Below are 72089 nucleotides of genomic sequence, written 5' to 3' on the forward strand. Positions count from 1 at the left end.
TTTATTTTTTGTCATAATGTTTGTTACAATTGTACAAGTAGTGTATTGTCTAACTTTTTTTAATTCCAAAACAATGTAGGATGCTTGGAATAGGCTAACGGTGATGATAGATTTTTTGCTTTTCCACAAAATTTAATAGTTGGACAGGGTTCTGGGTTGGTGTGATTGTGGTGGTAGGGTGGTTGTTTGGTGATGATTGTGATTGTAGTTGTGGTGGTTGACAGGTTGTGAACTTGTGATTATGGAGATTATTTGTTTATATTTTGCTGGTTGTTTGGTGGTTACCTTCTCTGCTCTCTCTCTCTAACATTGTGTTTGTGATTGTGCATGCTTTCCCCAAAAGGTTTTGTAATATATGTAATTTACTCATGTGATCAGTTTGATTGTTTTTTACATTATTTTTAAAAAATCGAAAGCCCACTTGGGTGTTGGCAATTTTGTTTTTTATTATTATTTTTTAAATTCTTGAATCAAGTATTTCGAAAATTGGAGCTCAAACTCAGATTGGGGTTAATTGGGCCTTGGAGGCTTGGAGCCTAGTTTTAATTATTGAAACTATGTTGTGGCCTGCAGCCCACTCCAACTCCGATCAGAGTCGAAGTTTGAGTAAGAAATGGCCTCTGACTCCAGTCGGAGGTCGGATGTAGGCTTTTCGACTCCATTGAAGTCAGAGTCCACCCTTAACTGTTAACCAGAGGGGATGGAGATGTGAGAGTGTTTCTAAATAATGTAAAAGCTTTTCTAAGGTGATGGTTTTATGAAGTTTATAAAAGTATGTCTTGAATGTAATATGTTTTTAGAGAGAATTGAAGATAATATAAAAAAGAAGATTAAAATTTTAAAAACAAAATCAAATAAACTTAACCATACACGGGGTGGCTAAAGCTACCAACAATGGCCTGATTTGGGTTGCCCACCATAGAGGAACCCAAATCAGGCTGCCCTCAGTGACTAGGGTGGGCACTAGATGACCCAAATAGGCGATTATAAGCTAGGTGGCCCTCTCGTGGTGGTAGTTACGACAGGGTGGCTAGTTTATAATTTTTTATCTTATTTTAATAAATTTACTTTTGAAATTTTTTAAAGTCATGGTGTTTGGAAAACTTTTAAAATTTTTGAGGAAATTTAATATTGTTTGAAAATGAAACCACCCTTACCTGAAAAATGACACCATCCTTAACTTTAAAATGACATTTGACTTTAAAATTTAAAAACTGTCTCTGTTGCCAAACAAACCACAAAAATTTAAATAAATTAAAATTTAACATTTATTATTTTTCTTAATTAAATAATAGGCATTTAACGTTTGGTATTAAAGTTGGGTTAAAGACATGAGTTCGGGTCAGGAAAAACGACTTATCACTATATTAAAATGACTTAGTGAGGCTTGGATAGTAGAATAAATGAGAGGATTCAGATGAAAGTTAAAAATTGAATAAAATATTATGTAAATATTATTTCTTAATATTATAATTATTTTAAAATTTAAAAAATTTAAATTTTTTATTATATTTTATATAAGAATTTTAAAAAATTATAATACTAAGATAAAATAAAACATATTTATCATAAGCGATGACTTAATATTATAAATGAGATTAGTGCTGCTTTGGCCAGGCAATTGACATTTTCTTCTTTAGTGATGGATTATTTTAAGCAATCAAATCTGTTGAGATCAATGAAAACAGTGACACAATCATTTTCTTTCTGTGTCCTTTTGTTTTACTTCGTAAATATATAAAGTTTTCATTAACAAATCATGATACTTTATTTAATTGTGTGATGTTATGATGAATAAAATCTTCACAAGATTACAAATCATCAACCACCTCATTGAAGATTATGTGCTTAAAATAATTCAGAGGAATTATAAATAGGCCATTTGATATGAAGCATTCATTTGGAATATTGGAAATTATTAAAATCCAAATAATTTATGAGCTACCAAACGCCATTAGGTCCCCACTTGGCCACAAGGAAAAGGACACTCTTGGATTACTAAAAAAACAAAAAAAAAAAAAAAATAGCAAAATTTGAGAAAAATAAATAAATATTTACAAAAATAAATAAATATTTGTGACAGATTATTTACGACAAGAGTGATTAATTATGATGAAAACAAACTCATTTTAACAAGAAATAATTATTTTCATAAAAAATAACTGATTACAAATAAATAGTTTTCTTGTAATATAAATAAAATCAAATAACATTGAGATTTTTCTACTAATATATTTTACAAATTGATGATTCGAGAAATAAATCGTACTTGCTAGCAACATGGGTACCTGAAGGAAATATTCGTTTGCTCTTTGTGTTTGTTCTTATTTCATCCCCAATCTTTGTACTCATGCCATTGTGGGTTCCAACGGTGAAGCAATTGCCATTGATGGGTGAGTCGAATGGTATTGTTATGGCGAATTTCATTGTCCTCAATGTGAGCAAATATTTTATACTACGAAATATACGGTGATTCATGAATATGGATTCGTTCGGCAACACAATCGTTCTTTAAGTATTATCATATATTTCCTTTTTGAGTATCACTTAAACATAAAATACTTTTATTTTTAAATCATCAATTTTTTTTTTTATCTAATCATTACCCAACTATTATAATTTTTCTAAATTTCTAAAAAAGAAAATAATACTTTTTCAAAATTTAAAACAAAATAATATTTAAAAAATTATATTCAAATAATTTTTTTTAATTTTATAGTATTTTTATTCAATGTTTTCTCTCACATTTTTCAAAATCTAATAAAATATTTTAATTCAAATTATTTCATTATTATTGACAGATATATTGAAATATTCTAAATATTCAAACAAATCCTATAAAAATGGTTATTTAAATTAAATTAGGGGTGATATTACCTATGCTATGTTGTATTACTTGATGATGCACAAAGTGTTGCATTTCTTGCTCGCAGGGTACTAAGGTATTATTTGGATACAATAAATGTTTCATTTAATCTCATTTTATTATTTTAATTTTTTCAAATTTTTAAATAAAATATAATAAATAATTTAACATTTTTAAATTTTAAAATAATAATAATATTAAAAAATAATATTTTAATAATATTTTATTTAATTTTTAACTTTTATATCAACTCATATCATTTCAATTCACTATCCAAATAGTACTAAAGACTATTATAAATATTATTACAACCTTTTTTTCCCCTTTATTTTGCTAATAAAAAAACTGAGAGAAACTACGAAGATTCCATTCTAATCACGCAAAGATCCAACATAATCGTCATTTTCGTCCTCTATTAGAGAAAAAAAAAAGGGCAGCTGGTGACAATATTAGTGAGCGAAATGCAATGTTCTCCGCTAAAGGTATCGATAGATAAAGCAAGACTAGGGGTAGTTGGTCTGATTTGATTTGATTTTAAACAAAATTTAAGATCAAATTGATATATTTCGGTTTTGAAAAATATTTTTTAAAATTTATTACGCACCGGTTATCTTTCTAAACTAGTATTTCGATTTTACCAATTTTCTGTCTGATTCGATATGGTTTTACCGATTTTAATATACTATATTATATATATATATTATTATATATATAATATAGTATATAATACTATAGTGATAATATATTATAATATATTATAATATATATTATAATTATATTATAGACTATAATGATATATTATATATTATAATATAATGATATATTATATTATATTATATTATATTATATTATATAGTGATACAGTATAAGTATAACTATTAATATGCACTATATAATATTAGTATAACTATTAATACAATAAGAAAAATGATATAAGATTTTAAAATTTAATATTATATTAATTAATAATTTATCATATAGTACAAAACTATTTTATATATAGTTATATATTATATGTAAATATTATATACAATATAAAAAATTAAAATATATATATATATAAATCGGTCTGATCCGGTTTTAGAAAAAGAAAAATTGGAACCAGACCGATTTTAAGAAAACTAAAACCGGTACAGGACCGAACCAACCTCGGAACCAGACCGATGCCACCAGTTTGGTCCGGTCCGGTCCGGTTTACCGATTTATCGATTATTTTTTCTACCCCTAAGCAAGACATTCGAAACATAAAAGTTCCAAGAAATAAAAAAAGAAATTAGTGATACAGAAATGATATTTTCAGTATAAAATATGTAAATATCATTTTTTTTTAAATTGAATAAATATGAGATTTAGATAAAAACATAATTTTTTTTTTATAATAGATCTTACCATTTTTTAAAAGAGTTTTACTATATATAATCACTTTTACATATTCTTTATATATTTTATTAATGTAATTGGTCAAAATAATTATTTTATATTAAAAAAAGTAATGCAACCAATTATTTTAGTAAAATACATAAAAAATTTTAAAAAATAACTACAAATAAATTTTTATTTTTTAAAAATATACACAATAATACTTACACAATCTATAACTATATGTATCTAATATTATTTTTCAAAAAAATTACTCTCCAAAGATAGTGGTAGCCTACCACTAAAAGATCCTTTACTCGTCTATTTAATGACTTATATACCCTTCTTTTCAATTTTTTAACTTTTCTTTTTAATATCCCCTCTTTTCTAGTGCAGCAGTTATCCATTAATTCTGAAATATTATCTTAATCTCTATAAATATTTTAGAATATTCATTTCTTACTATATATTGAAGTATTTTTATTTGAAAACGAAAATGCTAGAGAACTGGTGAATGGGACCCCCCAAATTGACTAATAATATATTTTAAAAAAAATTAATAATTGTGGAAGTGTTATAAACTATCTTGAATTGTATGACCACATTTATCTAGTCGTCAAATGCATAGTGCATAGTGCCAGTATAGTATTACATAGTAACTGGCATAGTGAATGATCACATATACACAATGCATAGTACCAGCATAGTACTGCATAGTAATTGGCATAGTGAATGGCCGATATATGCACAGTGCATAGTACCATCATAGTACTACATAGTAACTGGCATAGTGAATGGCCGACATATGCACAGTGCATAGTGCCAACATAGTACTGCATAGTAAGCTAGCATAGTCCCCTTTGTACGCCTATATATATCGTTGAATTTTTTAAGAAATTCATAAGTTTCATAACCTTTCTGAGTTCTATCTCTTTCTCTCTCATTTTAAAAGTTTTATAATACGTTATGGCTCTCTCTTTTCTATGATTTCATAACAGGAAGTGTTTAAAAAATATGTGAAAAAAGGAATTTTTTTTTACTCTTATCGGTTCAGTAATCGGTACCTTTTATCTGAACCGATAGCAGGCCGTTTTCATTAGAAACAGTTTATAGTTCTATGTTGTTACCATATAAATTTATCATTTTCCTTTTATGTCTTAATTAGAAACAATTGAAGGGACTAAGGCGAATCCTAGCTGTCTTTTTATAACCAAGAAGCCTTCTCTCGTTGACATGTGTCATATATACGAATGTAACAAACCCGCATGTTCACTCGCATGTTCACATCAGTGATACCTTCCAATTTGTCAACAAACAACAGTTTCTCGTTCTCTAAGCATCTTAGAATTGGAAGTCAGTAGACATATATTCTTGTTTGCATGGGTCTTTTATATATTTGTCCACGTGGCCGATGCTTCACGAATAGTCTTATATGCATCTCTCTATGTATTCTTCTATAATAATATTATGTTTGGATATAAAAAGTATTTCATCTTATCTTATTTTATTATTATAAATTTTTTAAAAGATATTAGGTAAACTTTAACTTTACAATCAATTAAAGCAGACTCGGTGGGTGACAAGTTGCAGCTTCTTTTAGAGCAAAATCATTGATAGCCCAAGTAAAATAGGAAGGAAAGGTAATTATGACTAAAAACAAAAGGCAGCAAAAATAGAAGAAATCCAAAAGGGTTATGCCAGAATCATCATCACAAGATTGAAATCAAACCAAGAGTTATTATTACAAAAGTTTTAAAGGATTACAGAATGTACAAAATGAAAGGCAAAAATACATAGGGAATCAGGCATTTCATTTCTAACAAACGGTGACAGAGAAGTGATGTCCCTAAAGGTGTCTGGCATTTCATCCCTCCTGAAGGTGTCAACATGGCAGCGGGTAGCTGCTCGAGGTGAAATAAACTTCGATCTAGAGCTGTGAGGTCAGTAAAGGGGTCAGTAATGAGACGAAACCTAAGCCTCAGGATACTGGCACAATAACCTTAGGCGTATGCACGATCTCTAGTTGTAGGGACAGAGGTTAACTGGGCGTGCAAGTGTACAGGCTTGCAACTTCCACCCAGGCAGCAGCTAGTTCATTCTTTTTCTCAATCAACTGTCGGTCCTTTACGAGGAAGGCCAACTGAAGTTTCCTGATCTCCTCGTCAGAGTCCTTATGGCTTTCCTTGTATTGCTCATGTCATCGCCAAAGTTCTACCAACGCCCTTTGCACCTCAGAAAGGTCAGGACAGGTAAAGCGACTCTTCACCACAGCTGTCGCCAACTCCTAGGCCAGTACATGACTACATTCCTAATAACGGGCTAGTTCCTCACAAGCCGAGTCTAACTTCCTAGTGCCGGCAAGGAGGTCAGCATTGAGGTGGGCTCGTTCAAACTCAAAGTCCTTCTCAGCGTCGGAGAGCTAGGCCTTAGTAGAATCCCTTTCTGATTCTAAAAGCCTTGATACGAAATCATCCTTGACCTTCGCCTCTTGGGCACGTCTTACTTCATCAAGAAGCCCGAGGATTTTGCTTTCAAGAATTTCTAAGTCGCTGTGTAGGGAGTGAGTAGCCCTCCGACTGCTTTAGTAGTATTTCCAGCTCCCTTTTCCTCTCGGAGAGCACCTCCATCTCCGCCTTCTCCACCCTCCATTTCTTGAAGGCAACCTTGGCAATATAGCACAACTTCCACCTTTCTCGGACTTCTTCTTTTCGGCGAGCCCAGTCCACCATAATCCAGGTTGCCAAGTCGTTGATTCCCGACCAAAAGACATGATGCTCAAGTCAGAGTCACAAATGGACAAACATGGAAGAAGAAAAAGAAGTCCAATTACGACATTACCTCAGAAAGCCAATCCTTTAGCAGGCTAGCCATCTCAGTGGTGGCCTCAGCTTGGGCGTTGGTGGAAGAGGAGGAAGCGTCGCCATGAACTTCCTCAGGGTCGTGGACGCCGCCTGGTAGACAATTCCCGTCAGGTCTTAGGGTTGAATTTTCTCCTCCCTCTAGGAAACACCTGCGACCCATAAGTTAGTGGGTGGCGCTGGTATACGCCAAGTTTGCTTCAATTAAATGGGCGCCTTTGCTCATCAGACCGCCTAAGCCCTCAAGAAGAAGGGACTCATTCTCTCCACCGAAAGAATGGGTGAATGAGGAAATGATGGAGAGGTACTCACCGCTGATATTTAGAGAATGGATGGTGCCCCAACAAAGGGTAGGTGGTGCGGTCTCGAGAAGGAGGTCGCTGGCCTCCACTTCTTCATGCACTTTCTTATGATGAGGGGCCTTATTGCCAATCATGCTGCCTAGGCTTTCACTCTAGCTGCCCATGGTTTCTGTGCTAGCGGGGATGGTATCCATTTCTCCGCCTATGGAGTTACTTGCTTGACCACAGATTGAGCTTTGGACACAAATGGTATATTTTTTAGATGAATAATTTTTAAAACAAATGAAATAAATAATTCTATTCAAAGGTTTTTACATCATATATTATGTATATGATATAATTTAACTTAAAAAATAAATTTTAAATTTTATAAATTATGTGAATGATATATAGTGTAAAGATGTGTTAACTTATACTGTTTTGAGGATTTATATGATTTTAGCTTTACAGGGTGAGAAGCCAAAGTGAATTGCTATACAACCTTTTTTTTTCCCCTCCTTGATTTTGCTAATTAAAAACCTGAGAGAAACTACGAAGATTCTATTGTAATCACCCCAAGATCCAACATAATTAGGGCTGTGCATATGACCTGTCAATTCGATGGGTCCGATTAAAATAGTCCGACCCAGTCTGTATTTGATCGGATTATGATATGATCAGATCTCCAACCCGACTAATTAACGGGTTTTCATTTTGTTTCAACCCGCCCGTATATAAGCATCTTATCTTGCAGAGGCACACAATCTTTGGTTCTAGCTTCAAAATAGCAAGATCTGTCGCGAGCGTACACTCACACAATTGCTGTTCTCTTACACCTCCGATCAAAAAGAAAATAATATTTTTTTTTCTCTTAGAAAAAAGAAATCCCGAAATAGACTACAGAAAAATCTTTGGAGCGAAAAATGCTCCTACCTCTCCACAAAATTACTCACCTACCAAACTACACCTCCAAGTTGTCATCTTTCTTATTTTTCTTCTTTCACAAAGCTTCTATGGAAGAGTCGATGGACGACACAGGTGCAGATAAACATCCATAGAAAGCAGCAGGAACTTTTGGATCATGGAAGCGACGAGAAGCGCACACAGAAAAACTAATAACAGAAACAAAGGTCTTTTTAAACTTTTTAACAAATTTCAAGTATTGGTCGTGGTAACTAATAGTGATACTGTTTGTTTCTGTCTTCTTCTCTCTCTCTCTCTTTTTTTTTAAATAAATAAAAATAAAAACCTGTTTGTTGGAGAGGCACCAGAAGTCAAGGAACGATGGAAAATGTAAGGCGTTGCAAAGAAATATTTACTTTTTCGGATACACCTGTGTGGGTTTTTTCTCTGTATTTGAATAGAATCTATTGTGGTTTTGTTGTTTGGCTCATGAGAAAACGTCTGTTGTGGTTTTGTTGTTTGGCTCATGAGAAAACGAAGGAAAAAATAATCCCAATGTTGGGTAAAGAAAAATGAAATGGGTTCCTATTGTGGAGCGTGGTCTATGGTGGTTTTTTTTTTATTTTTCAATAAAAGGTCTGTTGTGGTTTTGATTGCTTGGCTCACGAGAAAATGAAAGAAAATGAAAGAACAAAAAAGAAAAAGAAAGGGGATCTTGTTGTGGTCGGGTCATATGGGTTCGACCCGATTTTATTCTGGTTGGGTCGGTCGGATCTGTTAGGCTTCTGGCTGTTGTTGTTTCGGCTCGGATCGGTCCCAAACCCAATTATTCAATGCCGGGTTGCAGGCCTAAACATAATCATCATTTTCGTCCTCCGTTGGAGAAAAAAAGGGCAACTGTTGACAATATTAATGAGCGAAGTGCATTGTACTTGGCAATAGGTATCGATAGATAAAGATGTAAGAAGAAAAAGAAATTCGATACATAAAAGTTGAAAGAACAAAAAGAAATTAGTGATATGAAAATGACATTTTTAGCCATAAAATATATAAATGTCGTATATATTTTTTTAAAAATTAAATAAATATGAAATTTAAATAATTTTTTTTTTTTAGAATAGATCTTACTCTTTTTTATAAGAGTTTTATTATATATAATTACTTTTACGTACTTTTTATACATTTCATTGATGTAATTGATTAAAATAATTATTTTATATTAAAAAATAATACAATCAATCATATTAGTGGAGTACGTAAAGAATATGTAAAAATAACTATATATAAATTTTTACTTTTTAAAAATATACACAACAATAGAGCTTACACAATGTATAACTATCGGTATCTAATATTATTTTTCAAAAAAATTACTCTCCCAAGATAGTGGTAGCCTCCCACTAAAAGATCCTTTACTCGTCTATTTAATGACTTATATACCTTTCTTTTCAATATTTTAACTTTTCTTGTTAATGGCCCCTCTTTTCTAGTGTAACAGTTATCTATTAATTCTGAAATATTATCTTCATCTCCATAAATATTTTAGAATATCCATTTCTTACTATATATTGAAGGATTTTTATTTGAAAACGACGATGCTGGAGAACTGATGAATGGGACCCCCAAATTGACTAATACTTTATTTAAAAATAATAATAATTGTGGAAGTGTTTAAAAAATATGTGAAAAAAAGAAGAGTCTTTTTTTTTTTTTTTTTTTTTTTTTTTTTCACTCTTAGTCTCTTATCGGTTCAGTAATCGGTACCTTTAATTTGTACCGGTAGCAGACCGTTTTTATTTAGATGTGTATTGTATGCATTAATTAGAAACAGTTTATAATTCTATGTTGTTATCATTTTCCTTTTATGTCTTAATTTGAAACAATCTAAGGCGGATCCTAGCTATCTTTTTATAACCAAGAAGCCTTCTCTCGTTGGCATGTGTCATATATACGAATGTAACATATTCGCATGTTCACATCAGTGATACCTTCGAGTTTTCAACAAACAACAGTTTCTCGTTCTCTAAGCATCTCAGAATTGGAAGTCAGTAGATCACATATATTCTTGTTTGCATGGGTCTTTTAAATATTTGTCCACGTGGCCGATGCTTCACGAATACTCTTATATGCATGTCTCTATGTATTCTTCTATAATAATATTAGGTTCGGATGCAAAAAGTATTTCGTCTTATTTTATTTTATTATTATAACTTTTTTAAAAGATGATAAGGTAAACTTTAACAGCATTAAAGCAGACACAATGGGTGACAATTTGCAGCTCCTTTTAGACCAAAATCATTGATAGTATAAGTAAAACAAGAAGGAAAGGTAATTATGACTAAAACGAAAGGACGGCGAAATAGAAGAAATCCAAAAGGGTTATGCCATAATCATCATTACAAAATTGTAATAGGAGTTATTATTACAAAAGTTTTAAATGGATTACAGAATGTACAAAATGAAAGGCAAAAATAAATAGAAAATCAAGCATTTCATTTCCAGAAGGCGGCAGCAGAGAAGGGATGTCCCTAAAGGTGTCTGGCATTTCATCCTACTAAAAGGTGTCAACACAGCGGTGGGTAGTTGCTTCAGAGTGAAATAAACTCCAATCTAGAGCCGTGAGGTCAGTAGAGGGGTCATTAATGGGACGAACCTAAGCCTTAGGATACTGCCACCATAACTATAGGTGTATGCACGATCTCTAGTTGTAGGGACAGAGGTTAACTGGGCGTGCAAGTGTACGGGCGTGCAACTTCCACCCGGGCAGCAGCTAGTTCATTCTTTTTCTCAATCAACTGTTGGTCCTTTACGAGGAAGGCCAATTAAAGTTTCCTAAGCTCCTCGTCAGAGTCCTTACGGCTTTCCTTGTATTGCTCATGTCGTTGTCTAAGTTCTACCAAGGCCTTATGTGCCTCAAAAGGGTCAAGATAGGTAAGACGACTCTTCACCACAGCTGCCGCCAACTCCTTGGCCAGTACATGATTGCATTCCTGAGAACAGGCTAGTTTATCGCAAGTTGAGTCTAACTCTTTAGTGCATGTGAGGAGGTCAGCATTGAGGCAGGCTCGTTCAAACTCAAAGTCCTTCTCAGCGTCGGAGAGCTAGGCCCTAGTAGAATCCCTTTCTGATTCTAAAAGCCTTGATACGAAGTCATCCCTGACCTTCGCCTCTTGGTCACGGCTTACTTCATCGCGAAGCCCGAGGACTTTGCTTTTAAGAATTTTCAAGTCGCCGTGTAGGGAGTGAGAGTGGCCCTCTGATTGCTCTAGTAGTATTTCCAGCTCTATTTTCCTCTCGGAGAGCACCTCCATCTCCGCCTTCTCCACCCTCTATTTCTTGAAGGCAACCTGGCAATATAGCATAGCTTCTGCCTTTCTTGGACTTCTTCTTCCAGGCGAGCTCAGCCCACCATAATCCAGGTCGCCAAGTTGTTGATTCCCTACCATAAGACATGATGCTCAGGTCAGAGTCACAGATGGACAAACAAGGAAGAAGAACAAGTCCAATTACGACATTACCTTAGAAAGCCAGTCCTTTAGCAAGCTAGCCATCTTAATGGTGGCCTCAACTTGGGCATTGGTAGAAGAGGAGGAAGCGCTGCCATGAACTTCCTTAGGGTCGTGGATGCCCCCTGGTAGAGAATTCCCGTAAGGCCTTGGGGTTGAGTCTGCCCCTCCCTCTTGGAAACACCTGAGACCCATAGGTTAGTGGGTGGCGCTAGTGTACGCCAAGTCTGCTTCAATTAAATGGGCGCCTTCACCCATCAGGTTGCCCAAGCCCTCAAGAAGAAGGGACTCATTCTCTTCACCGAAAGAATGGGTGAAGGGGGAAAGGATGGAGAGGTACTCACTGCTGACATTTAGAGAATATGTAGTAGTGCCCCTAAAAACGGTAGGTGGTGGGGTCTTGAGGAGGGGTTTGCTGGCCTCCGCTTCTTCATGCACTTTCTTATGATGAGGGGGCTTACTGCCAATCATGCTGCCCAGGCTTTCACCCCAGTTGCCCATGGTTTCTGTGCTAGCAGGGATAGTATCTGCTTCTCCACCTGTGGAGTTACTTGCCTGACCACCATGCACACTCCCAAATCCTCGAACACGGGGAACTCAAAAGTGGGATTGGATGCTAATGTGTGCGCCTGTTGGGGGGTCTCGAGTTGGAAGGTAGCGACCAGGTCGAAGAGGGCTAAACTAGCCAAAGACCCTCAATATCTCTTAGGCTTAAGGAGTGCAACTAGACAGGAGAGGTGCCAGGGACAAAGGGCAAAGTAACGAATGGCAAGGTGGGTGTTTGGGAATAGTCACCCACTGGGGGCTTCAGAACTTTTTTTTTTTTTTTTGGTTTTGGGACAGCAGAATGGGTGTCTTTGGAGCGAGCCCTCTTCCTTTCCCTCTTTTCTTCTTTCTTCTCTTTCTTTTCTCTCTTTTCCTTCTTTTCTTTCACCGCTTCCTTTCCTTTCTTCTCTTTCTTGCTCTGCTTCTCCTTCCTTTCTTTCTTTTCTTTATTCTTGATCTTTTCTTTCTTTTCTTTATTGTCCTACATAGCTTGGCCGTCCTTCCTATCATTTTGGGGGGATTTCTTTGTAGGAGAGGGTGCAACTACAGCCAAAATCAGGAACAAAAGCCCTTGAATGTGGGAACGATTAGGGGACAACAAGAAACAATCAATGTGGATGGGGGGATCAACAAGAAGTCAGTCCAAAGACTGTCAGGGTGAGCCTCAGCCCAGGCACCAACAGTTTCAGGGCTCCATACTCGTCCACATACCTTTCTCTTCAGGTATTATGCCCCAATTAACCCTAATTGGGAAATCTCACTTGGGAGTCTCAGAGGCGGGGAAATCCCAGCCTTTTCCAGTAATATATAAGAACTTACTTGTCCAGTTCTTCGCATTGGAGTATCGGGTTTCAAACCGGGCCAATGTTTGTCCTTTATCTTTCTTGCAGAAACTTAGAAAATTACCTTTGGCAGTTGGCCTTAATTGTAAAAGGACAAAAATTCTCAAGTGGTTAGGTCGTGGTAAAACTCCTCGAGGGGCTTTAAGGCCACGCGAAATACTATGCAGGCATAGAGAAAGATCCTTAATGCAAAGGGGTGGAATTGAGCAGGGGCTAAGCGAATGAGGTCCAGAATATTGTGTAAAGGGCGGTAGAAGGGAAGCCTTAGCCCATGGGCCAGCAGAGCCACAGTCAAGGTAACCTTGCTTGAGAAACCTTCATTGTCATAGCACCTTCGTGAGGGAACTTCCAATAGTGTTGTGTCGAGAATGCGGTACTCTTCTTGAATCTCTGCCAAATCCGTTTGCCTAAGGGCTGAGCACCACCTAAATTCTTTGTAAGTTGGGATATCCAAGACATAGGATGATTGTGCGTCAGTGAGATGGGCAGAAATGCCATTGTATTCAGCCATGGGAAGAGATGGTGAAGAGTATTAAACAATTGGATAAGGAGGTATGGGCGAGGAAAGCACAAGTAGGGAAGCACAGGCAAAAAGAAATCGTACTGAAAGAAGGGAGAGTGAAGAAAATTATATATGAAGGGCTAGCCATCGTAGGCATCATGACCTGACAAAGGAGCGAAATGGTAACCGTTGCACGTAATCTCGTAACTGTCGCCATGTCAACGACAAGTCATTAGTATCCCTATTTCTTGAAAACCGGAAGTGATAGGATAAGAAGCATGATGAGACAGCGGGGTAATCAACAGTTTCAAAAATGGGCTCGGGGGTGGTTAAAAGGGCCTGAAATGTTCAGATCTATTTAACCCACAATAGTGACAGAGTTCGCACTTAAAAACTTGGTTTGCACAAAATCAAAATTATAGGGAAAAAACCAATAATGTTTTATAGCAGAAAGAAATTCCTCACGCCTTGGGAGCGAATGAAATTAGTGGGGTAGTTGGAGGACCCATTTAGTGCTTTAGCCCAATGGAGAAGGCTCTTTATCACGCAGCACAAGTTGGAGGTCCCAGACCTAGTAAGGATCTATGCGCCATCATGCATGGAAGGATAAGAATTTCTTGCATGTACATGGCCATTCCTTTTATTCAGGGATAATCCATACTGATAGACATCACGTGAACGTAATCTAACTGCAGTACTGATCTAATTCAACCTAAAGCCTCTATATATACCAAATAATTTCAAAGACAATCTCAATCTAAATTATTGATGATTTGTGTGAGATTTCTTACTAACTTAAGCATCGGAATGCTTGCAGGTGTATCACACCGACATTCTCTTACATCTTACAGATGAACAATTATGTTTGAGGTGGTAGGACACGTCCTTAATAGTATTGTTATGGCGAATTTCATTATCCTCAATGTAAGCAAATATCTTGTACTAAGAAATATACGGTGATCCATAAATATGGGTATGTTTGGCAATACAATTGTTCTTAAGCATTATCATATATTTCCTTCCCGAGCATCACTTAAACACAAAATACTTTTATTTTTAAATTTTTAACTTTTTCATCTAATCATTACTTAACTATTATAACTTTTCCAAACTTCTAAAAAAAAATAATAGTACTTTTTCAAATTTTAAAACAAAATAATATTAAAAAAATTATATTCAAATTATTTTTTGAACTTTATAGCATTTTTATTCAACATTTTCTTTCACATTTTCCAAAATTCAATAAAATATTTTAATATAAACTATTTCACTATTATTCACAGATATATTGAGATATTCTAAATATCCAAACGGATCCTATGAAAATGGTTATTTAAATTAACTAGGGGTGATATTACTTATGCTATGTTGTATTACTTGATGACGCACAAAGTGTTGCATTTCTTGATCCAAGATACTAAAGCCCGGTTTGGATACAAGAAATATTTTATCTCATTTCATTTTATCATTATAATTTTTTTAAATTTTCATACAAAATATAATAAACAATTCAACATTTTTAAATCTCAAAATAATAATAATATTAAAAAATAACATTCTAACAATATTTTATTCATTTGTTAACTTTCATCTCAACTCATATCATTTCAATTCTCTGTCCAAACAGTACCAGAGACTATTATAAATATAAATAGAGATAGAAGAGTCCCAAACCCACCACCATAAACCCAAAATAACAAAAAATTAAAATATAAGCCTGTGTATATACCCCATTTACGGTGTTACTTGGATATTTATGGCCGAAGGTACACAATTGTTAGGTATTATCATTTATCACTATGCACCCTATTTAAATTTCCTACTACTCAAAGTACAGGACTCACCATATGCCTTGGTTATTCTAATAATTCAGAAAATAAAAAAATAAAAAAGTATAATGGGAAACCTGACTTTATTTCAGTATCTAGACTGCAGAGTATTGCCTGTCTGCTTGTTACACGTGCATAATCTGCCATTGATTGAGCTTTGGACGACAAATGGTATATTTTTAGGATGAATAATTTTCTTTTTCTTTTTTTTTTAAAAAAATTGAAATAAATAATTATATTTGAAGGATTTTATACCATATATTATTTATGTAATATGATTTAATTTAAAAGATAAATTTTAAATTTTAAAATTTTCAAATTATATGAATAATGTGTATAGGGTAAATACGTGTCAATTACTGTTATGAGGATTTATATGATTTTAGTTTTAGAGGGTGAGAGTACCAAGTGAATTGCTCTACAACCTTTTTTATTTCCTCATAGAAAAGCTGAGATCTTTTATAGCATTTTCATTGGTTTGATCAAATTTATTTTTAAATTTAGTTAATATTAGCACTTCTTTACATTTGTCTATTTTATCTAAATTCAATCTCTACATTAAATTAGTCATTAATTCTCTATATAATAAAAAATATTATTAAATTAATATTTTTTTAAAAAATTATTTTTATCACATTTTATAATTATACCAATTTAATATTATTAATAATTATATTATAATTAAATTAATATTAAAAAAAATATTTTCAAAGATCATTTAATCCTTTGAAATGAAAGTGTATAATATTTTAATATTTAATTAGTGAAATGAAAATGTAGAATATTTTATAAAATGAAAGTGTAGAATATTTTAATATTTTAATTGATGAAATGAAAGTGTAAGAGTGAGAAAGTAATATTTTAATTTTTGGTAAATAAAAGTGATTTTAAAAAAAAAACACTTAGTATTTAAAGAAATGTTTATTAGTGAATCTGTCCACATGGCCGATACTTCATGAATAGTCTAATATGCATATCTCTCTGTAATTTTTTAATAATAATATTAGGTTTGGTTGTAAAAAACATTTTATTTTATTTCATCGTTATAAATTTTTTTAATTTTATTATAATAATAATATTAAAAAATAATATTTTATTTAATTTTTATCTTAATTTATCTTATTTTAACTCAGTATCTAAATATATTCTAAATGTATTCATCCATTAGAAATTAATTTAATTTATGCACTAATGGAAAAATTGGCCCGCCCATATTTTTTGTGCACATATATATATTTGTTGAATATAATAATCAAACCAAATTATGACTGGATTCGGGCCCAAAATAATTACAACTTACAGGCCTATGCGGTAGCACTATTTCAAGCCGAATCTAAACCATGGGCCATTGCAAAAATTTATATCTTCCAAGTCCAATCCTTTTGGGTTCAAATTCTTGGTTTACCCTTTCGTTGGTAGTTCAATTGGGACAGTAGAACAGGTTCATGTGGATCGGAATTGGATAGGATGGGGATAGTTTATGTGACACCTTCAGGTTTTTGCTTGGCATTTAGCGGATTTTGAAAGTCGAGACATGCAATACAGAGTTATTTATCTAAATTTATGATAAATAAAGATATAATACATCTAACATGCATATAATAATATGCAATATTCAAAATGAATAATTTTTTTCTTAAACAATACTATATACCAGATATAACATATCTCAAATTTATATAATCATATTTCATAAACATATAATAACTTAAGTTTAAAAGTTAACAATACTTGTCCAAAATGTCTGTAACATTACTAGTATTGGAGACAGGCTTGCTCATATACATAATAAGATAATCATAATTACTACTAGGCTAGCCTAAGATGTAGCTTGTTCAACTCAACTAGGATAGTCATAATCCTATCAAAAAATTGGAGCATTCACGCGATGAGCTCTCTGTGGTTGCATTGTGGTCTAATCAATCTCATCTAGATGATCCTCTGCAGGTCCTCATGATTCTAACACATGGTCTACCATTCGAGGGAGGGGGGGGGGGGGAAATAGTAGTTTGGACTATCAAGTAAGAATTGATTACAAATATCAACAAATTAACAACCAACTTAAACTAATAGTTTACAAATGCACGCATGACAATAAAAAGATATGAATGCTGACGTGAACATGAATAAGTGTGACATGACTTGACAAATAGTGTGACATGTGCTAACATAACCTGAACTAACATAGATTGAACTGTAATTGATGTGAACTGAATTGAACGTGAACTAAATATGATCTGAACATGAATTTGGAATCTTGTTCCGTAAATAAACTGGTTAATTACATGAATTATGGATGCTATACAGGTCCCCTTGAACTGTGTGCCTATGCTAATACCGCATTACATCACATCACAAGTATTTGTACTCGCTATGAGTACATTAACATACGCATCACACCACTGGTATTTGCACCTGTTGTGAGTATGTAATGTACGTATCCCATAATAGGTATCTGCACCTGCTTGAGTACGTATAACATGAACATGAACTATGGTTGGCACTATCAGCATTGGTGCCTAAGTTTGCTTTGGCGACCGGTAACTTAGCCCCTATCCAAAGCCTATTGACAGTACTTTATTAACCTAGAAAACTTCAAACTAGTTTAAGTACTCTAATGTGAACAATGGAGTTTCGCAAGGATATTGTCTCATCTTAGCACTTAGGGTCATGATAAATATAAAAGACTCAATTGACTTGAAATTACTATTTTTCGTGATGAACTCCATCCTCGTGACATGATGTGGCATGAAATGATATGACAGATGACATGGCATAACATAATGTAAAATGTAAGTATGACTAATGACATTGCATAATATGGTGTGTAATAGTTAAATATGGCACGACATGGTATAACATATAACGAATAGTTATGTACTTGAAAAGAAAACATGCCATGGCATAACTTAACATGTATATATAAATATAACAAACATGCATGGTGGTTTCTTATCACCGTACATATACAAGTATCTTGAAAATAAGTTAGAGGCCAACTTACAATGATGTAGTGTGACATAAATTAGTATGAAATAACATGAACTAAAAGAAGATATTTCTAAGATTTATAAACTCCTCATTAATATACTTAGAAACATAAAATCACTTACTTGTAGCAAAATAACCATTTTACCCCTCTATTTGTTGAAAAAATGACAATTTTACCTCCAAATTAAGGATATTTTTCCTTATTCTAGAACTCCCTATGAAAATTTTGTCCTAGTTCTAAATATCTAATATAAAAAATTTAAAACATAACACAACTATGTGAACTATGCTTAGACGGAAACATGCTAGGGTTAAAATCCTTTATTTTTGTTGCAATTCTTTCAAATTCCAACTTTCATGCTAAAATCGAATTAGGCAACACATAAAAATCATAACTTATGTTTTAAAATCATGCAGAGATCATAAAACATACACCTTAAAAAAATCACAAACTCCTTATGACAAGAAAAATATTAAAGCACCAAATCTCAAACAAGTCTTTTAAGGAAAATTGGGTTATTTGCTTCCTAATAAACTCCAGGGAACCTAATAGTTCGTAATATGTTCATAAGTCTATCCTAAGAAATAACATTCTTGAACAAACAAATTAAAGACCACAAAAATCACAAAATATCATCCAACATAATCAGCTTGCATACTAACTTCAAAACTGAGTACCACATGTTGTGATTTTAGATCAAACCACTAGATCCAAGTTTTTCATAAAACAAACTTTCAAGAAAAAAAACATCAGAATACCTAATATTTAAGTTTTGATCTTAGTATTAAATCTAAGATCTAATGACAAAAAATGCATTAAAACACAAAACAAACCGTGAGCTTCAAGTTTTTGTTCTAAGTGAACCTTAGCATGCATAAAATTCATTTAATCAATATCAAGACCATTATTCTCCAAATATATATTTATAACATATATATCAAAGTCCTAAGATAAACATATGTGAATATCAAGGCCATAAGATCATACTTCCATAATAAAAGATCAACACTTTCAAAACAGAAACTATTTTTACACCTCCAGTTTCAAACTTTCTAAAATCATGCAAAACTCTTAACATGCAACAAAGCCAGATATAACTTTCATCTTAACATGTTAAATCTAAACCATAAAAACATTGGAACAAGATCTTTCCAAAGACTTCATCAAATAAGTGAAAATTCATACAATATCTAGATTGTGGCTCAGTAAGACCTTTGCAAGTTTAAACAAAATTTTCACTAATCAAACCTCCATAAAAAATCATAAAAAATATACCAATGGAAACTAGACTTGAAGAGGAACAACTTATATGAAGGTAGTTTCATAATAATCTACTTACAAAGCCTTCAAACAAATAAAGCAATAATGGCCAAAAATACTATTTGAAATTCTCCTCTAGAGTTTTTTCTAATAAAGCAAAGTGAAAGTGACAAAAGCATGAAAAACAAGCCATAAAGACTTATATAGAGCTGGGGGAACGAGAGGATATGTGAGGGTGGCCATTTTATGGTGATTTCTTCAGCCAATATCATGGGCAGCAACACATGGTTTTTTACCTTGGAAGTTGTCGTGTGATGGGTGGTGATGAGGTGGCTTATTGACCTCCCATCAGCTACTATTTGGGCCTTAATAGTAGGATAGTGGGGAAAAAAATCCTCAAGAAGCCATGCATAGGTGGAGTTTTTTAGTGGGCCTTAATAGGACCAAACCGATTGGGCCTCATTTAGTGTTTCAATAGAGTTTGGTTTGAGATTTTGGTTTCTAACAAGCCCAACTCCAGTTTTTCTTGACCCAATGAAATTACCAAGTATAAAAGAATAAATATAAGTGTAATGATATGAGTTTGAATGGTTAATAGCATACGGAAGTGATTTAATCAACTGATTAAATAATATGCTAAAATGGCCAACACTTAGGATTTAGGAAAACTTTTTAGGGTTTCGGTTGGTTTTTACCAAGGTTTTGGGATTTCAATTGGATCTCAAATATTTGGAGTTTTACTAGGGTTGAAACCCTTTTTTGTTTGGCACAAAAATGAATGGTTGGATAGGATAGTGATACCAGCGAGTGTACCGAAAGAAAAAGATAAAAGAAACCCGTTCAATGAAACTCACTTTTGGCGAAAAGAAAATAGAACAATCAGTATTTATTTTGGGGAATACCACGCCTCAAGCATTAGGAATGACTAACTTGATGCACGCTTTTAGATTTAAGCATGGTGAAGAAAACTAAGTAAGCACTATCCATAACTGTCCATATCTAGTTCGTCCTTTAGAAGGCAACAGTATTGTACGCAAAGGCTTATACTCCACCTGAAAAGTCACATCTAGAGTATGTATGTTGTGATGCCTTGAGTAAAAGTGAGGACCTAGAAGTGGCACTCACTAGCTTTGGAATTGTTTACTTTATTAAGTTCTTGGATTTTAGGTCAAGGTGATCCGAGTTATTTAACCAATATATATAAGGAAAGGTTTATTATTCAAAACCCTATGCCATGAGAAGTATAAGCCTCCCAAGTCATTCTAGGGCCTTGGAAGATTCTAGATTTGTTAGGTTATATTGATTGGTTAGTAACACCCTTTAGGTATGGCTCTTATTTATGAGAAATGAATATAGAGTATAAGGAAAAGGTGTTCAAAAATCTTGGAAACAACCTTACATCCATGTTGCCTCCCACTTACCAATAATACTGCACCACTTAGGGGTTGGTCAGGTTATTAAATGAGGGTCATAAATAAGTCATGGGAACTTGCAATACAATGATGGGAAACACAAGGGTCGAAGCCAAGCACTTAGGGAGTCTTCATGCATGCACCATGCCCACCTGAGCCAATAAGATTTCAGCATTTTGACATGAAAATCTTGAGGTAGTGCAATGATTGAGTGCAAAACTTGTGGGAAAAGCAAGCCACACCAACCACACACTAGCCACCTTTTTGCCACAAGGTAGCCACTTATCCTTCATACACCATTAGAGTTCTGTGACTCTTATATTTCCAAAAGAGGTAATGATGAGGGAGTACAGAAGAGAGGAATTTGGCCATGTCACTTGGTGCCCATATATTGAATATTCATGTGACACTAAGGTTGTCAAGAGAGGCAATGATAAGGGAGTAAGAAAGAGAGGAATTCAGTTATGCCACATGGCGCTCATGCATTGAGAATTGATGTGACTGCTAAGTTTCCAAGGGAGGCAATGATGAGAGAATAAGGAAAAGAGAAATGCGGCTATGCCACTTGGCACCCATGCATGAGGAATTATGGTGAGTACCAAGAAAAGGCAATGATGGGGAAGAAAGAGCTAGGGAAACTTGGCTAAGGCCAAAGGACACCACTTGGCATCCATTTGTGAGATAGCTTGTGGAGTTTAGGCCAAGGTAGTCCGAGTTCAAAAATCTTAAACATATATTAAGTTGTGTTTTTAAGATTTTATTTCTGCATGTATATACCAAATTATCAAGATTTAATTCTACATATAATTATATTTTTATGAATTTTTAATTTCTTTTTATTTTCTGTTGCATGATAGAATAGTTGGCCTCTTCTCAAAATTAACCGACTTCAACAACTAATTATCTGCATTTGACCTTCGCTCCACCTCTGACCTCTAAATTTATTTGATATACGCTATATAAAATAGATTAGAAATATACTCTTATTATATATATATGTGTGTGTGTGCGCGCGCGCGCGAGTGCGCCCCCCAACTATAGGCTTGAAATTATAATAATGGGGTATAATTGTAATATAAGTCTTAACTTATACATATATTCAGTCGTAACATATTAACTTGTAAAGGTCTTATATGGCAAGTGTTAATTTTATGAGACCTAGTGTATTTCATTGAGTAATTATTAATGGTTTTATCAGGATATATTTAGTTGTCTCTTAACACAATATATGTATTAGTTTATAACCTAAGAGTAACTATTAATAATTACAATGTTATATCGTGACATTATTGATATATTTTAGAGAAATGCTATTCATAATCTTTTAATCATCGTTTTCTTAACGTCACTTGATGTGGTATCAAATAATTGATAGACAAGTGAAACAAAATTAATATTTTTTTTAATAATTTAACATTATAAGATTATGAGAGTATGATGAATAAAAAGGTGATGACTATCATTACTCTGAACTAGATTTCTACCTTTTGTCAATATCTAATTTCAAAGATCTTGGATTATATCATTATAGCTTATAAGCTTACTACTTCATTCATGTTGTCATATTATAGCCATGATTTAACTATCAATTTAATTGATTTCATGATATATATATATTACTTGATTTTATAATACATTTTAATTTTTTTTAAGTACTATGTATCAACTTAATACTACGCTTCTATTGTAGTATAATTTGTACTATAGTTCACTACAACAAATGGTGACTTTTGCCACCAATTTTTTTTCCGCAGCATAATTTCGTGGGAAAAAATAACCTTTTGCCACCAAAATTATTGGAGAGAATAAATATAGGCATTTTTCTATGAAATTGTTGTGGTGGATAATGTTTGATGGTAAAAGATTTTTTCCTACCACGTCTATAGTATTTGTGACCAATTTGTTTCCTGAATAATAAATATGGGCAGCATAGGGAAAATAATTTTTGTGACGAGTTAAACTGTCTTTTTACCACGGAATAAAGTCGCCGTAAAAAATTATTTAATTTGTACCCTCATCAACGTGGCTTATATGCTTTTACCCACTACTAAATAAGTAGTTCCCACGAATGTTATTCGTGGCAAAAAAATCTAAATTTCTATTTTCTATTTTGCCTCTCATTTTATCGTCACAAGCCTATAATCCACACAGACCGTGTATAGATAGAAAACACAGTGTATATATCTTAAAATTCAAATGCATATCTAAAAAACACAGTGTATAGATGGAAAATATGACAATTAGTTTAACTTTACAATAATATTGTATATTGTAGGAAAGAATTTAACAATTTTGAGTTTTTTATATAGAACTAATAATAATATTATTTAAATATTCTTAATATATCTTATTTTCGTATTATAACTTAGTGAGTAGTTATATTTGATTTAAATCTATTACAATAAGTAGCAGAATGTTTAAATCAAATCCTTTGCAATTTACTGTAATAATCTAATCATAAATCAATACTTACTAATATATTTTAATTGTCATAAAAGTTAAGTGTCATTCTCGTAAAAATAGATTGGCAACTAAAACAAAATCTAAGTGAAATGAAGCCAAATCTTGTACGTAATCAGTTTATGTCATATTTTGAATTCAAGAGCAATAAATACGGTGGTCTCCAATGCATTACGTGGGTGGGGTTTTATTGGAAGAGCTAAATGGCATTTAATTAACACTTCAGTCCAAAAATTAAAACCTATGGGCGTAGGCTACCTAAACGGCAGCATTTTGGCCGTGAGAATGAAAAGGAGATACGTGATTTTCTCCTATTCCCTTCCCTCTCTCTTGCTACACACTATCTTTCATCTCTGCGCTGCCTTCCTCTCTCCCAGACCCTGCATCCTTCTCTCACACCAAGCCCCTCACTCACAACTCAACAACTCTTTTCCGTCGACACCGTCTCATTCTCCTCCACTTTAGGTGTCCCTGAGGCTATATATATTATTCTCCTCTCTCAGTGAGCTAATCGGTATGTGAATAGATCTATAATTTTTAATTTTCAAAATGTTACATTTACTTCACAAATCAGTACAATGTTTCAATTCATTGCTAATTGCTTCATTCCATTTAGGTTTTTTTTTTTTATTGAATTTATATATTTGGGATTTAGGGGCTTTTACAGATTTCGAAAACTGATTTAGGGTTTATATTTTTTTAATTTTGGAGTGTTTAATAAATATGATTTCAGGTTTATTGTGTTTTAATAATTTTGTTTTTGGGTTTACAATTTTATTGTGATTTAATAATTTTGTTTTAGGGTTTATATGTTCTGTTGATCATGAGGCATGAATTTATTTGGGACTTTTTATCAAACAATCAAAACATCATCTATACTTGGTTCCCATGTACTCTTTTTTTTATTTTTTTAAAGGATTTTCCAGATACTCTTAATAGCCACACATCACTATCGCTTGCTTTCCTACGACCTAAACTAACATTTCCTTGACCCATAATTTCCAAACAACCAAAACATTATCTATTCTTGTAAATACTCGTATGATTAATCTTTTGTGGGACTTGTGCTTTGTTATGAATATATGTATACAGTTATGTGGGTATACTTTGTGGAATGTTAAACTGACCACCCTGTGTTAGTTTTAAGATTTTGTTTTGAGAAGATATAAGTAAACGATAGGAAATAATAAGAATAGGCATAACCCAAGTACAAAAGAAGATATACAAGAGATAAAACCTATCTAGGTTGCTAAATAGGAGAAAAGAAAATCATGAGTTTTGATAAGAATTAAATGGCTACGAACCAAAAACTTCCATTATCTAAGAATGTTAAGAACAGTTATTGGGTGGTGATGAGTATTCCAAAGGTATTAACCCCATGTTTCCTAGGATCAATTGGTTCGCCTTCATTTGCCGGTACATTTGAATCCCCCAGTTTATGACAAACTAATTATGTGAAGTTGGTTTGGAAAATTCTCCAGGCCATAGATTTGAGAGTGCAAACTAAAATGCATAATAAATAGCATATTTATGTCCAAGATTTAATTAGTCATTTATTTTCCAATGCCCCAAGACCTTATTGTCTTGTGGAACAGAGCCCATGTGAACGTATAGTTTGCACATCATATATCGGCAATCATTGGGACTTTAAGTTTTAATTGTAAACCTTAAGTTTTATGAATCTTTAGGTTTTATGTCTTTAAGTTTTATGAGATTCATTTAAGGTATCAGTTACTTCATTTCTTGACTATGTACAAATGGATTGGTGATTTATGGTGTATGAATGGAAGCTTTTTGTGCCTTCTATCTCGTTTAGGTTATGAACACAGAAATTTTTATATTTTTAAGATCCAATACAAATAGTTATATGCTCTTGATTCTAGAAATGTTGATATTGGAATCAACTTATAGAATAAAATAATTCATGAGTTACTTGGGAGATACCTTACATGAATTGTAGCAGTCTTTCTTGTAGGTTAGTATCTCTTTCATATTGAGGAGGAATTTAGGATACATTTCTTGTTTAACTTGAGCTAGGGATCTTATCTCTGTTTGAGCTATGAAACATATGCTCTTATCTCATGCAGTTCTTTAATGTCAAAGCCATGGGGCTTAATGTTGAACTCTGTGTTTGTTTTATCATCAGAGTTGTTCTTATGTTTTTACCATGAAGATCATAAAAATATATATTCTTTCAAGCATCTTTGTACAGTTTGTGATGAAGTTTTGTCTTTTGGTTATCTTTCATTGAATAAGACATTATGCATGTAATAAGATTAGCTTTCTTATGCTGTGCTTGGTTCTGATATTCATGTACAAGTTTAGATAGCCCTTACCAATGATTAATTCAGCTTACTACTTGTAAAAATGTCAAACTTCAAATTATTTTAGACAATAAGCCCTTTAGATCCTTATCTGGTCAGCTTGATTTGGAAGGTAGATAATTTTGTGCTCACCACTATTTTTACCACTTTCTCTAAAAATTCTTCCAAACTATCTCAAATTATGAAGTGGAACAATCTGGTGTGAATATGCTAAAAAGTTTGATAGTTTAAAGCAAATTTTACGTCTAATAATTTGGTAGAAGTTAGTGGCCATATTACTAAAAATTCTTGGTAAAGGGTTGGAAAATAAGGTGATCACACATTAATATAACTGATATTACAATTCTTCTAGTATACAAACATGTTTGTATACTGAGAATTTAATGTACAAAAACACTAGCATTTTATACAAAGCTTCACACCCCATGTTTTTATCTTCTCATTCTCCTTGACAAGAGAGTCATGAAGTTTAAACAATTATGAGTCAAAGGAGGATTTTTGTTGGATGTCTAGAATGAAAGAATTAGAGCTGCTTAGTCTTCAAACGAGCATGTGCAATTCTAGTTACCACACAGCTACCTGTCTTAGCTGTAGGCCTAGTTTGTTTTCAAACAGGGTTTTCTTGATTCAAACAGGAGTATTTAGAAGATGAACCTGAAGTTGGATGGAGAAAAAAACCTGTGGTAACAAAATGGTAGAAACCATTAACAAATTAATGTTTTTTGTATAGGTATGGTATCATTCACAATCTTCAAAAATTAGCTTCCTAATTTTTGTCTTGCTGTGATATCAGAAGATATCACAGTAGACTTAAGTGGATCCATCTAATGGTAAAAGGTTACTGAATTCTGAACAAATGCACTGTGACGCCCCCAAATCCCCACGCACGGACACGGGGAAATCGAGACGTCCGGATGGTGACAACCCGGGTCACCATCCTAACGACGGGTGCCAAGTGTGTGCAAAAGCAACATATGTGCACAAAGAAACACGCAGCGGATAACGAAAGTCATATAACTAAGTACCAGAATTTTTCTTAATATAATACAAGCTGTTTAAAACATACATAAATAAAATATTACAAAACACTAATATAGTTTTAAACCAAACTATAAAGCATAACATCAGCAACCCGGCAGAGCCGCATCCTCGGGCTTAGCCTCCTCCTCCTCATCCTCAAATCCTGCACCAAAATCTACAGAACCAAAAATGGTACCGCAAGTAAGTAAAATCCAAACACCACCAGATAAAAGCATATAGAACTCAAACAAAATGCATGAAGTGATACCAATGCGCAAACCCATAAAACATAATTTTCCACACGCACGCCAAAAATCACATTTGGCCTCTATTCATCTCAAAACAAAAACTATATTATCCGTATGCACCATGACCTCCCCTAGGGGTCATCCGCACACCCTGACTCCAGTGCCACACCGCAGAGTACCACCAGGCATGTGACACCTAACGAGCGATGCCCAGTTCCACGCCTCGCGTGTTCGTAGCCAAGCATCCTCTAGCCCTCACCAGCGAAGGGCCACAGAGTCGGTGCGTAGAGCGATGCCTGGATCTGCGCCCGGCGCGTTCGTAGCCAAGCAACCCCTAGCCCCACTCCCGTCGTCGCCTAGCGACAACCCAGGGGACATCACTCAGTTTATTCCGCTCCCGAGTGACCAGAGGAGCTCCACCGAGATAATACCCCATCCCGGCTTGGGGTCGTGATACACACGCACCCGTAAGACCACTTACGCCAAAACACAGGCTTTTCACACTTAAACAAAAACACACGTGCATGCACCATGTAATGCCATATCAATGCACAAAAATAAACCATCAACATAAATCAAATAAACAAGCAACTCCGTCCTCCATCCATCCGACCCCTGAACTCCTCGGACTCAGTCCGGAATCAACCAACCAACAGATAAAATAATTAAATGAGCAATATATATTTAAATCTGAAAATAGTGTTTGGAAAATACTTACAACGCTATATGGTATTTTTAGAAAACACTCGGCGTTGCAAACGGCGGAGAAAAAGCAACGTTACAGTGAAAATTCACTGTGGCTGTGGGTTGTAAAATACCCACTTTTGAACGGGGACAAACCAGGGCTTGGGATTGATAGGGAATGGTTTAGGGATGATTATGAAGCTATTGGAAGTGGTGGTTGGCCGTGGGTAGCGGCAGAAACGGCGGAGAGAGGCCGGATTTTTCAAAAAGGAAAGCTAGCTCGTGGGAGCTGTTCCAGTGACTATTGGAGGCCGAAAATAGGTGGGTTAAGACGGCAATGGACCGGTGATAAAGTGGTGAAGAAATAGTGGCCGGAGGTGGAGCGACGGCGGCGGATCAAGCCAAAAACCGTGGGGCTTTGATGGTGTTTTCCGGCCAAACGGCTGGCTGGATGGGGCTGGGATTTGGTGGGGAGGTGCGCCGGAGGGAGGGGGTTCGAATGGTATGGGCGGTGTGCCGCACGGCGGCCGGCGGCAGTGGTTCTGGGCGGAAAAAGGGTAGAGAGAGAGAGTCGCGCGGGACGCACGGGGAAGAAGAAAAAGAAAAGGAAGAAGAAAAGAAAAAAGAAAAAGAAAGAAGAAAAAAGAAAAAAAAAAAGAGAAAAAGGAAAAAGGAAGAAAGAAAAAAGATGTAAGAAAGAAAAGAGGTCCAATCCTCATTCCGGGAAAACAAAACAAAACCGTCGAAACGAGATTAAAAATCGTAAACGACTAAAAGAAAATAAAACACAACATCAAACAAATAAAAACAAGTTTTTAAAACGCAATAAATTAAAATAAATAAACTAATATATTAATTAAAATAAAAACAACCATTCAGTGAAAATACACTCAAAAGCGGGTCATCACATCCTCCCCTCCTTAAAAACAAATTTCGTCCTCAAAATTTGCAAGATCAACCACCAACTTAAAGAAGCCACATAAAAACACCTAAACCACCTGTGACCAAGATTAAGATACGTACCTTCATTACTCAAACAAGTATGGGTACTGCTCCCTCATGTCCGCTACTCGCTCCCAAGAGAAGTTTTGTGCTAACGGATCTCCCCAAGCCACCTTAACCAAAGGTATCATCTTGGACCTCAACTGTTGCTCCTTCCAATCCATGATCTGCGACGAAACAACTTCATAAGTGAGATATGGTTGCAACTGAATACCCGCTGGGTCGACGAAGCGTGGCTCTTGCTGTCCAAAGCTCTTCTTCAGGGATGATACGTGGAAGACATCATGAATATCCCCAAAATATTCTGGCAAAGCAACTCTATAGGCGACGGACCCTACCTTCTCCAGAATCTGAAAAGGGCCGACATACCTCGGATCTAGCTTCCTATTCTTACCAAAACGCTTAACACCTCTCATGGGAGAGACTTTAAGGTAAACCCAATCACCAACTTCAAAAGATAACTCTTTCCTCCTGGTATCAGCGTAACTTTTTTGGCGACTCTGAGCTGCCGCCATTTTATCTCTGATGATCCGGACTTGGCTTTGCATCTCTTGAATTATTTCGGATCCAATTATCCTACTCTCCCCGACTTCATCCCAACACAAGGGCGACCTGCACTTTCTCCCATAAAGAGCTTCATAGGGAGCCATCTGAATGGTCGCATAGAAGCTATTATTATATGCAAACTCGATGAGCGGCAAATGGTTTTTCCAACTCCCTTGAAATTCCATGACACATGCTCGCAACATGTCTTCAAGGGTCTGAATTGTGCGCTCTGATTGGCCGTCTGTCTGCGGGTGATATGCAGTACTGAACTTCAACTTAGTACCCAAAGCTGCCTACAAACTCTTCCAGAATTGCGACGTGAACCTCGGGTCTCGATCCGACACTATACTCTTTGGTATGCCGTGCAGCCGCACTATCTCCTTGACATACAAGCGGGTCAACTTACTTAAAGAGTCGGTGTTATTAACAGGTAGGAAATGAGCACTTTTCGTTAACCGGTCAACAATCACCCAAACAGAATTTTTCCCACTAGGCGTTCTCGGCAAACCCACTACAAAGTCCATCGTGATGTCATCCTATTTCCACTCAGGAATAGGGAGGGGTTGGAGCATACCTGCAGGTCTCTAATGCTCGGCCTTCACTTGACGGCATGTGTGGCATTTCTCAACATATAAGGCAATATCCTTCTTCATTCCAGCCACCAGTAATTTTTCTTCAAGTCCCGATACATCTTTGTACTGCTGGGATGAACTGAATAAGGGGCCACATGAGCTTCCGCCATGATCCGCTCCTTGAATTCTGAATCTTTAGGGACCACTTTGCGATCTCGGAACCGAAGTATCCCATCGTTATCCATGCTATAATGCAACGGCCCTCGAGATTTTCTGACTCTTTTTCTGATATTCAGCAGCTTCGGATCCTTCCTTTGAAGAGTCTTCAATTCTTCAAAATCAGTTACCCGAATATCAAGAACTGAAGATAAAATCTCTTCTTGCTGCGAACTCTCAATAAGGAGCCTTCTCATCCCACAAAGCAACGAATCTAATTCTAACGGCTCGGCTTCATCTTCCAAGTGCGACTTTCGGCTCAAAGCATCAGCAACTATATTAGCCTTCCCCGGAAGGTACTTGATCTCACACTGATAGTCACTGATTAGCTCAAGCCATCGCCTCTGCCTCATGTTCAGATTTTTTTGGGAAAAAAAATGCTTCAAGCTCTTGTGATCAGTAAATACCTCGCAAGCTTCCCCATACAAGAAGTGCCGCCAGATCTTGAGAGCAAAAACAATCGCAGCCAACTCTAAATCGTGCGTCGGATAATTCTTCTCATGGTCCTTTAGCTGACGAGATGCATAGGCTACAACCTGTCCTTCCTGCATAAGGACACAACCCAAACCAAACTTAGACGCATCACTGAAGACTACGAAAGGCTTATGCGGTTCTGGGAGCGCTAACACTGGTGCCGTCATCAACCTGTTCTTTAATTCTTGGAAGCTTCTCTCACATTTATCTGACCAAACAAATTCTATATTCTTCCGAGTCAAAGTTGTGAGAGGTCCGGATAGGCGAGCAAAACCCTCTACAAATCTTCGGTAGTACCCGGCGAGCCCCAAGAAACTCCGGATCTCGCGCACTGTAGTCGGGCGCTGCCATGACAAAATGACTTCTACCTTACTAGGATCAACAGCCACTCTGTCTCGGGAAATTACATGCCCAATAAATTTAACTTCTTCCAACCAGAATTCACACTTGCTGAGCTTGGCGTACAATTGGTGTTCTTTCAATTTCCCAAGTACCAGACAAAGATGATATACGTGCTCTTCAACATCTCGGAAATAAATCAGAATATCATCAATGAATACTACCACAAAGGAATCTAGATAAGGTCGAAATACTCGATTCATTAAATCCATGAAAGCAGCAGGGCCATTAGCTAACCCAAACGACATCACCTTAAATTCATAATGCCCATACCTCGACCTGAAGGCAGTTTTAGGCACATCCTTGTCTCTGATCCTCAGTTGGTAGTATCCCGACCTCAAATCAATTTTAGAGAACACGGCTGCTCCTTGAAGCTGATCAAATAAATCATCTATCCGCGGGAGAGGATATTTATTTTTGATGGTCACCTTATTCAATTCCCGATAATCTATGCACATACGGAGAGTTCCATCTTTCTTTTTAACAAACAAAACTGGTGCACCCCACGGTGAAGTACTAGGCTGAATAAATCCCTTCTCTACCAACTCTTGCAACTGAGTCTTCAACTCCTTTAATTCAGCCGGTGCCATGCGATAAGGAGCTTTATGCACAGGAGCCGCTCCAGGTTCCAAGTCTATAACAAATTCCATTTCCCGCACAGGGGGTAGTCCGGGCAAGTCATCCACAAACACATCGGGGAATTCTTCCACAACTGGAATGTCTGCCAAAGACTTTTTCTCAGACGGCGTGGACACCATTTGAACCAAGAATGCATCCGCTCCCCATGCAATCTCTCTTCTTGCTTGAATCGCCGATATAATTACCGGCTTTTCTTTCAATTTACTCCCCGCAAATTCTAGACAATCACCATCTGGAAGTTGAAAGCTAATTATCCGACTTCTGCAATTAATACTCGCAGAATATCGGTATAGCCAATCCATCCCGAGGATGATATCAAAACCCAACAGCTTAAACACCACCAAATCAGCATCAAAGAACCTTCCCTCAAAATTTAACGGGCATCCCAAAGCAACCTTGGAACACCACACCATTTCACCATCGGGTAGGGCCACTACCATAGACTTCGGCAACGGTTCCGTGACCAAATTACACACCCGCGCAAACGTGGAAGATACAAATGACTGCGACGCACCGGAATCAAACAAAGTACAAGCATAAAACTCATACAAACGGACTCTTCCTGAACCAAACATATCAACCCATGAAATCCAAAAAAACAAAGAAGAAACCAAATACACCAAAAAAATTAAATCTAACTTAGAATTAAATTAATCCATATCTGTAATTACTCCAGCATCATGAGTCGCTGGCGCCTCATCATCCACCTCTCCGGGTGTGACAGCATAAACCCAGGCTTGCACTGCTTGTCTCGGGTTGGTTATTCCACCGTGTCTACCTCCACGGCTTCCTTGAACTCTGACAGGGCAATCCCCGAGCAATATGTCCCACTTGGCCGCACCGGTAACACTGGGGTCCACTACTCAGCTGACACTCGCCCTCATGAGCTCTATTATATGCTCCACAAATTGGTACCCGTCCTCCCATACGAACACCTGGGGACGTTTGAGGTCGAGTTCCGGTCCGCTGAACAAATTTCTGGGGTGAACCCAAGCTGCTTCCTTCACCAGAAAAACTCCGCCTCTTATGGCCTGGAGGGGAGCCCACACTCAGATTATTTTCCCACTCCACAAGGGTGGCCACATCCACTAATTCCTGAAAAGTGGATATCCGATGGCTGACCACCATACGGCGTATGTCATGGCGTAGTCCCTCCTGAAAACGATCAGCTTGCATCTCCTCTGTGGCGATAAGGTGAGGAGCAAATCGCCCAAGTTCTATGAATCTCCAGGCGTACTGTTCCACTGTCGCGACCCCTTGGACCAAATTTGAGAACTCTCTTACCTTTTGCTTCCTTACCGATGCGGGAAAGAAGCGGTCATTAAACTCCTTCTTGAAGCACTGCCAGGTCACAGCAGCGAAAGACCCCAATTCTGATTCCAGCATTACCCTCTTGGTATCCCACCAATCAGACGTAGTGCCTTGCAAGAGATAGCTGGCGTAGAGTACTTGTTGCGCCTCGGTGCAACCACACACCTCAAATGTTCTTTCCAGATCTTTGATCCATTTTTCAGCTTGAAGTGGATCCTCTTCTCCAATGAAGTGTGGAGTCCTATGCGCCAGGAAGCGCTCATAGGTGCATCCGGCTTGCACCATGCTACTGGACCCTCCTGGGTACATCCAAGGCCCTCCCTGATGTGGCCAAGGACCTCCTAGTTGTGGCCAAAATCCTCCTTGCTGTGGACAAGGCCCTCCTTGTTGTGACCAGAGACCCCTTGTTGTGGCCAAGGTCCTTGTTGTGGCCAGGACCCTGTCTGTTGTGGCCTAACATTCTGTTGCATAAACTCCGTCATCTGCCGTATTGCTTCGGCTATGGAGTCATCCCTTGAGGTATTGTCCCGTGGCTCCTGAGTAGATTTCCTTGGTCTCCCCATTTTTCCTGCCACAATACAACTCTTGACCCTCCTTTAAGAAAACAAATAAAACCATCATAACACCAACAAAAACAAAACCAACTCCACACAGCAAGAAACAAAAGAAACCAGCATGCAAAAACATAACCAAATAAATAAAAATAGGCAAACAAGCTCAAACAAATAAAACAAATAAAATAACTGTACTTAACATAATTTTTAGAACACAACTTTAAAAACATTCTGGTACTACCTACGGGACATGTGGTTTTACCCAGAGCCAAACCGCTCTGATACCACCTGTGACGCCTCCAAATCCCCATGCACGGACACGGGGAAATCGAGACATCCGGATGGTGACAACCCGGGTCAACGTCCGGATGGTGACAACCCGAACGACGGGTGCCAAGTGTGTGCAAAAGCAACATATGTGCACAAAGAAATACGCAGCGGATAACGAAAGTCATATAACTAAGTGCCAGAATTTTTCTTAATATAATACAAGCTGTTTAAAACATACATAAATAAAATATTACAAAATACAAATATAGTTTTAAACCAAACTATAAAGCATAACATCAGCAACCCGGCGGAGCCGCATCCTCGGGCTTAGCCTCCTCCTCCTCATCCTCAAATCCTGCACCAAAATCTACGGAACCAAAAATGGTACCGTAGGTAAGTAAAATCCAAATACCATCAGATAAAAGCATATAGAACTCAAACAAAATGCATGAAGTGATACCAATGCGCAAACCCATAAAACATAATTTTCCACACGCACACCAAAAATCACATTTGGCTTCTATTCATCTCAAAACAAAAACTATATTATCCGTATGCACCATGACCTCCCCTAGGGGTCATCTGCACACCCTGGCTCCAGTGCCACACCGCAGAGTACCACCAGGCATGTGACACCTAACGAGCGATGCCCAGTTCCACGCCCCGCGTGTTCGTAGCCAAGCATCCTCTAGCCCTCACCAGCGAAGGGCCACGGAGTCGGTGCGTAGAGCGATGCCCGATTCCGCGCCTGGCGCGTTCGTAGCCAAGCAACCCCTAGCCCCCGCTCCCGTCGTCGCCTAGCGACAACCCAGGGGACATCACTCAGTTTATTCCATTCCCGAGTGACCAGAGGAGCTCCACCGAGATAATACCCCATCCCGGCTTGGGGTCGTGATACACACGCACCCGTAAGACCACTTACACCAAAACACAGGCTTTTCACACTTAAACAAAAACACAGGTGCATGCACCATGTAATGCCATATCAATGCACAAAAATAAACCATCAACATAAATCAAATAAACAAGCAACTCAGTCCTCCATCCATCCGACCCCTGAACTCCTCGGACTCAGTCCAGAATCAACCAACCAACAGATAAAATAATTGAATGAGCAATATATATTTAAATCTGAAAATAGGGTTTGGAAAATACTTACAGCGCTATATGGTATTTTTAGAAAACACTCGGCGTTGCAAACGGCGGAGAAAAAACAACGTTACAGTGAAAATTCACTGTGGCCGTGGGTTGTAAAATACCCACTTTTGAACGGGGACAAACCAGGGCTTGGGATTGATAGGGAATGGTCTAGGGATGATTATGAAGCTATTGGAAGTGGTGGTTGGCCGTGGGTAGCGGCAGAAACGGCGGAGAGAGGCCGGATTTCCCAAAAAGGAAAGCTAGCTCGTGGGAGCTGTTCCGGTGACTATTGGAGGCCGAAAATAGGTGGGTTAGGACGACAAGGGACCGGTGATGAAGTGGTGAAGAAATGGTGGCCGGAGATGGAGCGACGGCGGCGGATTGAGCCAAAAATCGTGGGGCTTTGATGGTGTTTTCCGGCCAAACGGCTGGCTGGATGGGGTTGGGATTTGGTGGGGAGGTGCGCCGGAGGGAGGGGGTTCGAACGGTATGGGCAGTGTGCCGCACGGCGGCCGGAGGCGGTGGTTCTGGGCGGAGAGAGAAAACGGACGGAAAAAGGGTAGAGAGAGAGAGTCGCGCGGGACGCACGGGGAAGAAGAAAAAGAAAAGGAAGAAGAAAAGAAAAAAGAAAAAGAAAGAAGAAGAAAAAAAAAAAAAAAGAGAAAAAGGAAAAAGGAAAAAAGAAAAAAGATGTAAGAAAGAAAAGAGGTCCAATCCTCACTCCGGGAAAATAAAACAAAACCGTCGAAACGAGATTAAAAACCATAAACGACTAAAAGGAAATAAAACACAACATCAAACAAATAAAAACAAGTTTTTAAAATGCAATAAATTAAAATAAATAAACTGATATATTAATTAAAATAAAAACAACCCTTCAGTGAAAATACACTCAAAAGCGGGTCATCACATGCGCAGCATTGATCTTCCAAGTTTAGCTTAGCTTTCATATTAAATTATACCTAGTGCATGTTACATGGGCTTAAAATTGTTTCAGGCCAAAACCCTATTTTACTTGATGTAGGATTATGCAACTGCATAAAAATTCCATTAACCATTTATGGCAAACTATTTGCCGATTATAAACCAAATTATGATATTCATTGTGCACAGTGCATCACAAAAGTTATCATGCTCGAAAGTCTAAGACATATACCAATTTTACATCCCTGTTCATATACCAATATATGAATGAGTTTTAATCGAGTTGAGCTAACGAGTCAACTCGAGCATAAACGAGAGAGCCTAAACGAGCCTTAGTCGAGTCGAGTTTTGTCGAGTACGTGTCATTTACAAATCGAGCGAGTATCTGCTCTGATGAATGAGCTTTTTTTTTTCACGAGTCGAATTCGATTCGAGTTTAATCGAGCGAGTTATCGAACAGACTGGTTCATTTACAGCCCTAAGGGTATCTTTTTTGTGGGGATTAGTTTTTGTGGATTGTTTAAAACTTATGTAACAATCCAATGACCATTGACTTATATCCCTCAAGTAAGGGTTTAGTTACTATTAAATTATAGTTAGGGTGGATATTTAAAAAACTGGTATTCAAAGGAAAGATGCAAGGTTGACTTTTTGAGTTGTTGGTAGCTTGTGGTAATTATGAAAGGGTAATTTTTGAAACAGACATTGTAAAAATATTAATACTAATTTTTGTGATTTTCATAAGGATGCAAAACTAAGTGAGAATACTGATATGCAAATCTCTTTGTTTACAGGTTCACAGTTTGCATATCAGCTCAGCCATATGGATCATCTTATGAAGTTTTTGAGTTAGTGGAGATGCCAGCAGGATTTTCAAGTAATAGGTATTTAGTTGGCTGTATTTTCTTCTGTAAGTAGTAATTATTTAATACTTGCAGCTACTGCTTATCAAGTTTTCAAGGCAAAATTCCAGATTTATGAAAAATAACCCTACTGTCTTGATGGTGGGAATCAATATGTTGCAGGCATGTAATAAGTTATGGAGTTTGGTTAGTTTCAATGCTAAGATAAACTACACACTAAGTAGTTAAAAGTAGGTAAAATCCACTTCGTTTACTTTGGATATGCAATAAAAAAGATGAAAACTACTCATGGTGCTTGGTCAGTACCAGATGTATAAAAAATTACTGATTTTGCTCTATGTTATGCTTGGTTGAATATTAAAAAAGTGTACATGACACATTAGTAGTTTTGTAACATAATTCTAGTAAGTGTTTGCAAGATATGGTTATTCATAAAATGGTAGTGTATTTGCTGTTTGGAGCATGAGTAGCTTAAAAATGATACACACAAAGTCTACTCAACTTTATAACTCAGAAGAAAACCTGTGGGTGGGGATGGTTGATTAGATTTTTTATGTTGGGTTGTGGGGAAAATATCAATAGGCAGATAGTAATTCCTAAATGTTGCTCTTGAAATTTTGTGCATCAGCTCCAAGTGCTGAAATTTGGTTGCCAATTTATCCTTACAGTTGATACTCTTATATAAAATCTCCATGAGCTATGGTAGATGGGAAGTCTTAACAGAAAGGAAAAATTGTGTGTTTTCTTCTAATAGTTGTATAATTGAATTCAGATAAGGGCTGCTCTATTTTGGGATATACTGAAGACTGATATTCTGCTATAGCATAGTTTCAACTATAGCAAACCATTATCAAATAATTAGCAACTGCAGTATCTTGCAAACAGATACTGGTAATGGTAGAAAAAATATATAGTGGCCTTACAATTTGAATAGGAATATCAACTAAACATATTGGCATTTTCCAAATTCATAACATAATTGTAATTATTTTACTAGTCACAATCTTTATATGCTATATTGGCAAAAGTTAATTAATATGGATTAATGTACAAGGAATGGAACCAGAATTACTATAGAAGGTTCATACCCCATGTCATGTAATTCACCAATTAAGTATCTTAGTTTGACACAGGTTGTTGTTGACAATTTCATGAATGATTTAGTAGCATGATTTGTGGAGCAAGAGGCTGAAGTCTGAATGTTGGAAGCACATGTACATAGCAGAAAGACATCACATTAATGCCATGTAAAATCTATGTATATGTCCTGATAACCCATTGTAGATGCTGTTAGAGCAAGAATTTATAATTCTCTTATCTACTTGGAATTGAGTTACAAACATTCTAGTTGTAGGTTTCATGGCCTCAAACAAATTGGTTATGCTGAATGTTGGCAGATTTGTATATATGGTGTTTGAATGAATGTTGTTGGATGTATATATGATTCTGTCTTGATGAATGTTGGATGTTTAGGTATATATGAATGATTTCATGGTTATATCAGATATATTGACAGGAGCATGTGGAAGTGGATTTTGGTTATATTTGTATGTGGTATCTTGAGCCAATATAATTGGATTGGTTGTTGGGGGGTAATAGTGAGTTTTACAGCACGTATTTCTACTAGTTAAAATTGGTGATAATATGTGAGTTAAATTGTGTTTAGTTTGGTAACAAAACAGGTTATTTCCACAAGGTTATGCCAAAAAAGTTATTTCCAGAAATGCATTTCATGGCAAAAACATGTAGGTATACAGAATGGATTTGTGGGAAATGCAAAATTGCAATGGCAAATGAGCATTACATAAAGCCTATTATCACAAACTTAAGAGGTATGAATATTTCTTTTGCCACGAACATAGTACATGGAAAACACTTTTTTGCTACGATTCCATCGGTATGGAAATATTCATTTCCAATTATAGAAGCTAGTGGGAAATTTGCTTTTGTGATGGAACTCATAGATAGTAAAGAATAATTGCCACAAAAATTATACCGCCCAAACCAAACTCTTGTGAAGACATACGTAGTGGGAATAAAATATACGCCACGAATATTGTGACAACACATGTCATGGCTTATAGCTTTTTACCCACTATTTGGTTCACCCATAATGCTCTATTTGTCACCACAACGGAATGGTTGGCAACATAATTTGCCACGATGAAAAATATTTATTGCCAGAGTTATATTTCGTGGCAAAAAGATAGCTTTTTCCATGAAACAAAAATCTGGTGGGTAAATTATTATTCGTCATGAATTATATGCCACCAACGAGCCACCACAGAAATTGGTGGAAAAAGTTTTTTTCCCACTTAACCTGTACTTGTTTCCACCACTCAACCTCATGGAAAAAACTAAGAACGTTGTGTAACTTATACAATACAATTCGCTAAGTACAAATGCCACTACACATGTGGCATGTAATCAGCGGACGTGACATAGCTTCTATAAGATTAAAAAACAAAAATAAAAAACATAAAGGTGAAAAGTAGACATTCGAAATGATGTGTTTCTTTGTAAATTAGCCCTATTTATGTAGTTAGAACAAGATGAAACCACAAATCGGCCTTCCTCCGAAAATCATTTCTCCCAAAAAAAAAAAAAATCATTTATTAGATTTCATCTAAAAATGAAGAAAAACGCTAGATTTTATGATTAACAGGTTACTCCTAAACCCATTTCGACAATTTCTCCCAAACCCAATTTTCAAATTTTGTTTGAATTGCTCTTGTAAACCTTTTGGGTCTCCTCCATTTGATCTTTTAACTTGAACTTTTCATCAATCTTAAGAGGCTTTAGACCTTCGACATTGGTTGTAGACTCTGGCCCCTCTTCTTCTTCTAAAATAGTATGAAGTTCCCCAGTTATTTGATTCATAGCACAAGTAGTAGAATCAACTTAGCAATATTTTGGTCAAAATTTAGCTAGATTGCATAAAAACTCACTGCAATTGACTCAACATATCTACAATATTTTTAACTTTTATAATTTTTACTGGCTAGCCTGAATTACTGGTCAAATATTATTTTGAGGAATGTTATACATCATCCCACACAACACACTTTATATATTAAAATATTATTTTTTATTTTTTATTTCATTTTATTCTAATTAAACTAATTATCATCTATACACTACATATTTATTATAGAAAAATGAAAAAAAATAAGTGTGGTATGTTGAGAATAACAAGAAGAATTTTCCTATTATTTTAGGCATGAAAAATTCATCTCTCCGCCTGCTATTTGTTTGGCGCAAGCTCCAGAACTCTAGAAAATTACTCGTATTCTAAAAAGCATGAAGCGCCCAAATCCCAAACTCAACCAAAAAATGCGACCAATCTTCATCAGTCAGTCATTTCCATGATGTGGCATCATCTTGTTGGAGTGCTTCAAGTTCTAATTCTGCAATATTATGATTAGTTGATGCCAATTTTTTTTTAAAATCTAATTTCAATAGCTTTGCATGAATAAATAAAAAGAGATGAAATGAGATAAAAGTTAAAAATTAAATTAAATATTATTAAATTATAATTTTTTAATATTTATGATGCCAAATATTGTTTTATAATAGTTTGTTTGTACTAGAAAATTATATCCGTCGGAATAATATAAACGTTAAAAAATTAATGTATAAATTTTTAATAATGAATAAATATTGAAATTATAATTAGAATTAAAATAAATGAAAAGGTCAAAATCAATATTTTAATAAAACATTGATAGATTTGGAAAGTTGATTATTTGATGTTGTTGAAAAGTGGTTAGTTAAATTTGTAAAAATGAATTTTCTAGTTAAATTTTAGCCAAACTCTAACTAGGCCACCGCTAATGCTCTCAGTTCCATATTCAGCTATTCTAATACATCCTCGTCCTCCTCCCATTGGAAATCCGAGTCGCTTTGGTAATCACAACTTGATTTGGATGGTTCCTTCTGCAATTCGGTTCCTTCAGATTTTTCCAAAATATTTTCGAGTTGTAACTCCTCTCGAACTAAACCTTCATCTTCATTTTTGTTCTTGACCTTTCCAGACTCTCTCCCAAACAAAGCTCTTTCTTCCAAGCTAATTAAATTTTACACATGGTATGCGAATTCTATATATTATTTATCAAAACCTTGTGATGGATGAATGGCACCTATTCCTTTGGTCCCTAAGAGTCTAGTTTCACTGTCGGAAACTTCCTCAATATTGTCATAAATTGAAATTTCTTGAACACTTTTTACTTTTTCACCATTATTGGTCAAAAGGGCTTTAGTTTCCAATTCTTCACCTATAGTTTTATCAGCCAAAACCTTATAATCAATCATGGGACTGCTCGTTGACAATTGCCCACTTGAACTAATCGACTCCAGTTCCAACCCAAATCGTACTGAGCAATCATCACAAACTTATTCAACTTCATCCCTAGAATCATTTTTAAGAACATTTCTTTCTGTACAATCCTTCTCTCTCCTCTTGAGACACTTTTTTCAGTGAATGTTTCCTTTTCTATTTTCTTTGCAGCCATAAAACGTGTTCCCATAAGTAGAATCATTTATAAAACGTTGTGTAGCCTAATCAAAACAAGCCTTAGGAGTTATGAAATCATCAAATGGAGAGGGAGAGGGAAATGAAACACACCATTTTGTTCCTACAAAAAATGTAGCTGAAACATAGTTGTTTTATTAAATGATGTGGTCCACCACATCAGCATTTGCATGCTGGTTGTGCTCTAGGGCTTGCCTCTAGCATTTTTCTATACAATATACAATATCAAAATTTTCAATTAAGGGTATATACTAATTTCTATTACTATACTATAATTAATTTCTATTACTTACCTTTTCATAATCTCATAAGCGTAGGTCAAATGTAAATGATCAAGATCCATATCATACTTGATGGTAAATGGCCAATAACTAAGAGCACTAACAGTGGGCTTAACAAAGTTAAATTTTAGTCAAAAAATAGTTAAAAGTGTAAAATAAAGTGCAACAATAGGCTCAACAAATGAATAGTAAATTTAACTATCAACTATATGGCTGGCCAAATTTATTGAGTAAAAAAGGCTGGCCAAATATTATTTTTGGATTAAAATATTCACTTCTCGCTGCCTCATTCTCTCCCACACAAGAAGAAATAGCCGAAGAAAAACTCAATGTTCTCTGCCTTTCATCTCCCTCACTTTGAACTTTAAAGCACTTAAATGAGGTTCATATTAATGAACTAATGCTTATTTTTATAATTCACTGGACCACACGTTGATGATATTATTTTCAGTTTTTTCAGCGACATATAACTCATTGCATCGCAACCTACTTTGCACACAAATTTTTAGCTTATATGTTTACTAAGATTTATTACAAACAAGTACCATAAATTTTAATACAACAATAAACTTTAATGCAATCATAATATTTAATATAATCATATTCAAATTACAATTAGAATTAAAATAATAAAAATTTCAAAATCAATATTTTAATAGAATAGTGAAAGATTTATTGAGCCTATTATTTGATGTTGTAAAAAGTGATTAGCTAAAATTTATAAAAGTGAATTTTCTAATTAAATTTTAACTAAAGTTTGTTAAAGTCACTACTAATACTCTAAGAGCATCCTCACTGACTTATCCATATCCAAAAATTAGCCTACTTTTTAACTATTAAATATAAAAACGACCTACATCAGATTATCTATAACTAAACTTTTTAACTTTCAGTTATAGTAAATGCAAAAATAAAAGCAAATTTGATCATCATTGTACGTCTAGCAAATGCTTATTTTATTATTTTTTTTAACTTTCCCTCTCTCATATGGATATTTTCAGAACAACTGATGACAATTTTATTTCTCTCGATTTCTTTTTCCAATTTTCATCTATCTTCTTCCTTCATCTCCTTGGTTCTAAGGGTGTAAAACAAAGGGGTAAACTAGACTGGACTGGGCCAAACCGATGGGATCGATCCAATCCCAAATTTGGTTCGGTCCAGTACCGGTTTTATATGTCTTAAAACCAGTCAAAATCGTTTTGGTTCCGATTTTTCTTTTTCTAAAACTGAACCGGACTGGACTGGTTTATATGTATATATATATATATTAATTTTTTGTATTGTATATAATATTTATATATAATATATAGCTATATATAAAATAGTTTTGTATTATATGATAGATTACTAATTAATATAATATTAAATTTTAAAATCTTATATCATTTTGTTTATTGTATTAATAGTTATACTAATGCTATATCACTATATATTATAATATACTATAATATATCATTATAGTCGATAATACAATTATAATATATATTATAATATACTACAATATATTATCACTATAGTATTATATACTATATTATAGTATATTATATAATATATTAAAATCGAAAAACTGGACCGAAAATCAGTAAAATTGGAGTACTGGTTGAGGAGGATAATCGGTGTATAATCAGTTTTGAAAAATGTAAAACCAGTGCATTCTGGTTCAGTCTTAAATTTTATCCAAAATTGAACCGAACCAGACCGGTTACACCTCTACCTGGTTCTGGCCTCTGGCCCAACCATGGCTTCTACATCTAACTCTTTGATTCCCTCAACTTGAGTAAGGCTGAAAGCATGAAGCTCCAATTCCCTTCTACGTCCGCCGTTTATTTGTCCAGCAAGAAGTTAGAGGAAGCTCGAAGCGAAAATAAGGAATCATTGAAGCTTGAGTCGAAGGCTGAAAAGGGCAGATCAAGGCAGGCTCTACCATCTCGAGATAATGTACTTTTTGAAAATGTGGGGAATTATGATGAACCAAAGACTTCGGATAGGCCTCAAAGGTTCTCGTCTACTGCAAGTGCTAAAAGATCAGTATCAAAAGGGAAGAAGAACGTGGTTGTAGTGGAGAGAGACCCATCACTAGAGGCAAGGGGAAAGAGGTCGGTATCTCCAATGCCTTCAAAATGTGTGGTTCCGAGCTTGGTAGTAGAGTGAGCTTCTATGGTAGCATTACATTTTCTTTTTAGGCTATACTCTGCTTTTATTTTACGGTGAATGTTTTGCTCAAGGTTTCTTTATCTATCTGCATTCTTAAAATTAAATAAATTAATAATTAAAAAAATTAAATATTTTTTAATTGATTAATTATTTATTACTATATAATAAGTAAATAGCGTCAAATTCATCTTATATTATTTTATTGTTATATAATAAAAAAAATAGCTATTCTAATGTGAAGACTTATGTAAATGAAATAGTTAAAATTCAAATTCATCCATCAAAATTGTCATTTACAAATGCATAATCCAATAACAATGCTCTAAAGGGTGCCGTTATGTAAAGATTAAGGTGCTATTTGGATAATGTGATGATTTTAGATAAAAGTTGAAAGTTAAATAAAATATTATTAGAATATTAATTTTTAATATTATTATTATTTTGAAATTTGAAAAAGTTGATTTCTTTATTATATTTCGTGTAGAAATTTATAAAAAATTATAATGATGAGATGAGATGAAATAAAATATTTTCACAATTCAAACGGAACCTAAAGATCCCACAAAGACCAAGGTCTTATTTGGTTGCAAGACTTAACTGAGATAAATTCAGTTTAATTTAATTTTAAACTAAATTTAACATTCAAACACCCAACTCTTAAATTATTAAAACTTATTTTAATTTAAAATTTCTTTACACGCAGGATCCATAACATTTTTCAACTCAACATATTTTTATGTGGGACTTATAACATTTTTTAATTTTTTATAAATAATATTAAACTCATCTTAAAATCTAAATATATCTAAATTTATTTTAGATATGCCTTATATAATTTATTCTCCTTACTCAATTCGAACTCACCACAAAAGCAGCTTAAAATGGTAAATGGGTTTTACCATGTTCATAAAACAAGGAGTAAAGCTATTCCCCGGTTTATCGGGTAAAAAAAGGCTGAAGAAACCCCAACAAGTTCAAGGATTAAAAAGTAAAAGGCCTTCAGCTTCATTGCCTCACTTCGCCGCTACACGCAACGCAATCCATTCCCTAATCCAGAAACTTCGAAACCCTGTTGTGTCTCTCTTTTATCGTCCGCCGCTCCCACTCTGAAGCCCGAAACCGACTGCCACCATCCGTGTCTGCTTCAAGGACTCGACTCGAGGTCCATCTCTCTCTCGTTCTCTCTGTCTACAACTAATATTGATGATATTTCTTGCACTAATCATCTTTCCCGTATTTGGTTGGTCTGAAATGAGTAAAAAATGCGTTTCTCTTGTTATTATACGCATCCATTTGTCACAGTTGATTTGTAAATTATCGCTAATGCCTTCAAAGCGAGCTTGCATTTTATTTGTAATCATTTTTTTCTAAGCTATTATCGTTCATTATCTCTTATTATTTCCAATAAACTGCAACTTTACACTTAAGTGCCACTCTCATTCTCTTAGTATTTAAATGCTCACGATACATCCCACTCTAATTCTCTTATTCAAGGTCCAAACCCGACATCTGCTATGTTTTACCGAGTCGAAAACTTAGCGGATTCTAGAGAAAAAAATAAGTGGGAAAGAAGAAATGAAGAAAAGAGACAAAAGGAGGAAAAAAAAAATGAAAAAAAGAGAGGATATGAATTTTATCCTCATTAAAATATTGACTTTACACTACACACCATCCTTTTGTTTTAAAAGAAAACAAAAATTATTTGTAAGCTCATGTTTTAACCCACCAATATACACTGGTGATACCAAAGCATACTAGTAGTGATGTGAAGGTCCAGTTAAATCGGTCCTCATAGAATTAGGGACGAGAAATCCATCCATTACCCATTGGGGTCGGAGATTATGGGGCCTGTGGGTGGAGTAACGGGCTTTCGTTGTATTATAACTCGAGTTTGGAGCGTCTCTAGGCAAACCTCACAGTCTCTAGAACAGTCTAACAACTAGTGTCTCATTTCCTTTTTTTACATCCTAGAAAAAGCATCTTCTTGTATCCTTTCTATCACTGTGTTTCTTGTAATTGGGAAAATCATTCTAATCCCCAATATGGTTCTGTTGAATTCTCTCTCTCTCTCTTTTTAATTTTGGTTTTGTTTTTCTGGTGATTGAGAATAGACTCAGAAATGGCTACAGCTCAGTTGACAACATTGTCGATCTCAACGAGGAACTTGGCGTCGTTTCAGGGGCTTCGGCCTTCTGAAGCTGTGAAGTTTGGTCCTTCAGTAGGGCATTTGACTGGTCTCTCTCAGAGGTCCTTTAAGGGTCTGGTTGTTAAAGCGGCAACCATTGTCACACCCAAGGTAGTAAATTTTGAGGCCCATTTCTGCTTTCTTGTTGATTACCTTTATTTTTTCCAGTGATTTAGTTTTGCTATGTAGATTTTATATGGTGAATATGAGGGTGGTTGTTTTTCACTATGTAGGGTTTTGAGTATCAAATTCGTTGGCCAAAAGTTTTGAAAAAATCCAAATTTTAATTTTTATGGTTTTTTATAAGATAAATTTTATAAAATTCTCTCTTTTATTTTTCATAACCCCCCCCCCCCAAAAAAAATAAAGGAAGTGTAGATTCTGTTGCAAATACATACCAGGCATAAAAATTAGTTTCTTCCCCCTCAAAAGTTTTGACCGAATGTTAGGCAGGATGCTTGCCAATAAAATCATCCCCAATAAAAATAAAAAAATTTTGACCGAATGCAGTTGGTTTGGTCTTGGTTTATGAGATGAGATTCTTCATAATTTGGGTGTAGCCATTGGATTTAAGTGCTTGCTTTAATGGTTTGAGTTGATGAAATGTGATTTTTTCAAACATCTACATTGATCAAATCTAGTATCTTTTTGATAAATAAATCTAGTATCTAATAAGCAATCCATCTTTAATTGTACCTGCAAATTTTAGACAGTTAAATTTCTTTAGTTGTTAAGGATGTCTGCTAATGAAACCATAAAAACTGCAATTTGGGTTCAAAGTGGGGAGATTAGAATTGCTTTGTGTGTACTTTTTCATTGCTTTATCTTATATGCCATATAGGCACTTCAATTGATAACTCTGTGCTTGGTGGTATTGTATTTTTTTCTGCTTGGTAAATGTAACACCCCGTTCCCGTAGGATAGAGACGTTACTAACAAACATAATAAAATGCCCGGTAAAAAGACTCATTACTCTGAAATACCTTATTTATTGAAAGAAACTTAACTGAAAGGATATAAATAGTCTTGAAACTTGAAACTGAATAAAGCAAAACATGAGCTAATCTTAAACAAGACTAATTATTGAAATGACATAAAAGAAACTTAATCCTTGTGTAAATGACACTTATTCATCTCTAAGTCCTTATACTAAATCTACTCCTGGCCATCCAGCTCTGCATCATCATAATCACCATCTGTGGCAATCAACATAGAAGAAAACAAAAAGACAAACAACAAAAATGAGTCGAATACTCAGTAAATAATACATCATACCGTAAAATACTATCTAGCTTAGCATAAATTTGGTTTTTAAAGCCTTATCATAACTTTCATATAACATTCATGGATTAACATGGGTGGAAACACTCATAATGATGGCAAACATGAAGCGTGAATGCATGAGTAACTTGTTTATCTTGAATTGTACTTATTTCATGGTGAACCACGCTTGAGTCCATGGCACCACATAACTTGTCATGTAGTGAAACACGCTTGAGTCCGTGTTTCACTTAACTTGCATAACATGAAGTGAAATACGCTTGAGTCCGTATTTCACTTATCCTGCTTGACGTGGAGTGAAACACGCTTGGGTCCGTGTTTCACTTATCTTGCTTGACATGGAGTGAAACACGCTTGAGTCCATGTTTCACTTATCTTGCTTGACATGGAGTGAAACACGCTTGAGTCCGTGTTTCACTTATCTTGCTTGACATGGAGTGAAACACGCTTGGGTTTGTGTTTCACTTATCTTGTTTGACATGAAGTGAAACATGCTTGGGTCCATGTTCACTTAACTTGCATGACATGGAGTGAAACACGCTTGAGTCCGTGTTTAACTTAACTTGTGGTAACCACGCTTGAGTCCGTGGTACCGTCTTAGCATAACTGTGGTAAACACGCTTGGATCCGTGTTACCTTAAAATGTTTATCTTTCTTGATGCATGATAATTTTCTTGGACTTCTTAGACTTTTCTAGCATGGCATATTCTTGTACATGGCATGGTATAACATGATATATTCTTGTACATGGTATAGTATAGCATGACATGGCCTAACATGATTTAATCATTTTATGACATTTCATGGCATGCATGATCTGAGAACTAATGAACATGTCATACATGATTAGGCTATTTATTACATGGCATGCTTGACTTAAGTTATTGCATGAACAATACATGGCATATATGGTCTAAGTACTACATGAATGAAGCATGCATGATCTGGCTATTTTAATTCATAGAATACCTATCTTAAATTATTATATGATCATATCATGATTTCCATGTGATTTTTGTAACATTCAATCCATCAATCAACAATCCGTAAAAGCATAACATATATATAGGCTTACTTTCATGTAAATCATCGTAATTCATAGAAGTTCGTGAAAGCAATCTAACCTTGACTTGGCTCTTAGCGCAACGTAGATAACCATCAAAACCATATCATATTATCATACCCAATTATAATATTTACATTACGTGTACATTTATATGATCATACTATTTACCTCTTAGCGCTGCTTCAGAAATCTCACGTCGTAGCTCGTGACCTATACGAGGCACTAGACGTTACTAATCTTTCTAGAAAACGTGTCGTAGCAATCTAATTACTTAAAATCTTACCATAGAGATAATTTAATAAATAAGTAATTAATAAAAAGAATAAATATAATCATAACATAACTAAATAATTTCTAACTGACTTAACCTAAATTCTAGGTTCGTATGTTACAGTAAACTCTTGCATTATGATTGAACTGCCATTTATCTACATTTTGTATAAAATCAGATAAGTTCAAGTACTTACTGGTGTCTGGCTTATCTAAAGTGATGGTTTTCTGTTCTCATATCTACAGTATACATCGATTAAGCCTTTGGGTGATAGAGTGTTGGTGAAGATCCAAACTGCTGAAGAAAAGACTGGTGGAGGAATTTTACTTCCTACAACGGCTCAAACAAAGCCTCAAGGAGGTGAGGTGGTTGCAATTGGAGAGGGTAAGACAGCTGGGAATACAAAAGTGGACCTCAGTGTCAAGGTAACTTTTACATATATATATTGTGTATCTTCGGATCTACCTGTTCCCATGGTTTGTTCCTTTCTGCAATTGATTTGTTTTTGTTTTTGTACAGACTGGCAACCAAGTTGTGTATTCCAAATATGCTGGGACTGAGCTGGAGTTCAATGGTTCAAAGCATCTTATTCTGAAGGATGATGATATAGTTGGTATTCTGGAAACAGATGATGTGAAAGATCTTAAACCCCTGAATGATAGAGTTTTAATCAAGGTGTCTTACCTTTCACGTCTATGACAAATATTTTCATCAATTGCATATTGTCTATTACAGAAAGCATAAATCATAATGTCCATGTTATCTAGTCCATTGTTGTTATCAGTAAGCTATCTTTGGCACACTCGGGAGAAATAAAGATGGAAATGGGTGTAATCTGATCCTTGTACTTGTGCATGTTTTCGCTCTAGGTAGGAAGTAGGAATAGGTACTTGCACATGAGATGTCGTGTCTGCTATCTCTCATTATGTTTTGCTTTACTTCTTTTTCTTGTTTGTCGTGTGGTTCTCTTATAACATAAAGGTAACCCTGGTATTTTACATTCTATGTTTGACCTTTGAGTGCAGGTTGCCGAGGCTGAAGTAAAAACATCCGGAGGTCTGTTGCTGACAGAGGCAACCAAAGAAAAACCTTCCATCGGCACGGTAAGAGGATTATAGCATCTTCTGCTCTTTTTTTTCTTTCCTTTTTTATAACTTACTCCTCATAAAAGTAATAAATTATGATGAGATTGGTACCTGGTGTATATTCTGCCTTAAATGTGACAGGTAATTGCAGTCGGGCCCGGTACTCTCGACGAGGAGGGCAAGAGGAAACCATTATCCCTCACCCCAGGGAGCACGGTTTTGTATTCCAAGTATGCTGGAAATGACTTTAAGGGTAAAGACGGATTGGAATACATTGCTTTGAGGGCTTCAGATGTTATTGCTATTCTTTCATAAATTAATGAACTGAACTCAAATGTGCTTGTCATGTAGCTGGAATTTTGTCGGTGAAGTTGTCTCACCTTAATGCATATCGATAAGTAGATCAGGTTTTGTGCATTAGCTATTACGAGTTCATTGAAACATGCGAACATGCCAGGTCCATTTGGTAATTGAATGTATTCATCCTCCAATGGCCATGGCCATGAAAGGCCAACCTTGTTTTGCATGACTAGGCCCAATGAAACATCTTTATTTTGTTACTCTCCACTTCTCAACTTGGATGACAATAATGACATGTACCATTCTTGTCGACATTACCTTGCCATCTAGAGGAGTTGAAACGTATTCAGGTCCTGGTCCTACAGATTTTAAAACATGAGCTAATCTTATTGAAGAATGACTTGGAACCCGTGGGGTAAGACTCGCCCGATAGAAAAATGCACTCATTATTGGGCTTTTTTACCTAAGCCCGTGTTCCCATTTCCTTTTCAATCGTTCATGGTTTGCTGGAAGCCTGGAACACAGCCGATTGAGGTGAAGGAATTCTTCAAAAACACCTTTAAATGTTTTTTTTTTTTACAAAAAATACATAAACTCAATAATATTCACTTACTTACTAAGAAATTAAAATTAAAAAAGAAAAAACACTATAATCGTACCATCGTTTTACAGAAAAACACCTTTAAATATTATTTTTTTTAACAAAAAAGACGTGAACTCAATAATGTTCACTTACTCACTAAGAAATTAAAAAAAAAAAAAAAAAAAACTATAATCGTACCATCGTTTTACCGTTGGTTCATTCAGCATTTCCCTTATAATTTATGTTCACTTCAAACTTGAACCCGAACTTTTAAATCATGGAGACTCGGGTGCTTGAAAGGACATGTTTGGCACCCCAAATGCCATGGATGAATTGTAAAAATCCCATCCCAGACTTACTTACGCTAGTCATACATCACAATGAGTTACCATTAATCACTAAACTACACATTGCTTATTCACTAACCATTCCGAATACAAACTCAAGATTACATTAGGATTACAAAATCTGGAGAAAGTCGGGAAAGTAGAACCTCCTCAGGGAATATAAGGTTTTCATGATGCAGATCTTGAGATGCCATCCAAGCATGAATGACTTCATTTAGAAGAATACTTTTTTTTGTAGAGTAACAAATCCAGGATCTTGAGAAACGAAGTCATGGGTGCATGGGTTCAAAGTCAGACCGACTACTCCAAGAGCACTTCTCCATAAACCGGTTACTCGTATAAAAAAAAATAAAGATTTTGTGGAAAGACTCCAAGTGTCAACTTTTAGGCATTAGAATTTAGCATATGAAGGTGTTAAGCTGTAAAAGTTCACAGTTTTTTTAGTCAATATAATAGGTTATAAAAGTTTAAGAAATTAGGGTTTCTGTATTGCAGTGGGTCTAAGGCCAATAGAGATAATGTTGATTTTATTGAAAGAGTTCTGTGCAGAATATAGTTATAAGATTTTGAGAGATTGTTAAGGACTAGTGATTGAAATGTTTTTTGGGGGGTTTTACATTAATCTCAAATAGATGTTTCATGAATTTTCAAAATGTAAGTACAAAAACAGGGATATCTTGTTTTACTTCAGAAAACATGGGATCTTAGCTATATGGAAAAGTAGTCTAGTTACAAGCAAAACTGCGCACTAATATGTGTATCAATCTAATGTGATTGATTAAAAAGTAGATTTTATTGGAAACAATGTTAATTTAAATTTTGAATATGAAGAAATCAATATTGGTATGTAGATTAGTATGCGACTTTGTTTGTACATAACAAAACTCTAACTATATATAGCTCAAGTTGATCAAATCATAACTGGTTATAATGACATTTATAGTAATTAAATACATTTGAGTTAAGAAGAGAATAGAACTTTTTAAAGATCATTTGGAGTTACAATAAGTTAAAAATATGATTTTCAGAAACAATAAAGGTCATAAATGTCATTTTCGCATATACGATAAACTATAACAAAATCTTGTTAGTGTAAAATGATATTTATATTAGTCGAATCATGGTGAGATTTGAAGATAAATCAACTCTAAAATGCAATTATGAATTAAGTTTGATGATTTTATTTTATTTTATTTTTATTTTTTATGAGCAAAAAAACTCTCCTCATTCATCATTGAAATGAAGATTAATCAATACATGGCTTTTATTTTTCAATAATTAATAGGCATAATTTCAGATGGACCAGCTTCTTGAATCCAGCACAACTCTCCATCCATTTGTAGCGCCCTTTTTGCCAGTTCATGTGCCACACTATTTCCTCTTCTATAATTGAACTTAACTTCCCAATCAGATCTGTGATGGAGAATGAATTTGATTTCTTCCACTTGTTGCCCCATCCGTGCACTTGTAATCTCCTTGTTAATATCATTGATAAATTTTTTGGAAATCCCCTTCAAAAGATACTTTCTATAAATTCAAATCAATACATATCTCCATAGCCCTCCACAAAAGCACATGCTTCAGCTAGCTCAGTACTTCCAACAAAATTCTTAGCAACACACAAGGAGAACATGATCTGCCCTCTATACCATCTTGCCATAACTCCTATTCCCATTTTTTGCTCTGCCTTGTTCATTGTTCAATCAAAGTTAATTTTCGTAACATCTTTAATGGGTGGCAACCATTTTGTTTCCATTCTCCGCCTACTGACTTGATTTTGCTGCTTTCCTTTTTCATCATCAGATTCTTGAAAGACTTTAAATAAGGCAGTTTGCACAACCATGGGCTATCAAATTTCTCCTCAAACAATGATTTATTTCTTCTGGACCAAATACCTGCAAAAATTACAGATATTTCTTCAAGTTTTTCTTGGTTAAAACTGTGATGCAACTTGCCCCATAGTTGGAAAAAATCCACATCCTCACAACTCCACTTCAGCAATGCACTTTGTCTCTCAGCCCACACATCACTTGCAGCTGGGGATGTCCAAAGCATATGTTGAATAATCTCCTCTTCCCTACAGCATATGGGACATAAAGCAACTTCTACAACCTTCTAAGATGGAATATTATAATATGATTACTGAATAGACTTACTAAGGCTTTCAATGAATTGAATCCAACTTAAAGGTAAGTCCAATACAAGATCTAGCCCAAGTCAATAATACATGAGTTGCACATAAGGGCAAGAGTGTAAAACATACTAAATCTCTAGATGTTTGACTGGAAGAATCAGATAAAGGCCACTGGAAGTTTCTATCATTAGGAAGTGGAAGGGTGACAAAGTTTGATTTCGTGTGGGAGTTTGATGTTTAATCGGTACGAGGAATAGGAATTTGAGACTCAGATAAAGGTTGGTACTTAATTTTAAACTAGACTCTATTAATGGAATCAACCCTTAGAAAAAATCTGAACTGATAATTTAACTCCATGAATCCCCAAAAATAATACTAACAATCTGAATTAAAGTATTTATGATAAATATTAAAATTAAATAAATGGAAAAATACTATTTTATTCCCTAATTTGAGGATCCGTATATTACAAATCTACCACCTCAAAAGAAATCTTGTCCTCGAGATGAAACAAGTAGGGATATTTGTCACTAATATCGTCCTCGTGTTTCCAAGTGGATTCTCTCTGTGTGGTGCCTTTGGCGTACCTGTGACCCCATCCTATGATGCCTCAGCGTTGTTTGAGCTAAGAGAAAAGGCTCACATTGTAGCCACCATCTTTTATCTTCTACTTCTTCCTATTTCTACAGGTTTCTTTATAGAGCATTGATGAGCAAAATGTTCCGACTTCCTGCACTTGAAGCACACGTTTTGGCCATATAGACATTTTCCTAAATGTCTTTTTCCACATGTTTGGCACCTCTAGTAAGTTTGTCCTACTTGTGATGGCCCTTGACCTTTACCAAAATGAGGCCTCTTATCCCTATGCGACGTTGGTTGGAGTTGTTGCTAGTGTTGCTGGAGCTTCTTTTGATTTTTGTAGTCGATATTCTCTTAAATATCTTATTCAGCAATGGAAGCTCGACTGACCCGCTCCATGAAACTCCGGATCTTGAGAGTATGTACATGCTCCCTAATTTTGTGATCTAGACCACGCTCAAACTTTTCAGCTCCCCATCTGGAATTAAGTAACTGGCAAAATGGTACAGCTTCATGAATTTGGTGGCATATTGATCTACCATCATTGTTTCATGGATAAAATCCACAAATAGACGGGCCCTCGACTCACGAAGAGTTTGAGGGACGAGGTGCTCAAAAAATGTCTTCTTGAAACACTCCTACGTGATAGGGACTCTTATCTCCTAATTCTGTTTGAAAGAGTACACGTGTGGACGTCCACCACTTATTTGCCACGTCTATCAAGTGGCATAAGTTACATTCTGATTGTTCGTACAGTAAAGTGCCTCATAGATCTACTCCAATCATTCGATCCAGCTCTTTGCATCCATGACATTTGACCTACTGTCGAAAGTGAGAGGGTGCTGGCAGGAGAACTGCTCCAAAGTGCAGTGTGCCTAAGGTGCTCTAGGTGCCGCAAATTGTCCACTAGCCATAGATTGAAAAAATTGGGTCGCAACCGTGACAAGGTCATCCGTGTTATCATTCTGGTTAGACCCAAAAGATCCATCCTGGCTTGGATGGTTCCTAGTGCTAGGGGCCATATTCTTAGGTTGAAATTATAATAAGATTAACTAGTATTTTGATAAAAATAATAATACTCACAACAATCCTAATGCTAACTATTAAGAGCCATAAAGTATCATATTTTAAATCTAACCACTCTATAAATTTCGAGTGGGGCAGGAGCAACCTAGATGACCTTATGATAGAATTATTTTAAAAAGATTTTTTTTTTCAATCTTTAGAATATCTTGACCGTCTCTGATACCAAATTGTAATACTCCATTCCTGTAGGCTAGAGATGTCATGCATTTTCATAAAAATAGCTTGACAAGCAATATCATTTTTAATAAAATAAACATTTATTTGATAAAAGAGTTATTTAATAAAAACATGTCTTCAAATAAAATTTAAATGAAACAACCGAATAGTTTATGCATAAAAATAATTTATTCTAAGAAGTCTAGAATTTAGTCAGTTGGTCCATCTAATTGTGGCCCGCCAACTCATATTCTTCATCATGCTCAATTGAGGTTGTTTAAAAATATAAAACAAACTAAAATGAGTAGATGGCTCGGTAAGAAATAATCATAACGTAAACATATTTAATATAAAGTTTTTCATAAAATATTTCATGTTGAGCTTAAAATCATGACTGATCATACATATATTTATGCCATGCATAACTAATTTATCTGAATTAACTGACTAATATGACTTATCTGACTGATTTGACTTATATGGCTGACCAACACACTTAACCCTTTGTGCAAATTATGCACTAACTTCTCCTGTTGCAGCAAAGGAAGCTAATTGTCCGATACTCTAGCGTACTATAATGGACCATGCTTGAATTCGTGGCTTGCACGCCCACCTTGAAACTTTATTAGTACCATGCATCCGAATGACCATCTCATTAATTGTTATGAGCTTATCTTACATTTAATCTTATGAAAACTTATATGTTTTATGCAACATGAGCTACATGAGATGTATAATACATACATAAATATAATATGCAGAATAAAATATAATGGATGACATACTTGCAAATATGATGACATGTATGGTACATAAACACAAACTTCCAAAGAATTGACTTTATTAATAATATATATAATTATCTAATGTATGTTAATCCTAATTTATGATAAAACTACTTATCTAACAACGCTAATTTTCAAAATCTTGCCTCGTAGTTTGTCACCTATACAAAATATTGAACATCACTAAATTTCTAAAATGACGTGTCATAATATTCTATTTAGTAGTTAAATGCATAATATGGAAAATAACTTAATAGCTATTCTGTTTTATTAATAAATGCTACTGTCGATCGCATGATTATCCTTAACATATATTTATTTTCTAATTACAACTTAGTAGATGATTTTTTTCTGAAATCTATGAAAGCAACCTGTGGGATTTGGTTTAATAAATAGACTTAATATAATGTAAGATTTTCCAACTAATTTTTAAATTCTTATTAGTATTTATTATTGAAAAGACTTAATAAGGCCTACAATGAATTCAATCCAACTTAAAGGTAAGTCCAATACAAGATCCAGCCCAAGTCCATAATACATGAGTTGGACATAAGGGCAAAAATGTAAAACATACCAATTTAGCCCAACTCATCTTAACTCAATTCATCTTATCTAATAATTATAACTTTTTCAACTTTCAACACAAAATATAATAAATAATTTAACTTTTTCAAATCTCAATTCAACCTTTTTAAATTCTAAAATAATAATAATATTAAAAAAATAATATTTTAAACTTTCATTTCGAACTCATCTCAACTTAACCCATTATCCAAATCGGTTAGAGATGCTTTAATGGGAAAAGTCGGACAAAGGCTGCTGAAAGTTTCTTTCAAAGTGGAAGGGTGATAGGGTTTGATTTCGTGTGGGAGTTCGATGTTTAATCCGTACGAGGAAGAAGATAAACGTTGGTACTAAATTCTAAACGGGATTCGATTAATGGAGCCGACTCTTAGAAAAAATCTAAACTAATAATTTAACTATATTTATCCTCTAAAATAATACTAATAATCCGAATTAAAGTATTTATGATAAATATTAAAATTAAATAAATATACTAAAATTATTTTATGTCTTAATGTGAATATCCTATGGTAGTGAGTATAGTGGGGATTTTACCATTCATGCTACTCAATGAGGTGTTATTCATCATATATATCTTATTCTACATCCCTAAACAGAAGGGGATGGTGGAAATAAAATATCATGATATTAATTAACTTTAATGTCACGTTAATACACTCATAAAAATCTTAGTTTGATACTTGTAATACAATTGTCTTTCTCATTAGTCAATTGCTATTTAATGTACAAGAGCACTCTCATTGAAATAGCTAAACTCGAATCCAAGTTTTAGCTAATATGACATGAATTTGTCTTTGTCTATTCCATTTGCATCCAATTCACCATAAGATTATCCATACATTCTCTATATAATAATAAAATAATATTGATTTATTTTAAAAAAATTTTTAAGTTATTTAATTTTATTATATTTTAACATTTTACCGATTATATGTTAATTAGTAATAATATTATAAATCTCAAAAAACCGCTGCAACCAAATCATGGTAGGAAATAAGGAAGAAAATATTTTTTATTCATTTTTGGCCATATCATAGTCACTATCAAATTTGATCCACAATACTAACTTACTGTAGAAAGAATCCATCCCTTTTTACATTTGCATAATGCAATACAACACATTTTGAAATTCTATTAGCCAAACACTTCATTGGATTTGCATTTGCATAATCTAATGAGAGTGCTAACATGTCTTCACCATTTCAAGAATTTGTGCTCATGTTTTAGGGACTGTTTGGATTGAGAAATCATTTTATCTCATCTCATCATTACAACTTTTTCAAATTTTAACACAAAATATAAGAAATAATTTAACTTTTCAAATCTCAATTCAACTTTTTCAAATTCTAAAACAATAATAATATTAAAAAATAATATTCTAACAATATTTTATTTAACTTTCAACTTTTATTTAAAGATATCTCGTCTTATCTTACTAACCAAACAATCCGTAATAGTTCCGGACAAGAAGTACTATTGTTTCCCTTATCTTTGTGTTTATGCTTTAGACAAAGCTTGAGTTGAAGTCATTGCTTTCTGGCCTCCTTGTATACTATTTAAGACTTTAAGTACAAGGATATTGTTCCTTACATTCTCCTATTGGTTGTGTCTACAGTCACACTCTCCATGAAAGTCATAATTTCATTACCTCATTCAAGAATTATACATTAATCCTGCTAAACATCATTTTTAACCACGAAAACGAAGCTAACCTTAAAACAAAAGAAAAAATATTTTTGAATCTTTTAACCATCATGGTCTCTTTATCTCAAGTGGCATCAAATGTATTTTATTTTATTTTTTTTTAAATTCCCTTCTCTCATATATATTATGCATATCTTCTCAACTTTCTCTCATCATCATTTCATTAATGCATTAACATATATAACCCATCCTCTTGCATGTCTCCATCAAAACATATGATGAATAACAAGAGGATGCTTGGGTTATGTTAATGCACTGATGAATTGACAACAAGAGAAAGTTGAGGAGATATGCATAACAGAGATGAGATCAGAAGGATGGTCCCACTAAGAAAGCAACCTAATTCATTTTTGTTGATTTTCAGAGTGGGAAATCAAACCCACAACAGAGTACCCAAAAAAGAAAACATAAAGAAAAGGTCAAAGGATGTCCGGCCCTACCCACCACCAACTCCAAAATGTAAAGCATGTGATGCCCAATAATTAACAAAGAAAAATAACAACACTCATGCTCCTCCACTAATGGGGTCATCTTTTTCTCTTCTGAAATATAATACAATTCAAATATATACTGCTAAGGCTTTGGATGTGAACAACGTGACAAAATGGGGCTAATATTCTTTATGATGTACACAGTACACTTATCTTTGGTATGGAAATTGCAATCCAACTTGCACCTAATTTTTCCTACTTATTTGACTGTGTCGTTTCATGTGGCCCTTATTAAAAGAGATGTCTGCCATTCCTCTTCTTTTTGTCATGTGTACACACACACACATATTTATACCTTTCCTGGCCTTTTGTACCAAAATGAGACCGCTTCCTATGTACCTAAGTTTCAAATCCGCGTGCTTCACGTATTCACAACTTACAAGTGGGGGAAGGGATATTATATTTAGGGACAAAAACATGTTGTATATTTCTATATTTATGGGGTTGACTTGACTATTCACGTTTTGAAACTAACTTATTTCTCGTGATTATGATAATAAATTTAATATTTTTTACTTATTAAAATCATTTCGAAAGGGATTTAGATGGCCGATTGCTCTGTCAAGACAATGTTTATCTCTTTTGCTCGATTTTGTGTCTATCTCTCACCTACTAAATCGGTAGGAATAAATTTCTTAGCCAAATCATCTAAGCATCAAGTTTGAATTTCTAGGAACATGTTGCAAATAATATTCCAAGTGAAAGATGACAGTAAATGTTAGAAATTCTGTTTATTTTAGTCTAAGAACGTCTGGTGTATTTAATTTACTAATTTCATTTTTTTGATACAATATGAAATCATCACTTTTTCTCAAAGCTTAGCCGTAAATTTTATTATTTATTTTATATTTTAACACTCTCCCGCGTGAACTAGACTCTCTCTCAATAAGTGACCCAGCAGATAAAATATTTAATAAAATAAGGTAGAGTGTAAAGTCAGAATTTAAACTCAGTACGTCTGCTTTGATGCCACATGAAGTCACCACTTGTCCTAAAAGATTTAGCCAATAGGAAGATGTAAATTTTATTATTTATTTTATATCTTAAAAGAAATCTTGGAGAGCAAGGTTAATTGAACAGATCCAAATACAGTGTTGGCAAATTAATTGGGAGTTTTGGCGCAAAAACGAAGCTAGCTTTTGAACAAATGTTAGTACATCCACTGACTCAATTAAAATGTAAATTAGTTTCACTCATTCAAAATTTATCAGTTACAAAGATGCTCACATCAAAACATAATTACAGCAACTATGATTCATCATTGAAAGTTAGGCCTAAGGCAGGCTGGCTTTGCCCGAGCCGAAACTGAAGAGGGAAACACAGCCAAAGGATGCTGAATAAATCAAATATAATCGAGCTTTTCATCCTTTTGTTTAATTTTGGTGGGTTGTATGAATATATGATTAGAACTAATTTCGTGATTGCGCAGCCAGGCCGAGCCATGACTTGCTTTCAACTGGCTTGGTGGGAGCGGCTGCTGCTGAGTTGTTTGTTTGGTATTGGTACGGTGCTCTTGCTGTGACCCTGTTAAAAATGCCATAAAAGAAAATAATAGGAGATTAATCATTGAAACACCATTATAATGTCACTGTTATTCAGTTTGCTTAAAAATGGAATACAGCAGCAGAGATAGGAAAATTCCCCTGCACTTTTTGATATACTACGAGGATAGAAAATACCAATCTCATCAAGGATGACTCATAAAACCTAAACCTACCCAAACCCCACCCCACCCAGATATACTAATTCAGCAAAACTTGCGGGTGACAATCAAGGATGTGTCAATCCCACTGCTGAGAATTGAAAAAATAACGTGTGTGCGTGTAAAGGACTCCAATAACCAATACAACTAGTGAATCAGTTTCTTTGATACATCTGCAGCTAAATTTAGCTGAACGTATGGGGACAAGGAATCCTTCTAAAATGATGCATAGAAAAATATAAATCTCATATGAGATATTCCCATATTATGTTTTCCAAAATGCCTACCTATCTTTCCTCTTCTCCAGGAACCGGTGGAGTGAAGCTCTCCTTGCAATTGGTAAATCTGCCATTTTTAAGCGGAAGACTAAATCAGAAACATGTTCAACATAATGATCGGAACATTCCATCTTTTGTACCAAGAAATAGTTAGTAATCACAAGAAATAATTACCATTAGCAAGGGGTTGAGGGGGCGGTTGAATGTGTTCATGAATCGCTTTGTTGCCCAAACTAGGAGGAACAACACTAGTGCTAGTACCAATTGAACTGCTGGAATCAATCCTGGCCAGCTTAGAAGCAGCAAATGCATTCTGGTTGTTGGGATTGCTCTGGGAGCTTCCCTGGCTTGCTAAGAGCATGACTTCCTTGGCCTTCTCGGCCGGAAATTCGTTGAACACGATTACTTTCCCGGCATAGAAAATTGTCATTTGGGCTCTTTCAGGCTCTGCTGTGGCAGACTTGTCCACTCTGCTGCATGATGAACAGATTAAAATCAGATATTTATCTTCAATGAGCAAGCGATTTAATTCATGACACTCCATGCGCTCCCAAATGATTTGACCCAAATCATGAATATGAATTAACCCATTTCTAACATTGATGGTGATATTGCTATGAATTGATAAAGAAAATTAGAATCCGTTTGCTTACTCTAGACAACATAGAATATATGTAAAGTAAAGCGTGGGAAAGTAGTAATTGGGCTCACCTAGAGTCGGTAGCAATCTCTGGGACCACTTGCTTAGGTAAGGAGGCAGCAAACCCAGGTGGCTGAGGGAACAAATCCATGGGTTCAAGGTTCCGAGTGGCGACCACGTTTCGGGAAGAAAAATCACTCAATTTCTCAGCGATGGGGAATAAATTCATTGTTGGTGCTGTCTGACGGTAGGTCTCAACTGTTCCTGTTTCAATTTGAACATCATTTTCTAAACCTCAAAAGAACAGAAAAGCAGAGCTTCTTCTTCTTTTTTTTCTTTTTTTTTCCCCCTAAGCCCAAGACCAAGTCTCTTACTATAAGCAGATGAGAAATTGATTGAGATTGAGATCTGCTAGGGTTTTAAAACATCAAAGTTTTATAGAGTTTTGACGAGGGAAGAGGACACATTCAAATTCTTGGGAAATGATATGGGAATTAGACAGTCAAAAATCCGAAAGAAAGAGAAACCTTAAGCAGATCTTAAGTTTTGGGTTTTTTTAGAAAACCACATAGGAAAAAGAAAGGAATGAGATAATCAAACCAAAACGAAAAAAAAAAAAGTGCAGAAAAGTAAAGATGAGAGGAAAGCGCACCGTTTCCTTCGACGTTGCATGACATCCCGAGGTTGAGATCGCCAAAGGAGCCCTTCTCCTTCAGGTACTGACTCAGTAGGCTACACTTAAGAGAGAAGCTTGCTTTCTCCGGCCTCTTCCCGGAAAATTCAGAAAACGCCTGTGAGCTCGACATGATTTTAATTTCCCAGCCAAAAGCAAGAAAACGAACAACTTGGATGCGAAAGTACGGTAAGGTTCAGAGATTTCTAAGTATGAAATCGAAAGCTTCGATCAAGATACAGAGATGGATATGTGCGCTCGCATAAACCTGGGAAAAACCGAGAGAGGAAGATATAGATTCTGATACCCGCCATGGCCTGGCTGGCTATATATATATATATCCGCGGAATAAAAATTAAATTATAATAAATAATTATTATAATATTCTATTTATTGGGTCCCACCCAAGTGTTAAAGGCACGAGGAATATATGGTGCTTTCTTTTCTCCAGCTTCTTCCTCGCACCTTCCTTTTTCTTTCTAAATATTAATTAATTATATTATTTTTCTTTTGTTTATTTTATTGTTATTTCAAACACGTGTTCTTACTTTTTTTGCCCTTTGTTTTTCTGTCACCAGATCATCGTTTCGCTCGTTTACTCTGAATTTTGATATTTTTAGTATTTTATTTGTTTTCAAAACTAATCTTTATTATATTTATGTAAGCTAATTTAAATTTATTATATTTAGTATGATATGTAGAATTTATAAAAAAGATAAATGTTTTAACGAAATTTCATAAAAATAAATTTATAAATTAATATATCTTGATGTGATATATTAGATTATAAAATTAATTTTATTATAAATAAATTCAAATATCATTTAAAACCAAATTAATTTATAAGTTTATTTTTATAAAATCTCTTTATAATTGTAATATTTCTTTTATAAAAAAACATTTTTGCTATGAGTTTATTTTTAAAAATTTATTTATACATTTAACATTTTTTTTATAAAAAATTTTATATACTAAACTACTATCTCGTTTATGTAAAAAATAACATATTTATTATTATTATTATATGATATTTTATTAGATGACTTTTTATTATTTAATAGTGATAAATATATTACATCTTCCTATAATGTATAATATTATTTTTTTTTTCTTTTTTTACATTATCACATATCACTTTCAAGTCCTAAGATCTAATTAGCTGAGAAAAAGAAGCAGTAATGGATGTTAAGCAAAAAGATTTTATATATTTTCATATAACATTTCATCTGAAGATACTGGTTTTAAACATGATCGAGATCGTCACTAATTTTTCAACACCTGTAGAGGTTCCTACTCGTTGATCGAATAAATGAAAGCTTTTAATAATAAAGAGATTTCACTAATTTAAAAAATTGACGTAAGATATAGTATATTAAATTATAAAATTATTTTTATTATAAAATATATTTAATAAATCATATAATATCATGTCAAATTAAGAATTTATATTTATAGAATCTCTTTATAACTATAAAATTATTTATTTAAATTAAATTTTAATAAAAAAATATACTTTATACAGTTGTAAAACATGAAAACATCGTACAATCATTTTAAAAAGAATTAAATTTATTATTAAAAAAATTAATTTTATTTTTATATAAATTTTGTATTTATTAAAATTTTTAAGATAATTATCTAATAATTATATATTTGTAACTATAAATATTATTTTTTAATAAATATTCATTACCGTAGGCTATAAGGCCGTAACGACTCATCCACCTAACGTATATATATTTAAAGAGTTTTATTATATATAAGTATAATTACATATTAATCTATGTATTAATACTAATTTATTCATACTTAAAATTTAAATTAATACTATTTTTAATAAAATTTATTTTTTGATTAATTACATCACATTAATATACAGATTAATATATAATTTCCATACTTAAAAAGAGGTCCGTTCATTCGCTTTCGCTTTCGCAGTACAGCGCATCATGCATAGAGATATAAATCCAATATTTTAAAAAACTTAAAAAAATAAAAAAAAATAAAAATAAGCATGGGATTTAATAATGGGGTGTGAAACCCGTGTGGAAAACGCGTAATAAGCACGTGGCGACGGTGGCGTCTTCATGACTTCGTCTTTTGTTTTTTCGTCGGGGGGCTGTTAGACTAACGTGTTCTTCTACTTTCACTCCTTTGGAAACTCACCCTTAAATTGCTCCAAATTTACATAAACACCCACCTGAATTCCCAAACATTCCCCCTCTCTCTATCTTTGTTAAGTTATGTTAAAAGGCAAAATAAATTTATAAATTTTCGAAACTTAATTTATTATATTAGATTATAAAATAATTTTATTATAAAATAAATATAATATATCACATAAAATTATATTAATTTATAAATTTATTTTTATAAAATATTTTTGTTGTTATGACACTTTCCTTTCTAAGATATAACTTAAATTTTGTATTAATGATTACGAAATGAATTATATAAATAAGACAGGAAAATCTTCTTTTACACTCTTAAAATTATGAGATTGGAGGTGCACTTATAAGAAATTTATTGTTAAGAATGCATACACCCTCAAAATTAATCAAAGTGATTTTATATATCTTAATCTGATGCTAATAAAAAAAGAGAAGCGTCTCAAGTTTGACAAATGAGATGAGACACAAAATTCGTATCTCTTATCATCTCATCATTATAAAATTTTGAAATTCTCACAAAATATAATTTTAAAATTTCAATTCAACTTTTTTAAATCCTAAAATAACAATAATATTAAAAATAATATTTTAAACTTTCATCTAAAATTAAAAATTCTCATCTCACTATTCAAACCTACCCACGAATGACAGTTATTAAGATTTTCAACTGAACTAATCGAATGACGTGCACCTTAGCATAATCAAATGGTAAGTTTCAACTGAACTTACGAAAAGAATATCATTTTACATAAATATCCTTATTTTATAATAAGATTGCGAAAAAAATTACAAAAGGGTATGATTATTCAACTCGGTAAACTTCCCAACTTTTACCATCTAAACTTGCCAACAAAATTCATTATTTTAGACTTGGTAGGTATCTTTTCCTTTCATACAAAATATAATAAGAAGTAAAGAAGCTCCCCCTCCCCCACCCTATAATGATAGTAAACAAAACGAAGGCTGCATTGATGCTTTTTTTTTTTTTTTTTTTGGTCAATGCATTGATGCTTTTGATATATTTGAATTCCTTCATTTCTTTTTATTTTTGTTCTTCTCTCCAATGAGATGAGAGTCACGAGACAGTGTGTGTGAATCTAGCCGGCCATATCTATCTTTGACCACATTTTCTTGAACAGAAAAATTCTGAGTCAATGGTCATATTTAACAGTCAAGACTTCTTCGATCGAAGTCTTGATGGTTTGTTTTTCACAATACTATTTTTTATTTAATAATTAAATAAATATTTTTTAATAATATTGTAAATTTTTTCAAAAAAATTTAAAATTATATAAAAAAATACACAAAAAAATATAAAAAAAGAGGAATTTAGCCTTATCGTGGACAGTATCGGAGCCACTATCATTGGCCCTAGCATTGCCTTTGTTTTATGAAATATATGGGTGCTGCTATTCAAATTTCAATCTCTTCCATTAGTCCTCTCAAGTGTACTGTTGGTTCATTTTGGTTTTTTATTTATTTTTTTAAAATATTAAAAAAATGCATAAATACACTAATAGTAATTTTTTAAAACATTTAAAAACAATTAAATACACTGACTATAACTTTGAGCGGTACACTAAAGGTTGTTTAAATAGAATTTTCTTTTATATATTGTTGTCATGCAAACACAACATTAAAATAAAATAATTATCTGAATTTACCAGACAATATAACTATAGAAGTCTTGGTCAATATATTCACCAACTTTCTAAGGAAAATATATATATATTAGTATGCAAGATTTCTGTCCTCTTTTCGTATTCAATATTCATGTCTCCTGATCTGTACATTTCAATAATATATTGTTTGTTGTGTCGGTCTTTTGTGGTAATTAGAAACATTCAAAGTTTGAACCATTTGCGGGATTCAAATCGAAGAGAGAATAATTGAAAGTAACAAAAGTGTTACACACGTTTAATTGACCTACATTTGATCTATGTTGTTTCGAAGAAGTTCAACCACATGAGTTGCGTGCATAGGAAAAGACCATTTCAAAGTGGCCGTTTCACTTTACATGTCTCACATGTGACCATCTTTACTAACAAGAGGAGTATGCTTCACACATATTGTTGACTACAATAGAAAATTATCTTTCGAAATACTTTAGTCACAAAATAATTACATAAAAATAAGTTATAAACTGATGTGATACGTCAGATTATAAAATTATTTTTATTATAAAGTAGATATAACGAATTCTATAAAGTTACGCCAGTTTATAAATTTATTTTTATGTAATATCTTTATGTTTGTTGAACCCAAGGTTTCAAGGTTTGTGTAATTATATATCTACACATAAATTTTGATGATAACAAATGAATTCAAAGAATAAAGAAGTCTCAAACTCAAGTTGTCTACATAATGGAGTCAAGCACATCAAGGAAACAAGCATGAACAAGAAAGGAATAAGTTCACATTAAAATTATAGAGTAATGTTGTAAATCTCTTAAAAATTCGAAATTAGGATTAAGGCTCAAAATTAATATTTTATCATAAAGCATTAAAATACATTTTCCACATGTGCATGAATATTTTTGAAAATTAAATTTGAAAAATTTGAAAGATGATTGATTGTCATCTTTTACATGTGCATGCCTTGATTAAAGGGTTGAACTTTGAAAATATTAAAGATGATTGATTATCATCTTTCACATGTGCATGTTTTATTTGAATATTTTTAAAAGTAATTGATGCTTTTTTGATTTATGCAAAAGGTAGATGATTTTGTTTGAAATATTTGACAAGTAAAGTGTGCTCCTTTTGTCATATGCAAAAAGTAAAAGATTAGGTTTGAAATATTTGAAAAGTAAAGTGTGCTCCTTTTGTCATATGCAAAAAGTAAAAGATTAGGTTTGAAGTTTTTGAAAAATGAATGATATTGTCTTTGACAATTGAAAAAGAAGAACCTTTTATTTGAATTTTTTGAAAAAGTGAATGATGTTGTTTTTGACATGTGAATTTTTTTTAATTTGAATATGAAGTCTCATATGCCTATAAATAGATCATTTGAGAGTTTCACATTTACAACACCAAGAGCATACAACGTTCATTCAAAGCTTTCATTCTCTCTTCTCTAAGCATTGAGCCTTACTCCTTATTCATTTTGAGAGATATAGTTTGCACTATATTGTTCTTAGTTCACTCATTGAGGAGTGTTTTCTGATAACCTACCCACTATCAGTTCTTGTATCAGAAAAAGGGTGTGTATAACTCTTATGCGTGTAGAAAATATTTTACATAGGGAATAGTTGAATCACCACGTGTAAGGTGATTGCAAGTGTAGAGGGTGTTCTATACGGATCCTTTGTAGCGGTGTTGTTCAAAGGTGTAATAGGTTTCTATCTCCACCTGAAGGAGATTGAATAGTGAATTTGGGAATCCTCAAGGGATAGCTTGAGGCGAGGACGTAGGCGGCAGTGGAGCCGAACCTCGTTAACATACTGAGCTTGCTTCTCTCTTACCCTTACTCTTTATATTTATTGTTATTTCATATTTTGTTTATATTTTATATTATACATTTGATTTATAATTGTTATTTTTTTTAATACAATTCAATTCACCCCCCCTCTTGTATTAGTCATCTGGGCAACAATGTTTATAGCAATTATCTTTAAAAATATTGTGAAAATCATTTTTGTATTTATTGTATTATGTCAATTAGTGATTTCATCTAAAAAGCAATTTTGCAACATGCATGTGAGAGGACAAACCAAGTGAGAAAATATTGGAGATTTGAGAGGATCAAGCAATCATTGAAAATATAAAACTTTATAGGGAAGAAACATTACAGAATTACCAAAGGATTAAAAAAATCACAAGAACTACGCTAAAAGTTTAGAAACTATGCTAAAAGTGTTGAACTTTAAAAAATGAGCACTTATAATGGGCATATATTCCCCTTCTCTGAGGGTTATGAAGTGAGTCATTTCTTGAGCCTTGGTGACTAGTCCTTAATGGCAAGCCAAGGGTTACACTTAGAGAGACTATTTACACAGTCTCTCCCCTTTTTGGATGAGAGGTGTGTGTGTGGTAGGATAAAATGGAAAATGATTTCTCTAAAAAATATTCTCTCTAATTCTGGCATCTAGGCTGTAAAATTTGTGAGTGTTGCTTTGGTATTACCACATAGCATACCCCACCATCGATAGGTGAAGATTTTGGATGAACAACAATGCTAGAGAATTTGTAGAACAATCGGACTAGATCTAAAATATTTTCGATAAGGTAATATCGCTTCCGCTATGTACTTTGATATAGTTTTTCTAACATGAACTAAAATATTAAGAGTTCTTTTACTCATCATCTTTACACGACACACCTATTAAGAAAAATAAAAATAAAAACATGTGTGTAGTGTAGAGATGTTATATAAAATTTGTGGGCATGGTTTATTTATTTATTTTTTAGCATTTAAAAAAAAAAATCAAAATAGACTAGGGCAACTTGAGGCAAGGTAGCATCATCCTTATAACAACAAAGTCCAATCGAAATGGTAATTCAAATTGAATTTGAATAGCTTTTTGGCTGGAAGATTGCAAAAAATTGTGATTAATTAGGAATTTAAGGGAGTAGTTGATTGGCAGACAATAAAACTAGTGTGCTTAACAATGATCATCATGCTGTTCCCACTTGCCCTCAACTAATTGCCACAAAAGTTAGGTAGATTATCACTTCCTGCCTTATTTTATCATTTGGTATCCTTGCTGGCATCTCCCCCTTTTCCTCTCCCCCTACTTCACTGCATTTTCAACTAAACATGCCTATGTTCTCATCTTGATGTAATGGCAGATCCAAGCCGCACAAAATGATTTTAAATCTCTTCAGATTTTTTAAATTGAGAGCAACATTCATATATAAAATAGACCTTATAAATTGATATTATTTGATATGATACGTTAAATTTATAAAACTATCTTTATTACAAAGCAAATGTTACATTTCAAGTTTATAAGCTTTATTTTATAAATTCTTTTTATACATTTAGCACTTCTCTTCCTACATAGTTGATTGTGTAAAAAGGGAGAGGAGCTTCACATTGAACGTTTCACTGTGGCAAAGCACAAACTCACGAGTTGTTATGGTGGCCATTGACCTCAGATTCTGATTGTCAAGACAGAAGAAGTCCGAGGCAAGTATGCGTACATCTCGATTGAGGCTTTTGCTCTGCCCGAAATTCTCAATGTGGATGATCATCGTGGTCCACACGCCTTCTGATTCGTGCTCCGTTTTTTTGGCAACTTGTCCCGTGTGAGTATGTCCTTGTATGTCTGGAATCATGAAGTTGAGAAAAATCAGGGGTTGGTTTGGATTAGAGATGATATGATTTTAGATGGAAGATAAAAATTAAATAAAATATTGTTAGAATATTATTTTTTAATATTATTATTATTTTAAAATTTAAAAAAATTGAATTGAGATTAAAGTTGAGTTATTTATTATATTTTATGTGGAAATTTTAAAAAGTTGTAATGATGAGATGAGATGAGATAAAACATTTTGTGAATCCAAACGAATCTACGGATACACAGTTCAGATAAGATGAGATGAGATATTTTGAATAATAGTGAAATTTTTGAGTTAATATGAGATGAAATAGTTTGTAAAAAAAATGTGTGTTTGAATAGTGAGATGAGATGAGATGAGATATTTTTAAAATTTTGAGATTTAAAAAAGGTATAGGTCCTATTGTTTTATAGAGTATCTAAATTGTGCATTGTTTATGTATTGTTCATGAATTGCTCACGTCAATTTTGCACTATTCATGTTTTGTTCACGCATTGCTCACGTCAGTTTGGCATTATTCATGCACTATTCTTAATCATGTCAATTTTTATTATTTTATACTGTTTATTTACTGTTTATTTAAGTGGATATTTTTAAAACTTAAGATCGAGATGAAATATTACATTTGGATAGCCAAAACTATTGTATAATACAACTCCAAATGAGATATTTTCATGTGTATTGGGTAAACAAACCAGGCCTTACATGGTACAATACAACTCCCAACAGTTTTTATTAAATATGATTCATATATAGTAGATTTATACACCATTCTTATATCCATGATATTATGGGTGATATAAAATACTTGATGTTAAACAATTTTTTGATCATTTAAGGGAAAGATGATAAATAATATTTTTAGAATAAAGTTTTTTCCTTTCAAAAGATTATTAACACTGCTTCTGACCAATGCAAAACTGCAGACTTGGTATGCCAAAACTGTGTCTGGCTGCACATCCTCAAGGGGCAAAGCTAGGCGCACGCAAGGATTTTGCTCGCGAGTCTCTTGCCCCCTGCGCACGGATTCCATGCGTTTAGCAATTTTGATCCTGAAGACCCCAGTTTATCTGCCTCAATAATAACCAGGGTATTGGAATTTGGAACATTTCCCCACATAGATCAAAGTTATCGGATATCCAATTGATCATTTATTCGGCTAATCTTCGTATGGAGCAGAATAGAAGCTGCTGAGATATTGAAATCATATTGTGGCAAGTGATCTCACCTCTATCCACTCTCTTCTTTTTTGTTTAAGTTTTGCTACATACAAACAAAGTCGCGTAAATTAAGTCGCGTACTAATTTACGTACTAATATTGATTCTTTCATACTTAAGAATTAAATTAATACTATTTTCAATAAAATCTACTTTTTGATCAATCACAATAAATTGGTACACATATTAGTACACAAGTGTGCTTGCAACTAGACTTTTCTTTTTTGTTTAGCATTTTCATTGGTCGGTCCAGACTCCATAAACAGAGATTCAGCAGGAGAAATCTATAGAATTCTCCCCTGATTCCCACTTAAGGCCTTAAAATTATTCAACGTTGAGTGCTCACTGATCCCATAGCATGTTTCGTAAAAGAGCATTATTAGATATAGTCTTAAGGTATATAAACGCACTCCTTTTAAATAAAATGAGATCAATAACTAAAAATATATTTCTTTCACGTAAGTTTCAAATTTATCCATATTTTTTAAATGTAGCATGCTCTAAAATTACAAATATTATTTTTCTCTGCAAAAATAGTAGAGAAAATAATGGTTCCTTTCAACCACAGAATTAAAAATGTGCCCCGCAACTTGCACTGTGCTGTGTAATGTATGGACCACTATGATGTCAACAAAGGTATTATTATTGCCAATGACATAATAATAATAATTGTATTACTGTTGTCGTTAAAAGTAAAACGTAGAATCTACCCCAATCAAACTGCTAGCCTCCACATAGTGGAGTTGGTGACCTCATCTCAATGCCCAGATGATAAAACAAGTTCAGAACGCTGAGAATTAGCATTTGAAGTAGAAGGAATTGGATATCATATCTAAAGTCTCAATAAAACTATTAATATCAGTAATCCCATGAATGTACACAGTACAAGCATGTGAATTTTTTTATTTTTTTTTTCTGTACAGATTCCATGATTAGAAAAACCCCAAGCAAGGACAGCCCCTCTTTGGTTCCATCTGTCCATGTTCTTCCCGCCCTGCCTTTCTCCTCCATAAAAATGGAGAGAGAGAAAAGAGAAAAAACATAGGAACAATATGAGCTGCTTCACCCCCAACATTATCCACCAAAACCATTTCATGCAGGGAATAAATTGGGGAAGATGAGTCGTGGAGATGGAGAAATTGCACCTTAAAAATCATAATCTATGTCCGTTACATTCTGGGAAGATGAGCTTTTAATGAGCCGTTCCTGCTCATCGTACCGATCAAGATTCTCACAAGGAGCAGGGAAGATGGTCCCTATCACACGACCCTCAACAAAGGCACACTGGAATATATGCTTCTTCTTGTATGTTAACCCTACTGACATATCTCGGAATGTCACGTTTCTAACTGGAATTTTATCACTCCCGTGGATGCGGACAGGCACACGAACTCCCTGGCCATGAACACTTGTGAAACTTATGTCCTCAAGGACTGGGAAAGCCGTTGGGTCAAACCCCTCGTCAGGGTGTTCATTGTAATCTGTTTTGATGACAATTCCAACACGAACGTCGTCAAATGTAAGATTTTTGTATGTTATGTTTCGCACATATCCACCTCTACCAGAGGCAGTCTTGATTCGAACAGCACGCCTTGAGCTCCAGACAAGGAGATTTTCCACAGTGACATTTGATACACCACCGGACATTTCACTGCCAATTGATACGCCAGCACTGTTGCATTTCAGACCAAGGGGGTTCTCAGTTACTATCT

General features: G+C 34.3%; 3 protein-coding genes and 1 long non-coding RNA gene across 8 annotated transcripts in view; 2 read left to right on the forward strand and 2 right to left on the reverse strand.

Moving 5' to 3' along the window:
- The first annotated feature begins 23801 nt into the window (after positions 1-23801).
- On the forward strand, positions 23802-37035 carry LOC122308330. The gene is made up of 2 exons (XR_006241990.1): positions 23802-24130; positions 36734-37035. It is a non-coding gene; the product is annotated as an uncharacterized LOC122308330 (long non-coding RNA).
- Positions 37036-44771: 7736 nt separating this feature from the next.
- LOC122308167 (20 kDa chaperonin, chloroplastic-like) lies at positions 44772-50219 on the forward strand. Its single transcript, XM_043121354.1, has 6 exons — positions 44772-44933; positions 45883-46067; positions 48820-48999; positions 49094-49249; positions 49600-49677; positions 49801-50219. Exons 2-6 carry the CDS (start codon positions 45891-45893, stop codon positions 49972-49974), a joined length of 765 nt encoding a protein of 254 aa, XP_042977288.1. The 5' UTR covers positions 44772-44933; positions 45883-45890; the 3' UTR covers positions 49975-50219.
- Positions 50220-59580: 9361 nt separating this feature from the next.
- Positions 59581-62016, reverse strand: LOC122308338 (protein TIFY 10A-like). Of its 3 annotated transcripts, none has more exons than XM_043121609.1 (5): positions 61682-62016; positions 61101-61287; positions 60564-60862; positions 60399-60456; positions 59581-59933 (listed from the first exon to the last, which is right to left on the reverse strand). In XM_043121609.1, the coding sequence occupies exons 1-5, from the start codon at positions 61833-61835 to the stop codon at positions 59819-59821; spliced, it is 813 nt and encodes a 270-aa protein (XP_042977543.1). In that variant the 5' UTR covers positions 61836-62016; the 3' UTR covers positions 59581-59818. The 3 variants fall into 3 exon arrangements, with proteins under 3 accessions (XP_042977543.1, XP_042977542.1, XP_042977541.1); XM_043121608.1 differs by having other exon boundaries at positions 60564-60859; positions 61101-61293; XM_043121607.1 differs by having other exon boundaries at positions 61101-61293; positions 61682-62015.
- A 9187-nt stretch (positions 62017-71203) lies between these two features.
- The window catches only part of LOC122307766 (probable polygalacturonase), a 9010-nt gene continuing 8124 nt past the window's right edge, over positions 71204-72089 (reverse strand). The window contains exons 5-6 of one of the 3 annotated variants that reach the window (XM_043120852.1): positions 71523-72049; positions 71204-71371 (exon numbers count right to left, since the gene is read on the reverse strand). In XM_043120852.1, the coding sequence (XP_042976786.1) occupies positions 71524-72049 (526 nt within the window). In that variant the 3' untranslated portion in view covers positions 71204-71371; position 71523. Of the gene's footprint in view, positions 72050-72089 lie in introns of all 3 variants that reach the window. The other 2 variants (XM_043120851.1, XM_043120850.1) reach the window with 2 other exon arrangements.

Source organism: Carya illinoinensis, chromosome 4 (assembly GCF_018687715.1).
Source record: "Carya illinoinensis cultivar Pawnee chromosome 4, C.illinoinensisPawnee_v1, whole genome shotgun sequence".
In the NCBI taxonomy this organism is placed as follows: Eukaryota; Viridiplantae; Streptophyta; class Magnoliopsida; order Fagales; family Juglandaceae; genus Carya; species Carya illinoinensis.

Excerpts from the sequence above, each read along its gene's own strand:
- LOC122308167 (XM_043121354.1), top strand. The coding sequence starts at position 45,891 with ATGGCTACAGCTCAGTTGACAACATTGTCGATCTCAACGAGGAACTTG. Across the intron at positions 49,000-49,093 it reads AAGTGGACCTCAGTGTCAAG|ACTGGCAACCAAGTTGTGTA; the intron begins GTAACTTTTACA and ends GTTTTTGTACAG. Across the intron at positions 49,250-49,599 it reads ATGATAGAGTTTTAATCAAG|GTTGCCGAGGCTGAAGTAAA; the intron begins GTGTCTTACCTT and ends CTTTGAGTGCAG.
- LOC122308338 (XM_043121607.1), bottom strand. The coding sequence starts at position 61,835 with ATGTCGAGCTCACAGGCGTTTTCTGAATTTTCCGGGAAGAGGCCGGAG. Across the intron at positions 61,294-61,681 it reads ATGCAACGTCGAAGGAAACG|GAACAGTTGAGACCTACCGT; the intron begins GTGCGCTTTCCT and ends AAATTGAAACAG. Across the intron at positions 59,934-60,398 it reads CTGGAGAAGAGGAAAGATAG|GGTCACAGCAAGAGCACCGT; the intron begins GTAGGCATTTTG and ends CATTTTTAACAG.